The sequence below is a fragment of the Ruditapes philippinarum genome, unplaced genomic scaffold (assembly GCF_026571515.1).
Source record: "Ruditapes philippinarum isolate M1 unplaced genomic scaffold, ASM2657151v2 ctg3138_1_1_1_1, whole genome shotgun sequence".
NCBI lineage: Eukaryota > Metazoa > Mollusca > Bivalvia > Venerida > Veneridae > Ruditapes > Ruditapes philippinarum.
In genome coordinates, this window is record NW_026855510.1 from 1 (window position 1) to 72,089 (window position 72,089).

At 32.4% G+C, this 72,089-nt stretch overlaps 3 protein-coding genes across 3 annotated transcripts in view; 1 reads left to right on the plus strand and 2 right to left on the minus strand.

Annotated features, from left to right (window-relative positions):
* The first annotated feature begins 199 nt into the window (after positions 1 to 199).
* Positions 200 to 11,012, plus strand: LOC132743584 (G-protein coupled receptor GRL101-like). The gene is made up of 6 exons (XM_060732115.1): positions 200 to 1,703; positions 2,024 to 2,553; positions 2,922 to 3,049; positions 3,729 to 3,777; positions 4,141 to 4,382; positions 9,868 to 11,012. The coding sequence occupies exons 1-6, from the start codon at positions 847 to 849 to the stop codon at positions 10,018 to 10,020; spliced, it is 1,959 nt and encodes a 652-aa protein (XP_060588098.1). The 5' UTR covers positions 200 to 846; the 3' UTR covers positions 10,021 to 11,012.
* Positions 11,013 to 20,391: 9,379 nt separating this feature from the next.
* LOC132743588 (transaldolase-like) lies at positions 20,392 to 53,788 on the minus strand. The gene is made up of 10 exons (XM_060732120.1): positions 53,658 to 53,788; positions 38,113 to 38,250; positions 33,089 to 33,212; positions 31,398 to 31,505; positions 28,003 to 28,134; positions 26,859 to 26,919; positions 25,836 to 25,950; positions 24,778 to 24,907; positions 23,918 to 23,985; positions 20,392 to 23,125 (listed from the first exon to the last, which is right to left on the minus strand). The coding sequence occupies exons 2-10, from the start codon at positions 38,204 to 38,206 to the stop codon at positions 22,965 to 22,967; spliced, it is 993 nt and encodes a 330-aa protein (XP_060588103.1). The 5' UTR covers positions 38,207 to 38,250; positions 53,658 to 53,788; the 3' UTR covers positions 20,392 to 22,964.
* A 12,213-nt stretch (positions 53,789 to 66,001) lies between these two features.
* LOC132743589 (palmitoyltransferase ZDHHC14-like) overlaps positions 66,002 to 72,089 on the minus strand; it is an 8,597-nt gene continuing 2,509 nt past the window's right edge. The window contains exons 2-4 of the mRNA XM_060732121.1: positions 70,517 to 70,802; positions 69,883 to 70,011; positions 66,002 to 66,988 (exon numbers count right to left, since the gene is read on the minus strand). Of these exons, the coding sequence (XP_060588104.1) occupies positions 66,198 to 66,988; positions 69,883 to 70,011; positions 70,517 to 70,784 (1,188 nt within the window). The 5' untranslated portion in view covers positions 70,785 to 70,802 and the 3' untranslated portion in view covers positions 66,002 to 66,197. The remainder of the gene's footprint in view (positions 66,989 to 69,882; positions 70,012 to 70,516; positions 70,803 to 72,089) is intronic.

A 72,089-nucleotide genomic window follows, 5' to 3' on the forward strand; every position in this document is an offset into this window, starting at 1 on the left:
TGTCTAAAACTAAATTCTTGTTCAAGAATAAAATATATACTCTAAAGAACCTCTACGAGATCACGAAAAAAATTACTTTTTATTTCAAAAAACTCCAAATGAAATAAGTAATCCTGACATTTTTTATAAAAGAAAACATCAGCAAAGTATCACTTAAATCTATCAAGTTTCTAACTTGAGCATGGTTCTTTGACTCACTTCTGTTCTTAATCAGATATACGTTCTAGACAGGTCACACAATACACAATCAATTTTAAAATTATACATGAAGATAAGTACACCTTTAGTAATTGATACATTACTTTGAATGTACTTATTTTGTGTTTTAGGATAAATTTTGTCGGTTTGTTTTTATGTGTTAATGTGTTTAATATTACTTAAAAATTTATTTATTCAATAAATTATACATGCACAGCATTTACAAACATTTCACAATTAGGAAAATCAGTCTAGATGAGAAAACAAATAAAAAACAATACTTGAAATAATAAAGTTTTCATTTATACGTTTATGATATGTAAGATAAATTATCTTACAATTCTATTGTAGAATTTCCGTATGTATCTTATATTAAATTGACCTATTTTACCTTCATGTGTTTGTTGATATATGAAAGTTCTATTAAATAATTTCAACTCATTTTTTGTAATTTAAGTCGCTGCAACAGAGTATTGTTCAAATGGATTTAAGTGTTCTTCGAGCAAGATTTGTGTACCCTTGGATCAGATATGTGACGGACAAAGACATTGTCCTTATGGCGACGACGAACTCCTTTGTGGTTTCAAGTGCCCACAAAACTGTACCTGTGTCGGTTGGACAGCTGACTGTCGCGAGAGCGATTTCGATATGGAAGAACTAAGCATGTTGCCATATCACACGAGATATTTAGATCTCAGTAAAAATAATAATGTTAGTGAAATCTTAGAGGATTCGTACTTATCCATGAACCAACTTGTAAGATTGAACTTGTCATACTCTGGTTTAAGGGAACTATCAGGAAAAGCGTTCACTAATATTTACAATCTAAAGACACTTGATTTAAGTTATAATCTTTTTAGAATTATTCGCAGAAAGGTATTTCACGTTTTGCTACATTTGACATCTTTGAATTTACATGGCTGTTCTGAAATAACCACAATAGAAGCGGGTGCGTTCGAAGGTCTTATTTACATACGGAGTATACAATTAAAAGGTACAAAGATTACCAAAATATCCGCTTATACCTTTTCTGGTTTATCTCTCAAACATCTAGATATTTCGAGTAACAAGATCGCAGAAATTGCCGATTTCGCCTTCGATGATCTTTCTGTTGAGGAAATCGACTTTAATAACAATGACATCAAACATTTAAATAGAAAGATATTTGCCGGTGTTCGTGATTTGAAAGAATTGAAGGCGTCTGCCTACAAATTTTGTTGCATCAGGCCAACATACCTACTTGAAGACGATTGTTACCCACGGAAAGACGAGTTCTCGTCCTGTGAAGATTTAATGCGATTGTCAGGTTTGCAGACAATGCTTTGGTTGGTTGGTTTTTCCGCTCTGATCGGTAACTTCTTCTCTATCTTGTATAGACTTGTATATGACAGAGAGCGGCTGAAAATAGCATATGGAATTTTCGTAACGAATTTGGCTGCAGCAGATTTTCTGATGGGAATATACCTTATTATCATCGCTATTGCAGATGCTGTTTTCAGAAAGCGGTAATATGATATAGCAAAATAAATGTTGTGGAAAGAAATATATTTTCTTAACACGATTAAGTGATAGAGATGTTAAGAACCATATGTATGTTAAAATACATGAATCTACTATATTTTCACGATTTCTTATAACATTAAATATTGATTTATCAAGTGCTTTGTAGATATCTAATAGTTTTATTATTATGTATTACATACCGGCGAATTATGGTTTATTTAGCTCTATTTTTTATATTTCATCAGATGTTTTAAATACATTTGTAAATGTTTGGTTATTTCCATCCTAAATTTAGAGTTAATTCGTGTGTGTGTTTTTACAGGTACATATATGAGGATGAGTACTGGAGGGGAAGTGGATGGTGCACATTTGCTGGTGTCCTTTCCACAGTGTCCTCTGAAGCCAGTGTCCTTTTCCTTTGCCTAATTACACTTGACAGACTTTTAGTTATAAAATTTCCTTTCGGACAAATTAGATTTGATTTACTTAAGGCACAATCATGCTCGATTTTTGCATGGATTTTTGCATTTGTTATAGCTCTGATACCAGTTGTTTACGAAGGCTATTTTCAAAATCAATTTTACTCAAGATCTGGGGTTTGCATTGCTCTACCATTGACGAGAGATCGACCGCCTGGCTGGATTTATTCCATATCAATTTTTGTTGGTTTAAATTTCATTACGTTTACGCTGGTTGCATTTGGTCAGATCTCCATTTTCTTGGAGGTTAAGAAATCAAGTTCAAGCATGCAGAAAATGCACTCTGGTAGGAGGAGGGATTTGATTGTTGCAAGAAATCTTCTTCTCGTCGTTACCACGGACTTTTTGTGTTGGTTTCCAATTGGTGTTATGGGTATGTAAGCTGGCGATTGAGGAATCAATCGTTTCTTTATACACAATGGTTACAAATGTAAAGGATTCATTAAGCTTCAGAAATGTTGTTTCTACTTTTACTTCACTAAACCTTTTTTTATTGTTGTGTTCCAAACAATCAGTACAGTTAGTATTATACAAATGTCACATTTAGTGTCATTTAATTCACGTGGTATATCAAAAGTTCTAAATTAATAGATACAAGACGATATAACACATAGTGCACTGTGATTAATTTGAACATGTTTGAGGTAAAAAGTAAAAAAAGTATAACATGTGCAATTGCATCTCTTTGAGTTAATATTTAGTATAATATTTACCTTAGTACATATATGTATCTTAAAATAGGTATAATGGCACTGAATGGTCACGTGATCTCGGGTGATGTTTATGCATGGTCGGCCGTGTTTATTTTACCAATCAACTCTGCCCTGAATCCAATATTGTATACAGTGACTGCCATATTAGGAAAATCGGTAATAACTTTTTTCTCCCTCCTTTATTACTTTTTGCAATTAGTGCGCTTTACTTTAAAAGCTATTTTGTATATGATAAATTTTGATGAAGATGCAAAATCTCAAACATGTTGCCGTAGTGTTGGTTTTATTTTCATTCTTTTTAAGTACTCGATGTTTGTGTTTCTTTACAGAAATCAACCTGAAAAGATTTATTCGTTTACTTTAATTTTGCTGATGAGAAAACCTTTGTTAAGAATGATGAGTTTAGACAAAATGGTAGTTTATTATGGAGACTTTAGTTTTGGGCAATTAATTCAAAACTATATAGACAATGATAATAAAGAGCACACGGCCCTATGGGCCTATAGGTCAATTTGATCACCGTTTTAATGTTTGTTCAACCCATAAATAATCAATTTAAAATTAATGTCCCAATCATTGACAAATTCTCTAAAGTTAGTAACAAAAAATGTCTTTAAATACTGACTAGTGGCTTATATAATGTTTCTTATTGACCAAAGTCAGTAACCTGATGGCCTTTGGAAAATTTTATTTGAAACGGCGAAACAAACTATTATAGATATTTTCTAGATGATATGAGCAATTAATACAGCAATATATGAATTAATTTTGACAAAAACAAAAGGTCCACATTTTGTTTATTTATTAATTATCTATAACGTGCATTTCTTTTCAGAAATTTAATCCTAGCGCGGAGGAACAGACTCGCTCAGAATTATCAAAAGGTTGGTTTGAATTTATCTAGATTACAAAAGAATGAATAACAGTTTCCTCTCTTATACTTTTTAAATAATGCCTGTTGACCTGATCACACACGGGCGATTTTGTGTATGCACTTGCAGTTCTCAATAAGATATATTTTTGAAATGATATATTTAATATAACCACTTAAGTGCAAAGAAGTAAATTCGAAAACTGATTTAATGCAATTATAACAAGTTCAAGTGACAGAATGTCATCGAATGTTCAAAAGCGTTTAAAATGAATATATGTTTAGAAGTTTAGTATTTTTTTTTCAATTTGATTGTTTTGTTTGTTTCTTTGGTGATAATTATGTTCGTTTGCATTTATTTTCATCAATGCATCAGAACTGGGCAATTACATCAAGGAGTATCGAAGCATCAGCCGGAACTTCAGCGTTCGCGATGCTCTCAAACCTAAATACATATCTGTCGGGGAACTCGTAAACAGTGATATGACGGTGTCGGCCTCTGTCACTCTCAAGTTAACATACGAATTGTTTCGTTCTCTTGACGTGCTTCAAAGAGCTTTCCTGTTCATTGGAAACCTTGATAAGGATACAGTGTGTGTCAGGACCAGAAATGGGAAGGTATTTTGTAACTTTAATACTTACATGTATAAACAGTGTAAACCATCTTTTTTACTTTGTTATAATAGCTCCTGTTAGACAATGCGCTTATTAGAAAAATCTTTTATCAGAAATACCGCTAACCTCAAAATATTTACCTTATTATTTACACATTTGGACTTTCATGTAATAAAGAGATTATTACAAGATTGTACATTAATTACGTGGGCAGTAGGCCTTCAAATCATTATTTTTTTCAGTATTCTGTACATGAATGAGTGCATAAATTATGATACATCATTTAAAATGATATATAGTTCATGTAAAAATGTATCATGTTATATAACTGGTGCACAAGAAACAAATTTGACATGGCCTTATAAATTTGTAAGCGTTGTGTTAAATTTTGTAAATAACATACTTATAACTATTGACGCTTTACTATGTAAGCAAAAATGTAGTACGCGCAAAGAAATCATGGAAAACACGAGAAACATTTAAAATAGTTTAGATAATTTCATAGTAATTGCGACAGTCGGGTGTTCCGATCAACAAAACATACTTATTACTCAATGTAATACCGGCCATGTATTTGTCTGCATCTGTATAGTATATATTTTACACAGACTTCAATTTCATTTATTTTTTAATTTTATCAAGCATTCATATACCGATGCAGTGTACTTACATGTTGCGGTGCAAAGGAAATTGATTTTTGAAAATTATACATGTATGTTTAATTTATATCAAGTTAATAGAATTAATGTAAATTTGTTTTATGTCCGCGTACAAGATTTGTATAGCAAATCTCTGATGCTTAAAACAAATATTCTAAGAAGTTATCAAATTTGCATACATTAATGTATGTTTTTGGTACATTCTATTTATATGTTAACGAAACCACATTTTTTTCACAATTTATACATGTACTTTGGAAATTTACTTTCCTTCTATGCTTAAGTGCAATTGCTTCCAAATCCGAAGCTTTTGTAAAATATGGGGCATTAAAAGAAAGCTACTTTTTGATATTGCATTTTCAAAACCTTTTGTTTCAAGATTTCGTCAAGGCTTCAAGAATTATACGTTTATCACAAGCGTACTCATTGTACATGTCAAGTTACAAGATATATTTTACGTGTTTTAATTCAATAAGTCAATTAATTTCTCAATATGTCTATTTATGAACTTCATATTGGTTCCCTTAATGTACAGGGATTACGTGCGAAGCCCAAACGTTTACGGTTTTTAGAATGGGTTAATCAACAAAAATTAGATATATCATTTCTCCAAGAAACTCACTTTACAAATGATATTCTGGAAGATGTTAAACAGATTTTAAAGATTATCGCATTTACAATGCATTTGGACCTACAACTCACTCAAAAGGTTGCACTATATTAGTTCGCAAAAATATTCGCATTGAATATAATGTCATAAATGATATAATTGACGAAGAGTCTGGGAGATTTGTGCTTTTAAATATTGTCTTCTCGGGAACAGTTTTCACTTTTGTTAACATATACGTACCAAATGACAAACGTTGTAGAAATAACTTTTTTGAACTTATTTACAATAAGATTGAAGAAGAATCATTAGGCTTAAAAATAATAGGAGGATACTTTAATGATGTACTCAACGAAACAGACAGCTATACTCATTCTAACTCGCGCACTAAAACATCTGAAAAGGTGAAAAATCTAATACATTCACATAGTCTATGTGATATCTGGAAGCTTGAAAATATAAATAAAATTCAATTTACTTGGAAACGGACTAATGGCGCGGAAAACAGTCGCATTGATTTTTGGCTTATTGAAAAAAGCATGTCGCCTTTAATCGCCAGCTGCGACATAAGACCTGCACAAATAATGTATACTGACCACTTATGTATCAGTGTAAAAGTAAATATTCCTAGTCATCGCGGTCCAGGTTATTGAAAGTTGAATAATTCTCATTTAGAAGATAATAAATATAAAAATCTTATCATAAATACCATAAGTTCTGTTCAAAATGAATTCAAATCTCATGACATTGATCATAGAACAATGTGGGAAATATTGAAATACAGCATTAAAGAAAAAAGTATATATTTCTCAAAACTGAAAGCTAAACATAGTAGAAACCGATTAACGAGTTTAGAAAAAAAGACTTTCGCAGCTATACGAAGAATTTCATTCGCATAATTCAGATACATTACTTAAACAAATAAAAGATTTAGAAATCGAGACGATATATATAAATAAAGCAAACGGTGCAAAAATACGCTCACGTGTACAGCTCATCGATGAAGGTGAGAAAAATACGAATTATTTCCATTCGTTAGAAAAATCGAAACAAACGAAAAAAAGTCTTAACTCGTTAAAAATTGACGGAAAACAAATAATCAACTTTGAAGAAGAGGTTACATTTTACCAAAATCTATATACAAAAAAGGTAGACAGCGAGAATTTAAGGGATTTTTTCGATAACACTGTTTTTAAGAAAACACTAAAAGACAAAGACTTGAAAGACTTAGAATGTTTAATAAATATAAATGAATGCGAAAGCGCACTTCTCAGCATGAAAACCAACAAAAGTCCAGGTAATGACGGACTTACAGTCGAATTCTATCGTACATTCTGGCATCACTTAAAATTTTTATTAGTTAATTGTTATAACGAAATACACAAAGAAAACGAACTTTCAGCTTCTCAGAAAATCGGTGTTATTTCACTATTGTACAAAAAAGGAGACCCAGAAAATATTGAAAACTGGCGTCCAATATCGTTGCTTAATAACGACTACAAAATTTTAACTCGGGTACTCGCGATTAGGTTACAAAAAGTACTTCCGAAAATTATAGACAGCGATCAACAAGGTTACATAAAAAAATCGTTTTATTGGTAATAACATACGACAAAAATCAGACGTTATTGACTATTGCGGAAAAAATAACATTGATGGAAACCTTTGATTTTTAGATTTTAGAAAGGCTTTCGATACGATCGAGTTTGACTTTCTAGTTAAAACCCTTGAAAAGTTTAACTTTAAACCAATGTTTATTCGCTGGATAACGTCCCTTTACAATAATATTCGTCATGAATATTCAACAATGGTTGGATATCGAAACTTTGCTCTCTAACACGTGGTCTCAGACAGGGATGCGGAATTTCTTCTTTGCTTTTTATCATCGTTGCCGAGGTCCTAGCTAATTCAATTCGAGAGAATAATAACATTAACGGAATCTCAATAAAAATAAACAATGAAACTTTTAATCTTAAAATGACACAACTAGCCGACGATACTACAATGTTCTTAAAAAGCACAGAAGACATACAAAAGCATTATCAACGATTGAAATTTTTGGAAAACATTCTGGTCTACAACTAAATTTGCACAAGACAGAAGGTGTTAGATTAGGGAATAACTTTGATAATTTAAAATTAACTAACATAAAATGGAGCGAAAAAGTGAAAGCTTTAGGCGTCTATTTTGGCACAAATAAAAAAGAATGCGAACAATTAAACTGGGAAACAAAAATTCAAAACTGTAAAATCTTAATTAATTCATGGAAGAAAAGAAAACTTACTATTTATGGACGACTCACTGTTATAAAATCAATTTTACTTCCAAAATTTATCTACTTATTGCAATCACTGTACTTTCCGGAAGAGATACAGAAAAAACTCAACTCATTATTATATACATACCTCTGGGACGATAAACGTGAAAAGGTTAAAAGAAATATATTGATAAACGATCTCGAAAAAGGCGGTTTAAACATGATCGACATTGAAAGTTTTGTTACGATGTTGCAAATTAAATGGGTAAAATCCCTACTTTCTAATGAATTTGCAAACTGGAAAGTCATTCCAAGTTATTTCTTAAACAAATTCGGCAAGAATTTCCTTGTTTTTTACATGAACTTAAAATCTGTCTCAAGTTTACCAAAAGAATATTATACTTTACCTGATTACTATAAAGAACTTATAAAAATGGATTGTATTTAAATAATATTAATAAGAAGCAACCAAAACACGTCTTTGATACTCGTAAAGGAATAATTTTTGGTACTGAACACATTTTATGGAAGAAGAAATCTTTATATTTTCATAATTGGATAAACTCGGACATAATTTTTGTAAACGATATTATCGATGCAAATGGGGAGATCAGTGAACATTTTATTCTTTCAAAACTAAGAAATAAATCAAATTGACTTTCCAAAATTTATACGCTACGAAAAGCTATACCGTAACTCTGGAAATTCATTTTAAAATCGGACGAATCAATCAAAACTAGGGTTAAAACTGACTTTTCTCCTTTACTTACAAAAGAATCGAACAAAGAGATTTATAACATACTTAGAAACAATAAAGCGGAAAAACCATACATTCATCGCCTATGGGAAATTTTATTTGAACATGACATTCCGTGGAATAAAGTATACCTGAATATAAAATCAAGCATCGACAATAGATATAAACAGTTCCGTTATAAACTCATTCATAATGTAATACCGACAGTGGATAACTTATACAAGTGGAAATTGAAAAATAGTCCGAAATGCGTTTTATGCAATTGTACTGATAGCACAGAACATTTCTTTATTCATTGTCAATCAATTAATGCTTTCTAGAAAATAATTATTGAAACTTTTAAGTCGCTAGGAATCTGTTCTCAAAAATATCGTATTACGTTATAGTTTCGATAATACGCAGCAATCAAATCTTTGGCAAATTAATTTGATCTTTACAATTATTGGCTTTAGTATATACAAAGCTTATATGATGAGTAACCAACGTGCCGATACTATTAACATTAATGGAATCTTTCTACACGAACTTAACAATATGAAACTATACCTCGTCCATAAGAAATATAATTCTCATTTTATTAAACGCTTTACAACAAACTTTTAATATTGTCAGATATGTTAAAAGATGAGTAAAATTACGTTGTAATATTTTATTACAGCTATGTATACCTTTTTCTAAACTGTAATTCTTATATAATATCATACATGTATTTGATGTTAATTGCACTTACTGTACAAGTATTATATGAAAATGTTCTTTGTGCAAATGTTTTTAAAGTTTTTAAATAAAAGATAAAAAAAAAATATTTACCTCCTCACTTATCAATTTTCGATGTTCTAGACCTGAATATATGTATAAATGACACTGCTTGGTATTTATTGTTTCAATCGTGCACATGTTTTTCATGCAGGTCTTGGCTAGTGATTAGTAAATGCATGACTTATTGCCATAATAGTTTAACGTACAACAACTGACGATGTTAAAAACGAATGGCTGCCAACTCTGTAGAACGTATAAAAACCCCGGCCGCTTTCTTTTTGTTACTTTTGCAATCATCATAGCTTAACTATATATGAACTTAATCACATTGTTGACAGCTTCATCCAACGTGCACAAATGGCTAATGATTAGAGTTTTTCTTATGCTTTGTTAGTTTAAATAGTGCACATTTTATAGAGTATTGATATAGACTTAAGTATTATTTTCAGGTATTAGGAGATATCCTCATTAAAGTAGACACAAAACCAGCGGCCAAGAATGAAGACCTACAAAATGATATCTTTCAAGCAGGACGCCTCATTCATATCATAGTTTACAAGGTCATCAGACGAAATGAAAACATGACTGTAATTGAAAATTAATTATCCCAGTTTCTTACGTTTCAAAATCAAACTTTTTAACGTAACTTTTTCGTTTATTGCTGTTGTTTCAAATATCAATGTTTTGCTTTATTTTGTTTTATTTTTATTATTATTATTATTTTATGTATATATTATTTTTAATATTTAGGGAATGCCATTAAATGATTCCCTGTAGTTTCTATTATTAAACATTTTTTATATGTATACATGAAAATCAAGTCGAAAATTTTAACACTTAGGTAACATTCTTTGAGAAAAAAATATACATACAAAGTGTGCATTTTTAAAAGAAATTTGTATTTTAAAAATGTGTTACTTCTTTAAGGTTTTCGTCTGTGCATGAGCATGAGTGTTTCATGCATGTCAACGGCTCCCATTACACGACAGGCTAATTATAAATAAGTGTATGATATGGTTAAATACTAAGAATCATTCGAATTTATGTTCGTTTTTCAGAGATAATTATTTTTCTACTACAGTCAGAAAATACTCAAGTATATAGTTGTTTTTTCTACCATAATTGCCTGTGTTTTATTTTCTGCAAAACAAACTGTTATTTCAATAGTATTTATGGCCAAAAATGAACAACAAACATTTTATATGATATAAAGTGCCATTTTGCAAATCTCTTTATGCAAAAGAAACATTGACATAGATTCTCAAAAGCTATGATTTCAAAGTCTGTTTATTTATATGATTTGAATGAAAATCATTCAAAAATTAGAATTTTACTGTTTCCGGAATTTGATAAGTGAGAAAATTCCTTTAATTTTCTTAAGTATTAATGTTGTTTGTTAACTTATTATATTACCTTTATATTGTTTTGAATATAGTTAGTTTTGTTTTGTTCTTTGGTATATCACTTTTGTTTGTAATATTTCTTTTTCAGATTTAATCATTTGCGATTAATTAACTTATTTGTGTGTATTAAAGTCATGTGTCTATCTCAATCTGTATATCTAAATCTTACAATAAAGTACTGTCCTTGTCAACAGTTTCCGTTTTATTTTGTACCACATACAACGTACTTATTTGCCTAGTACGATTCAGTTTGTTTAACACTTACATTCCTTGCTGCAACAGAATATAGACCACCCCATTCGGCACATAGTCTGCACTATCTGGACATTTGAATATATATTTTTGGAAACATTTTTATATCAATATATTCGGTCAATATGTCATTATGTGATGTCAATCTATCATGATATGATTTGCAATTTTTAACGACATATTTACATTATATATTTCTTATTCTGACTCCATATACGGATTTACATAATATATTAATAAATGCACATCGTATAATAAAAGTTTTACCTCATATAAAGGACACATTTACATCATATATTGTTAAGTTGACTCTATATAGGTTCCACATAATATAGTTATATTTTGACTCTATATAAGGACGCTTCCACATAATATATTCGTAAATGCATATCATATATGAAAGACTGACATCATATAATGACAGACTGTTGTTATGACTCTATATAAAGATGGCTTCACATCATAAATTCACTAATGCACATCGTATCACGAAGATTGACATCGAATCATGACACATTGACATCATATATTTTGAAGTTGACTATTTAAGTATGATTCTGCATACTATACTGGTATAAATGCTGTATATACGGATGGTTTCACATAACATACTAAAATGCACATCGTATATTGATAGATTGACATAACATATAGAGACATTGACATCATATAGTGTTGACTCTATATAAGAATCATTTCATACTTTACATCTAATAATGACAAACTTACATCACATAAGGACAGGTTTTGTTATTTTGACATTATATGTGAATTGTTCAATTTATTCAAAAATGTACATCGTAAAATGATTGATTGACATCATATAAGGACAAATTGACATCATATATTGTTTATTTGACTTTAAATAAGGGTGCTGTCCCATAATATTTCCATGAGTGCACATTGTATAAAGAAAAGCTGACTCAATATATTGCTATTTGGACATTACAACGTTCAGTTTTATAATTATAAGACATTCAAGGCTTTCCATACTGTTTGCTTTTCAGTCACTATATTTCTTTCTAAAGATTTATTTAATTATGATTAAAGGCTTTGTCTAGATTGAAAGATGGACAATATACAGATTAAACTTGATACTATCCAAAACAGATTTTATAACGGACCCATTGGTTGGCTCAAAATTCATAAGTTATTTTAGCACCTATATACGAGACTGAGCGGCGTGGTAGCCGTCCTTTTGGTCTTCAAAATTTTGAAGAAGGTAGCATTTAAATTTTTTAATTATTTCAATTTCAATGTAATCTAGCTTTACTCAATGATAATATTTATCATAACATGTGGCATATGTCGGAGTATACATGAAACAAAAGGCCTCGACATTAGCGGTGGTCCGTTGGTGCGAGACCACCTAATTTTGGCAAAGACCACCTAATTTTACCGTCAGACCACTTAAATTTTCTGGTTGGTGCAAGGCGCATCTGGAAGACTGGCGCTTTGGTTGAAAAGCATGCAATATACTTGCTGTTTTAAAAGCATTTGTCCGATGAACACGTATATCTTCATTTATCTTATTAGTATTCAAAAGTTCTTAAATCATTCATAACTTTAATTTTAACATGCTACAATTTTGCTTTTGCAAGTTAAAGAGTAATAAAGAGTAAAAATTTGGTTTTAAAAATAAAGGTAAACAAATCATTTAAATGACGCTAGTACTGCATTTCATTTATTACATGCTATATCGAATACACTTTAATGGCAGCGAGCAAATGGCAGTAAGGACAAAATAAATATTGTACTTTTTTGCTTCTTATCTTTATTTCAACAGAGATCCATTTTTTCTTTAACAGGCTAAAAAGACTTAAAAAAAACAAGCATCTGGGAGTTAAAAATCCGTATAATATTTTTGTGAGGAAAATAAGCTCAACCATGATGTAGGAATTACTTTGTTTACCTTTTAGTTAATATTTGAAAAGCAGTTATCATGTATTCTTAAATGAGATAGAAAAACAACTAAATAACAATACAGAGAAACCCTACTGAGTTGCTCTCATTAACTCCTGATAGTACTGGATGATGAAAATATATATCTAAAGATATTTGTTTTCTTTAATTCTTAATAGATGTAAAAACGTCTCTGTCAATTTTAATAGTATTTTTTTCTAAATTGATTTTTTTAAATGCATATAAAAAATGATGAAACACCTGCTTGCCGGAAGGACCACCTGAATTTCAAATCCAGTGGTCCGGCTTACCACCTGCTAAAAAGTTAGTGTCGAGGCCTTTAATTTGCATCGATATTTCTTTTTCACCAGTCATTAACAAAATTTCGCATAACCTTATATAAACCATTAAAAACTATCTCTGCCTTCTTGTTTTTGTGTTTGAACAATATCATTTAAGATATTTAGAGTGAGAAGACGTAACCCATGTAGTTAAGATATAAATTTTCCAGGCATCCATAATGTTCATCAAAGATGTTATATTTGCGATCCTTGAAGATCATTCAGCACATCAACATAATTGCTGTGTGTGCATTTTTGTGGTACTTTAAAGTACTTCTCTGTTTCATTTTTTTTCTAGTATGCTATTTTTTTTAAATTAAACTTGTCTTTTGACGTTTCTCTATGATATGCAAGCTTCATAACCTCTGATTCCCTTTCAAAATTTCAGTCTATTGTTTTCTCGTTTAGGGCACACGTAATATGGCACAAACGTGTTACACTGAAGTCCCCATAAAAACGCCGGTTTTTTTTTCATTTTTAATGATATTAATATTTTATGGAAGACTTGCCTCTTAACAATGCTTTTTGAATTATCGTTTACAAATTCTAATCCAAATATACATAACCTGAATATTTTTCTATGTAATGTTATCGTTGAATGAAATCGTTTAGTATTCCCTTCAGTCCCGAATAATTATTTGTTTTTTAAACGATTTTAATGACTTTGTATGGTATCATTGATCTGCACAAATCTTTGAATACCCAAGGGTCGTTCATTTATGTTATTTTGATAATCAGCTTTCTTATATGAAATACATTTTTCCAAAAAAACTGTAAGACGTTTGTTTTTGTATAAAAGATCTAAAAACATACCGACAATGATAATGAAAAGTAACATCTGATTATGAGTTTTATCCTCAGGTTGTTGAAAATAAGCTTTTCAATATTTGACGTTGTTGACGTTGCAGAACAAATACTTTTTCTGAAATACCTGACATTGCTAACGTTGCTTTAATGCTTGAAAATTTGTTGAAAACGCGTTTTTTTTTAATTTCTGAAGTTGTTAACGTTGCTACTGCAATATATGACTTTGCTGACAATAATCTTATTTTGAAATATCTGACAATGTTGACGTTGCTGACTAATATGTTTGTTTGTTTGTTTGTTTCATTTTACGCCTTTTTCAACAGTATTTCAGTCATATAGGCGGGTAGTTTCCTAACCATCGTTCCTGGAGAGTTTCACCAGTACTAGACAACCTTCCTCCGCGCTAAACTACCAAAGCATCTCCCGGAGATCGAACCCACGCCAGAGAGGTAACTGGATTAGAAGTCATCGACGCTGACTAATATAATCTATCAGTGGGTAAGATAGAGGATCCCAAAATGAGAGTGATCGGTTCCATTGCGAACGAGCAAGCAGAAAGTCGGCCTTGTATGGTCGAGTTGAGCTGACTTATTATAAATTCATTTCGACTATTTTGGAAATAATATATCATCCCAAACAGTGATTTTATCGCTTAACAAAGGTCTTAACTCCATAGGTGGAGTTGTTACCTTTGTACGCTACCATTGTAGTGTGTTTTTAGGGAAGAATGACAGTCAACAAATTTATATGAAAAAGTGAGTACATTTTGATTTTATGTCAATATGTGCATGATAGTTTACAACAAAAATGTTTTTTTTTCTATGTCGTGTCGAAAATAATTTGCAGAAATATTTATTTGTGTGAAAAATATTATTATTGTGATCCAGCGAAGTTAATCTGGAAAACATGGATATTTTGGAAGGCTGTCTCACGAACGCTAGATTGTTTACTTATCATTCGGGCTGGTGACTGTCATTGCTTTTACACTTTGCATTATAGTTATTGCTCGAAGGATCCTTAAATATGCCCAAATGTCATCAAGAGCAGGTTGCATGTTGAAGGAAATGTACTCTTCGGACTGTTAAATTAAAATGAAAAATTAGAGACAACGGTATTTGGTGACTGGTAAACTGAATGAATTAAAGTAAGTTTTTTGTTGTTATTTTTATTTCATTTGCTATACGTATGATAATTTCCACTGTAAAATTATCAAATATATTTTTCACGGATTAATCAGTTATCCACTCAAAAGCATAAAATAAATGATGTAATTTTCAATCTTTATTTGAGATATAAAACATCTGAATTGGTATTTCCGGTATGGTTTCAAGTTCAATATATTCAAAATGTATTCAAATTCATAAGAAATATATATGCTCATAGACCGCATAGCACAAAATAAAAGTCTTATTGTATTATTGAAACACTTTAAATCCCGGCTCATGTGCTTGTTTTCTTATCTTATACATTATGAAACATCACCGGTTTAGAGGATGCATACTTTCTGACTTCAAGAATGTACGAAACTGTATACGGTCCGTTGTATAAAATTACCGTTTCGAAAATACTTTGTCTTAATGCCGCAGCAGTTAAAAGAGCCTCGTTATATGTCATTGCTAAAGCTAGCTGCCAGTTAAAAGCGATACAAAATTCAAAAGTGAAACTTAAAACACTTTAAACATATGTGACTTAATACTACGAAGACACGATGGGTACATTTCAATTTCATAATTTAACTATTTTATCGTCGTGAATTCACAATTTTAACTTCGTAAATTCACGTTTTCAACATACGGAACAGCATGGCAATACGTGACAAAAAGTCGAGATTTATGGCTCTTTAGCAAACAAAATAGGAAAGTGATTCATAGAATTTGATCTAAACCGCTTTGAAAGTATCTATAAATTTACAACATTAAACAACACATGCCTATAAAAAAGCATGATTTCAAATGATATCTCACCTGTGAGAGGCAAAATGGTGTAATTTTACAATAAAACAGAATATATTACATGATATATGATAAAATGGTTAATGAGGTTCAATGTTCCTAGGTAAAAAAATAAATATCAGGAATAGACTTGGAAACGCTTGAGATAATTATATTTACAAACAATATATGCATTGTTCCCACTCACTAATCTTGATTTCTTTCTAAATTCCTCAAGCCAGAATATATTGCTTTAATTTTTATAACACGACAAAATTTATGTTAAAAACAATATGTATTGTAAACATAAGTACCCGATGCCAAACAGTAGCCACATGCCGTACATTGGTTATTATTTGTGCTTGGACCAGGTGGTATGTACGAGAAGACTTTAAATGGTCTGTCCTCAGGGCACACGTCTGGAGTACTGCATTGAAGTTCTTCAACTGGTGGGCAATTGCCACTCACGCCTGGGGAGAAAAACAACATAAATCGTTTAACACTGTATACTTTTGATGTTATTAAAATCCAAATTACACCATTTTCATCGAATATTGAACCTAAATTTATTACAAAGTAACTTACCTGCAATAAGTGCTAAACATAACCAAACGCCTGCCAGAGATGTGAGGGTAGCCATTTTTGGAGATTTACGAACCAAGCGCCTCTGTAACACAGATAAGTTTAGAAACAATCGTTTGTGACTTATAGAGCAACTATATTGACATGGTGTATCTTCATAATAATACACAAATTGCCTGAAATTGTAAAATTGAGATGATAACCTTTAAGTTTAGGATAAATACCACACCATTTGCGATCTACTGATAAAAATAAAAGGCTTAAATAATGATAATATTTGTAAATCTATTATGTCGCGAAATGGTGACAGGAATACTACATGTGACACTTCAAAGCAAAAGTGAAAAGTACCAAATAACTTTGGAAATTGTTGGTTTGTAAATTAAATATTATTTTACATGTATATCATGCTCTGTTGGACGAAAGCTTGAATATTTTAACAATATCAGTTTGATTCCTGGGACAACATAACCATTACTAGTGTCATTTTAAGAATCATACGTGTGACCCGAGTTCCCCACCCCACCCAAGGATTCTACAAAATCACTTAGTTACAAATTAATTTTTCGCGAACACGAAATGTATTTAAAATATTTAATTGTTTACGAATTACTTCTTAATAGGGCCAGTATTGTGTCTATCTCGATTCTAGTTAAAGTTAGTGCGATTACAATTTCTAGAGTGCATATGAGAGAGTTCCATACATAATCGGTCCCCTCATCGTCGTGTAGTCCCACGGCCGAACCATTAACATTTATAAGTTTGATTGCATGTTATGTTACATATTAATCAATCGTGGGTATCAGACGATGCGGTACCCTCTGCGAAATCTACATTTGACAAGAAAAAGAGGTAACCCCTGCCGCTGAAAAGCCGAAAGTATTGTGTTCTTCCGAATTTCAAATGCATTTGTTTACTTTTTATATTTGTCCAAAGATAATACAGAAATGAGTACATGTAAAATGTATGATGTGTACATAATCAAATCAGTGGTTCATTTTGGCCTACAGAACATGCCGAGGCGGTGGGTGTGGCGAAACAGCGCGCTTTTGTGTAGCTTATTGTGGAGTTGCAGTAATTGAAAAATGGTCAATTTCCTTAGAAAGACAGTTAAACATTCTTGTGTTCCGTGGTATACTTCTTTTTCACTCGACATACCACCTATTATCAGTAGAATGAACATTTACTAGAATGGTCTATGTCGCCTACTTGTTTTCAGCAGAGAATGCCCTGTGCATGTGCAAAGTAGGTAATGTTTTAGTAGGTTTCGCAAAGAGAATATCGATAGGGATATGTACCGTGATTTCCTCTGTTCAAGTTTGGAAAGTTTGTTGAACTCGTATCAACAACTAGGCAAAATATGGAAAATTACAGATAACTGTTGTTATTTATAAACATAGCTCACACAAAATAGAGCAATTACTCCGGCATCTAACTGATATCACATATGATCACCACAATTTTCTAAATAAAATAAAGGTCAGCATCATATTGACATTTCAAGACTTTAGAAAAAAAATAAAATAAAAACGCTACACGCGCTGCGACAAGGACATTCGAAATTACAGGAAGTCAGGTCCGGAAACTTCAGTCTGAAATATGTATGAAGTCGTTAAAAAGACTGAAGTGAAAACTATGTAATCAACTTTTTGGTATTTTCGAGAAATTCTTTTGAAATTGTCGGTTTTTCGTGAATTTGTTTTCTTTTTCTTCTTCTTGAAATGGAAAATGTGATTTTACCACTGTTCTTTGTTGTTGCCGTCAACAGAGTACTCTTCATATTAAAAGATAGAAAAGAGAGAAAAGCATATACATGTTACAGACATGTACTTGAGATCATGATTACTTTATAGAATTACTAAAATTTAATAAGATCTAATTTTATCGTAGAATATAATAATGTACTATATGAATGATATTAAACATTCTTTTTTTTTCTATCAAGAATATATGAATTCTTTTAGATCTCAAATTTTTTATACTGTAACATGTATATTATTTTTTTACTTTTTTTTATTTATTTCAATAGTATTCTTACGTTAGAGTGGACGGTTAACGTTGTACCAACACTGTAATGATCATCGCACCAACACTGTAATGATCATCGCACCAACACTGTAATGATCATAGCACCAACACTGTAATGATCATCGCACCAACACTGTAATGATCATCGCACCAACACTGTAATGATCATCGTACCAACACTGTAATGATCATCGTACCAACACTGTAATGATCATCGCACCAACACTGTAATGATCATCGCACCAACACTGTAATGATCATCGCACCAACACTGTAATGATCATCGCACCAACACTGTAATGATCATCGCACCAACACTGTAATGATCATCGCACCAACACTGTAATGATCATCGCACCAACACTGTAATGATCATCGCACCAACACTGTAATGATCATCGCACCAACACTGTAATGATCATCGCACCAACACTGTAATGATCATCGCACCAACACTGTAATGATCATAGCACCAACACTGTAATGATCATCGCACCCAACACTGTAATGATCATCGCACCAACACTGTAATGATCATCGCACCAACACTGTAATGATCATCGCACCAACACTGTAATGATCATCGCACCAACACTGTAATGATCATCGCACCAACACTGTAATGATCATAGCACCAACACTGTAATGATCATCGCACCAACACTGTAATGATCATAGCACCAACACTGTGATGATCATCGCACCAACACTGTAATGATCATCGCACCAACACGGTAATGATCATCGCACCAACACTGTAATGATCATCGCACCAACACGGTAATGATCATCGTACCAACACTGTAATGATCATCGCACAAACACTGTAATGATCATAGCACCAACACTGTAATGATCATAGCACCAACACTGTAATGATCATCGCACCAACACTGTAATGATCATCGCACCAACACTGTAATGATCATCGCACCAACACTGTAATGATCATCGCACCAACACTGTAATGATCATCGTACCAACACTGTAATGATCATCGTACCAACACTGTAATGATCATCGTACCAACACTGTAATGATCATTGCACCAACACTGTAATGATCATCGCACCAACACTGTAATGATCATCGTACCAACACTGTAATGATCATCGTACCAACACTGTAATGATCATCGCACCAACACTGTAATGATCATCGCACCAACACTGTAATGATCATAGCACTAACACTGTAATGATCATAGCACCAACACTGTAATGATCATAGCACCAACACTGTAATGATCATCGCACCAACACTGTAATGATCATCGCACCAACACTGTAATGATCATCGCACCAACACTGTAATGATCATCGTACCAACACTGTAATGATCATCGTACCAACACTGTAATGATCATCGCACCAACACTGTAATGATCATCGCACCAACACTGTAATGATCATCGTACCAACACTGTAATGATCATCGCACCAACACTGTAATGATCATCGCACCAACACTGTAATGATCATCGTACCAACACTGTAATGATCATCGTACCATTATATGGCCACATTTCACATCAGCGTGCCCTAGACAGGGTTTGAACCCACGTGGCGGATTACTTGCTCGACGTGTTAACCACTCGGTCACACTGTCTGGCAAATGTTAAAGATGACTGTAGTGTAAAGACAAATATTATCCTACATAATATGTTTCTTAATTTATTTTCCGATTGCAGAGTGAAAGACATGGAGTAAAGAAATAAAATGCAAAAATTTCATAGAAAATATATTTCTTTAATATATTTTTTTCTAGAAACAGATAATCAAAAGAATCAGTAACAGTTTTGTCATTATATATCAATAAAAAAACAGAAATCATTATTTTTAGAATATTATACATTCTCTGATTAACACATGATTTGCATATAATCATAATCAAATTAGTCTGAAAGTCAAGCAAATTAGAAGCACAATAAAACAAAATCTTACTCCCTAACTTAAGTAGTACTTTTACTTTATGTAGGGTAAAAATATCTAAATTCTATGAAATAGAAACCAAAAAATCCTCAAATTTTATAAAAGCATTATTTGCATTTTTTTGTTTGTTTTTATAATTTTGCATTTGAACAAACCTGAGATTTTTATTTGAAAATATCATTTCAAAAATGTCTATCTAGCAAAGCCACCACCATGCTAAGTTAAGTGTAGCAAATGAAAAATTTCAACTACATAATGTATCTTATATAATTATAGTTTGAGAAAAAAATCCCTTCATAAGAATTGTGCAGAATTAAATAACTTCTTAGGAAATTGTTTTGAAACAGGTGTAACAAAATCAATCATTTCGTCAACTAAAGATATTTTGTATGAATGTGAAATACCATATTTATGATGTCATTAAAAGGTCTTAATTGTACCTGTAAAAAGTTAACAATTTCTAAGAAATTTATTCATTTGTGAAAATGTGTTGATGCAAACAAGAAAAGAAAATGGTAATTAAAAAAGATTGTAAATATTCTCACTGTGTTTTATTCACATCATGTCAAAACTGAATGCAATAAATAGTATACTTAAGAATTAATAATAACAAAGTTAAGCTCCTTCATAATTCATCACCTGAATTTCCCTCATGTTCTAATTAAATTAATTTCCCTTCACAACTTTTAAAGTTAACTGCCCTACTCAATTCATAAAGTTAATTTCTCTTCATGATTTATAAAGTTAACTGCCCTTCATTATTTCTCACAATAACTTCCTATCAAAATTTATTTAGCTAACTAACCTTCACAATTCATTTAATTAATGTCCCTTCAAAATGTCTTTTGCTTACTGCCGGTTATTATTTATTTAATCAATTTCCATTCACAATTCTTTTTAAGTTAACTGCCCTCCATTATTTCTTAAATCAATTTCCCTTCACAATTTTTCAAGTAAACCGCCCCACATAATCTATCAAGTTAATTTCCCTACAGGCTACAACATTCATAAAGTTAATTTCCCTTCGTTATTGCCATATATAAAATGATATGTGATATGATATTGATATATTTTTACTTTTTTATTTATAAAAGTTTATCCATGAAAATAAAACAAGATGCACAGCACCTGACTACACAAAAAAAAACAAAGCAAAGGGGAATAACTATGAAACAATAAAGCAATAACTGTGAAACAATATTTAAAGCTCCCAGGTTTTTTAAGAAATATGGCAGTGGTTAAAGTGGATATAGAATATTTATATATGGTCAACTTGAAGATGCTAAGCATGAAAAGGTATTTTTAAATGAACACAAAATTTTCATATAATATTTGAGATTTTTTTCTCTTTTGGGTAAAAAGTATAGGTCATATGGCAACTTTCCAAGTTTCACTGATGCAGTTTATCTAAACCATTAATAAAAGACAAAAAAAACAATATGACACTAAACAAACCAGTTGAACTTGTGTATACAGGCCACCTTATACTATATATAGCCACCATAGATAGAAAACAGGTCCCACACTGCTAAGTTTCTTTCTAATTGAACAAGAGTTGTAAATTTTCCCTTTCGAAATGAGCCCATTATTACCAAGCCAACTTTTGAAGAACAATGGCACTATAATGTCTACATTTCTTTTTTCTAATAAGTACATGTACCTGCAAATCTTCAGCTTTTAATAAAACATAATTTTGCCCAGTTTTGAATTTTAAACAGTCCCTTCAAAGATCGATGGAAAAAATCAAAGTAAAGTATCAATTATACAAGTTGCAGATATATAAGTGAATATACATGTAGCTTTCATTTCACCTTATAAAGTCCACATTATCAAATAAATTATAGCTCTTTTTAATTCATCTCTTTACATGATTGTTTTAATTTAATAACTAACTAATGTCTTCATTTTTTATACAAAGCATTTTAAAATAATATACAAAAGATATCCCTAGACCCTTTAAAGCACCATACTTAATATTATCAATATTACAGTGTCATGTAAAAGTAATACAAAAAAGAGGCCTAAAATGAAGTTATGATTTAAATTTCTCTATTAAGTTACACCACTTATCACACATAAGAATCTTAAATATACATGTATATACATGTTGTGCACTGGCTTTCACAAATAATTCAACTTTCAAATTTTATGCCTAACTTTGCTAATTTCAATGAAACATCACTTCCAAAATTTAAATATATTCCAAACTTTCAACTGCCATTTTATGAAAACATTTTTTTGATTTAACATCATTCAATAAGCTTTAAAGGTACATTCTAAACAGGGATAAACCTTCCCTTATAAAATGTTTGCTGCATGTAATAACTTCTAACTACTTTACAAAAATCATTCTCGTTTGCTGCTTATATCTACTGAAGATATGTTTTCAACATGGATTCCAGTTTCAAGGCGTCTGCTGCAAATTTTCGGATTCCGTCAGAAAGTTTATCGTTCGCCATTGTGTCCTCGTTCATCTCCCATCGGAATATTTTCTCATCAACATCAACACGGTCAATGTCCAACTTCTTAGCTGAAGAATAAAACAATGCCCATCGCAAAATCTGAATTAAACTAACACAAATTTAGAATAAAATTTTTACACAAGCTTTTATCAACATAAGTAAAAACCATAATATGAATAAAGTTTGTCAGTGTGCCAACAAACAGCTTGGCAGCAGTACTGTGACAGGGATAGATAGACAAGGGAAAACTCATTTGCCACCCTTTGCCAACCTCAACAACCCATAACGAGAGCTCAGCTAGCGGTGAGGCAGGACAACATATGCCCAATGGGAAATTTTAAATAAAAAGTATCACAAGCAAAACTATGCCTTCAAGATAAATACTTCCGAAGTTGCCCTGCAGAAAGCAAGAATTGCTCAAAAATTTACTTTAAAAGGGGCATAACTCTTTTAATATGTTGATTGCATCGGAAATCAAATTTAACCTGTTTGTTTGTTTCATTTTACGCCTTTTCCCAACAGTGTTTCAGTCATATAGGCGGGTAGTTTCCTAACCATCGTTCCTGGAGAGTTACACCAGTACTAGACTCTAGACTACCTTCCTCCGCGCTTAACTACCAAAGTATCTCCCGGGGATCAAACCCACGACCTGTGTCTTCACTGATCACATGGGTAGAAACAGTGGTCATCAGCAGGCTAAAAGTTAACAACATCCAGTGCTTCAAGGCTGAAGCCTCTAAAAAGCTTCAAAAAAGTATTGCTCCCATGTTTGTACATCAACTTCATCATATTCTAATATCATACAGAAATAAATTATCTTCTTTATATTTTGGTTATTGCTATATCATTTCATTATTTACCTGATTTTTCACTCAGCTGTTCTCCAAACTGTTCTGTTGATTTAGATAGTTTATCCAGCAGTGAAGGGCTATAGAGAAAAAAAGAATTACAAAAATGCATTAAAATGTGTGCTCTTTTGCTATCTAAGTTTGTTAAAATCAGAATTTTGAATATAAATATAAACCTGTGCCCTGCTAAAATTCTCAATATGAATCTGTCCTGTTTTGAATTGAAACAATTTATTGTGAGGATTTTAAATGAGCCGAGCCATGACAAAACCAACGTTATGGGTTTGCGACCAGCATGGATCCAGACCAGCCTGCGCATCTGCGCAGTCTGATCAGGATCAATGCTGTTCGCTTACAAACCCTATTACAAGTAGAGAAACTGATAGTGAACAGCATGGATCCTGATCAGACTGCGCGGATGTGCAGGCTGGTCTGGATCTATGCTGGTCGCAGACCCATTATGTTGGTTTTGTCATGACACGGCTCAAATTGCAAAAAAATGAAGGAGCTGAGAGTGTAGAACCTTGTCAAACTCCTAAGACATAAAGACAGACCAGGCTCTATGCTGGCAATATAGATAAGACATGGTTGCAGTTAAAGTTTTTTTTAAAAATACAATGTATACATGTATTAATTTGTTTTAGTTTAAATGTATTTTATTCTTGCTTAATAATGAAAAAAAACTTGTTTTTAAGCCTTTTTGAATCGATCTTGAGATTTCTAAAATTACCATGTACTGATATCACAAAAATAAAATCATATTCATTACCCATTGAAGGGCTTAAACACATGATCCCTGTGTTCAAAAGCAAAAACTTCTAGGTCACTGCTTCTTTAATACATTATCTGTGTCAATAAAAAAAATTACTTACGATATTGTCAGCAGGTCACAACCAACAAGACCTTTGATTTGATTGGTGTTTCGGAAGGAGGCTCCCATGACAACTGTTTGATAGCCAAACTTCTTGTAATAGTTATAAATACGTGTCACACTTTTCACACCTATAATACAAACATTTTCATGTTATTTTAACGACCCATTTAAGCCTCACAAATGTTATCATTTCTAATTTTTCAAAAGCTTTTTACTTTTGGTATCGTGTTTTCCAAAAAGTCACTCATTAGTGAGAATTCCCCCATATTTTTTTCAGGTGCAGGGGGTGTGGGGAATTTAAATTCTCACTTTTCGATAAAAATCACCCTGGAATAGACACTGTGTATGGAAGTCAAGATAATTTTGCTACAATTTATTTCACATTTAACATTATTTTATTCAAGCGATGAACATCTCCCATGTTCTAAATCAATTATTACATGTATTACAACATTATTTAACATATAATTGCCCTTTTCTGCATTATGGAAAATTTATTTATTGTGGAGGCATAATGTGCCTTTAAGAGCAAGCAAAATATAACTTCATGAAATCTGCTATATATCAAATCATGAAAACAATCTCATCAGACAGATTGATCTGTTCTGTTTGTTTGGATTTTATAATGCTTTCAACAACTTTAGGTCATATTTTGGCAGTCATATCACCTAACTGGCAGTCATATCACCTAACCAGCAATTACAAATTTCTTCTCAAATTACAGAATGATTTGTGAATCAGCAGTAAGAGACAAATTACCATTACACTCAATGTCCTAGGTTCATGGCCACTGAGAATTAACCTGAAGGTGAGCTTCTTTGAAAACATAAAAAAATATTTTTGGTTGTTGAGTTATATACCAACACAGTAAAGGTCATATGGGGACTATCAGGCTTTGCTTTATTGGTAGAGAACGACCTCAGGTGACCCTCTGTGCATTATTTCAGGCACAAGCAGGTAGAAGTCTTGACATTTTCAATAGTAATTTGTTATACAAATCATTTAAGTGTTAAGTATACCCAAATATATATATAAAATACTAGTATATAAACATACCTGGATCATCAAGGTAGTCAAACTCTTTTTGACCTGTATTCTGAACAAACCAGTCAAAGATACGACCAACAAATGGTGAGATCAATGTTACTCCAGCTTCAGCACATGCTACAGCCTGTGTTATAGTAATACACCAAACATGTTTATTTAATTTTACAAATGAAATATGATGCTACATCAGTCAAATATATTTCATATTTTTATGTAAAAAAAAAATATGAAATATAAATATGAAAGTGGGCAGAGTCAAAACTCATATTTATTTAAAGGGACTTCATTCACCATTTTGTTTAAAAAATGTGATAAATAAAAAACAACTTTTTGTTGAAATTTGTTTTGAAAACTATCTAGAATGATAGAAAATGGTATAACTAAGAAAATAAATCCGAACACCAATATCTCCCGGCTCGTGAAAATATGTTGCATTTTATCATGTTTGGTGGAAATATATTCGATATTTTACGAAAAAACAAAAAAATATCCTCTTAATATTCAATAACTACTGAGATTTCTTTCGTAAGTAACTTTTAAGATATGTTAACACTAAACTGTCATACTGACAAAATACTATGACATATTATGACTAAATGGGAACTAGAATAAGTAAAAGAAAAAAGTCTCATTCAGTTTAACTTTGAAAGTAAAATGTCAAATTTTATAGAATTTTGGCAAGTATCTACATTGTATCAGCTACAAATGGTAGCATGAACCCTGACAGGTAGATGGTTACGAGTCTTATACCTGTTTACATTTTTGAAAAGTATTAAGACTTTCATTGCTCTCAAATTGCTTTTTTTCCTGCATGAATTGAATGACAAAATATTTTTTCGAGATTTGTGTACTATTTGACACCTCTCTCACATAAAAAAGGAAAAAAGTCCCTTGTGTACATTGAATATATGTTAAAAATTTATCTCTATAATAATTGATTATTTAGATACAACAAATCGTCACCAGCTTGAGAATAAATTTTTAAACAATAAAAGAATCACTTGGTTAAAATAAATATTATATTAAATTTACCTGGTGAAAGTTAAACAGTAAAGTCATGTTACAGTGAATTCCATACTCTTTTTCTAGCACTCTGAAATTTTCAAATAAAAAGTATTTATGACAATCTAGAAAACATTAGAACAAATCTTTCAAAGAGATGGAGCATATACAATGATTACATGAAAAATACTGGTATCTAAATATTAAAATGAGCCGCATCATGACAAAACCAACATAATGGGTTTGCGACCAGCATGGATCCAGACCAGCCTGCACATCCGCCAAGTCTGATCAGGATCCATGCTGTTCGCTTACAAACTCTATAACAAGTAGAGAAGCTGATAGCGAACAGCATGGATCCTGATCAGACTGCGAGGATGTGCAGGTTAGTCTGGATCCATGCTGGTTGCAAACACACTATGTTTTTTTCATGGCGCGGCTCATTTAATGTTTTTTATCAAACTTATAGATAATACTACACATTTGTTATGCCACAAGGCTGCATATAAATTGTTGCTTACTATATAAACCTCATCTAGCAGCTCAGGTTGTATGAGCTTACAATACTTTATACAGCCATATAACAGGTCACAAAAAAAATTGTTATAGTTCTTCTCAGGAAAAAAAAACAATTAAAACAGCTCTAGAAGCAAATGAAGCTGAAAAGCAATTTTTTCTAATTACCGTCAAACTTAAGTCAGTGACCCGCTTTTAGTAGGTAAAAGATAGAAGCAATGTTTAAATGAATGGTTAAATAAACTCTATGGAGGACACTTCATGAAAAAAAGAAAATAAAAATGCATTCTCTGCTAACTGCATTAAGGATTCTCAGACTAAGCAGTCAAAAGCATAGTCATGTGAGCCGTGTCATGACAAAACCAACATAATGGGTTTGCGACCAGCATGGATACAGACCAGCCTGCGCATCCGCACATTCTGATCAGGATCCATGCTGTTTACTTACAAACCCTATTACAAGTAGAGAAACTGATAGCGAACAGCATGGATCCTGATCAGGCTGCGCGGATGCGCAGGCTGGTCTGGATCCATGCTGGTTGCAAACGCTTTACGTTGGTTTTGTCGTGACGCGGCTCATATATCATTTGTGTTTGTATGCTTGAGTGTATAAATTTAGACATACAGTAACATGTAATATAACATTTTATCTATATACCTAGCAGCCTCAATTCCTTCCCATGTCGAGGATAATTTGATGAGAATTCTGTCCTTGCTAATACCTTGTTTCTTATACAGTTCTATAAAGTTCTTGGCTCGTTTGATCATTTCATCTTTATCAAATGATAACCTGAAATATACAACAATGCTTTTTATTATCTACAGATCCCTTACTCTCTACATTTACTTATTAACATTTCTGAACTAAGAAATACTATCTACCTTTTAATTATATTACATCATTTAATTTGTAAACATCATATCTTATAGCATTATCTAGCCACAAAATCATATCTTAAAATGATAACCTCCATTAAATTCATATGATACAGTATCAGCTCATATTTAGCATCATCTCCCTTTTAATTATATGCATGCTTATTACCTCCCTTTCATTTATAGGCTATATAATTATCTCCCTTACAATTATATGTTACATTATTATCTCCTTTAAAGTTATACATGTATGTTTATATTCATATCTCCCCTTATATTTTAAATGTACACATGAAATTATTTTCTCCCTTAAAATTTTATATAATAGTTTCCCATAAAGAAATATAATACATGTATAATTGATTACTTTACAAAAAGTGTTGACACAATGGATCAAACCCTCTAGATGCTTTTGCTTTTGAAATCTTAATTAGTTTATGCAAATTAATTTAGATTGATTGTGTTGAAAGCTATAAGCTTATTGAAAGACTCTCAAATCCATTCCTGGAACCAACAAGTACTAAGCAATGAATGTAAAGTTTCTTGCACAAGAAAACAACAGCTTGCCCCTGACAGGGTTTGAAACCACGCAGTTAGCAATCCTTAGATTACAACACGACGCGTTAACCACTCGGCCACGCTGTCACTCAAGAATTCTTAATTAAAAGAAATAGTATTCATTTAAACACAATAAAATATAAAAAAAAAATTAAAAATTAATAAAAAATTAAAATAATAAATTCTAAAGCCTAAATATTTTAACACTAATTATCATTATCAAGCAAAGTAAATAAATTGCGGACAAACCTCTTGGTAATTTACATCAGGTATAATTATGTAAATTAGACAGATATGATCTTGACCTGTAGATTTTACATGTTTATAATGTGTCAATTACCTTTTATCACCAACAAACAGCAAAACTTTACAACTACATGCAAGTATCAAGTACAAACTGTTATAAATTAGTTATTTTACAACTAAATACCATGTAGTTAATACTATTTATAGCTCTACTCATGTTTTCTATTTATCATCTTAAGCATACACTAGGCCTTTTGAAAATGATATCAATTCATTATATACAACCCATTATGTTGCCCTCTTTTATTTAACTATACATCATTGATCAAACTTGATCAAAGAAATGCTGTTCGCTTACCAACCCTACTCCAAGTAGAGAAACTGGAAGCAAACAACATGGATCCTGATCAGACTGCGTGGATGGGCAGGCTGGTCTGGATCCATGCTGGTCGCAAACCCATTATGTTGGTTTTGTCATGACACAGCTCATATATTTTGTTTAAGTCAGCAACCATTACAGAGCAAGCTAGCTAGCTTAGGATACATGGAAGTGAAGGCAGACCAGGCTCTATACTGGTGGCAAAGGCTAATCACTTTTGGAGTTAGCATCTTGAAGTTTAAACGATCTATATGCAAGATTCAATGACATTTCCCTATATGTTTTAACATTTTTTTTCAATTAAGACAAAAACAAACAAAAAACAAGATATGTTTGTAAAACATGTATGCCCCCTATCAGCAGCCAATTAGTCATGTGATAAGGTTATTATGCATGACTTCTGACCCAGTGATTAAACAATTAATAAGGGTTATCAAGTATCTACTGGTCATGACCTTAACCTTTGACCCCTTGACCCAAAACTCAATAGGGGTCATATGCTGGTCACGACCAATCATCATACAAAGTTTGAAGTTCCTAGGCCTAAGCGTTTTTAGTTAATTGATCGGAAACCGTTTTAACATACAACCTCAATGTGACCTTGACCTTTGACCCCTTGACCCAAAATCAATAGGTCATCTGCTGGTCATGACCAATCACCATACCATGTTTGAAGTTCCTAGGCCAAAGGGTTCTTAAGTTATTGATTTGAAAGCATTTTTACCTACAAGGTCAATGTGACCTTGCCATTTGACCCCTTAACCCCAATATCAATAGGGGTCATCTACTGGTCATGACCAATCACCATACCAAGTTTGAAGTTCCTAGGCCTAAGGGGTCTTTAGTTATTGATAGGAAACCGTTTTTACCTAAGAGTTCAATGTGACCTTGACCTTTGACCCCTTGACCCCAAATTCAATAGGGGTCATCTACTGATCATGACCAATCACCATATCAAGTTTGAAGTCCTTAGGCCTAAGGGTTCTTTAGCTATTAATTGGAAACCGTTTTTACCTAAGAGGTCAATGTGACCTTGACCTTTGACCCCTTGACCCCAAAATCAATAGGGGTCATCTACTGATCATGACCAATCACCATACCAAGTTTGAAGTTCCTAAGCCTTAAAGTTCTTTAGTTATTGATCGGAAACTGTTATTGCTTACAAGGTCAATGTGACCTTGACCTTTGACCCCTTGACCCCAAAATCAATAGGGGTCATCTACTGATCATGACCAATCACCATACCAGGTTTGAAGTTCCTAGGCCTTAAAGTTCTTTAGTTATTGATCGAAACACGTTTTTGCTTACAAGGTCAATGTGACCTTGACCTTTGACCCCTTGACCCCAAAATCAATAGGGATCATCTACTGATCATGACCAATCACCATACTAAGTTTGAAGTTCCTAGGCCTTAAAGTTCTTTAGTTATTGATCGGAAACCGTTTTTGCTATCAAGGTCAATGTGACCTTGACCTTTGACCCCTTGACCCCAAAATCAATAGGGGTCATCTACTGTTCATGGCCAATCACCATACCAAGTTTTGAAGTTCCTAGGCCTTAAGGTTCTTTAGTTATTGATCGGAAACCGTTTTTTTGCTTACAAGGTCAATGTGACCTTGACCTTTGACCCCTTGACCCCAAAATCAATAGGGGTCATCTACTGGTCATGACCAATCACCATACCAAGTTTGAAGTTCCTAGGCCTTAAGGTTCTTTAGTTATTGATCGGAAACCGTTTTTGCTTACAAGGTCAATGTGACCTTGACCTTTGACCCCTTGACCCCAAAATCAATAGGGGTCATCTACTGGTCATGACCAATCACCATACCAAGTTTGAAGTTCCTAGGCCTAAGGGTTCTTTAGTTATCACTCGGAAACCATTTGGTCTACGGACCGACGGACCGACGGACCAACGGACCGACGGACCGACGGACCGACAAGTGCAAAGCAATATACCCCCTTTTCTTGGAAATGGGGGCATAATCAATTCACACCTTGCATCCACCTCTGTTGACACACGTCCAGGGATAATTTTTAAGATCTCATTTCCAAAGTTAACAAAAACTTTGTCCATGGCAGCTTCCAGCTGTCCAGATAGGTCACTGAAATAAAACAGAAAGTATCAGTTATAATATCTTTCAAAATTTAAGGCTTACATCTAAACTAGGTATTTTAAGTATCAATGACTTTGGATCTTTTTTAACTAATTGACAATATCTTACATTATAGGCTATTTCTGAGAACAATTGATATAAATATATCATCATTAAAAATAAATGGGGTGAAAAGAGTAAATTTATGGGGTGCATAAGCTGTTTCAGTCCTTCTAAACCAGCCTGCCAATGTATACTGCCTTGTGAATACATGTTATTACTCCAGATTTCAAATATCGGTGTAAAAAACATCTGATTTTTCTATCTTTCTTAACTTCTGGTCACTAAAAAGATCAGTTAGCATGTTGGTTTTCTAGGCAGATGATGTTAGTTTTAGAAACATGACAACATTGTCCACTAGCATATATAAAGATGCAATTTTCCAGCTTTACTGCTCGATGCTGACCATAGGTGCCTCTAACAGTATTAAATAACAAGCACAAGTAACCAGAATGATTATAGAACCATCAATCGTCTAGGGCTGTCATTGATGGGAAATTTTGTATCGATACATCAAGAGACAAATATCGACGATATATCGACTTTGACAGTAGATACAAAAAATGTACAATTAAATACATTTAAAAATGTGTTATAAATTGGGATCATGGTGTTATGCATTCTTGTATTAAACATTACAAATACAACAAACTAACAGAAAGTGTTTTTTCTTCTCTTTTTGTCACTTACACTTGAAAACAGAGTTTAAAGTTCAAGTTAGCCAAAAAAACTGGAAAAAAATGACTTCTCTAATTAGGCAAAAAAGAGAGGTATACAAATTTTAGCTTGTATCGATATTTGAAAATGTGTATCAATATTGTATCAGATGATGGATATCGATGATATATCAAATTATCGATATTGCGATATTTAATGACAGCCCTTCAATCGTCCATTAGTTAGTACCCAAAATTATTTATGATTTATTGCTGAATTTATGCTCAATGGGCTTAGGGGCAATTGATTCAAATGAAGTGACAAAATTCCACTTAAATCTTCTAAATCCTGGCAACGATGTCAATCATTTGTCTATGTCAAAAGTATGGAGCAGAAACAGATTGCAAAAGCTTTCTTTAAGCTTTATTGTAATGAAAAGTTGCAACGCTTATTTTGAACCACCCTCGAGTCAGCTTCCTGGAACTAACCCGTACTGGTACCATATAAGGAATCCAAACCACTCTCAAGTCAACTTCCTGGAACTTATCAGTACTGGTACCATATAAGGAATTTCATTCTCAAGTCCATTTCCTGGAACTTACCAGTACTGATACCATATGAGGAAACATGGTCATGACATAAGTAGGACTTGAACCCTAAAGATCCCCAGGTTTAAAGAACAATACTTTAACTATCAAATATCAAACCAACATTTCCATGTTGTAACCGTATGATCAGGCCACATACTGCTGCTCAATAGCAATATGGTCATGAAACATTCCTCAAACCTAGCAATGCACACTTCTAAAATAATAGCATGTCTAGTCCATTATACAAATTTAGTGGGGGACATAAAAAAAATAAAAATAACTAACTTGCTGGCTGCCTTGGCGTATGTGATAGCATCGTCGATGAGATGTTTGTATTGAGGCATTTTGGCCGCGGCCAGAATGAGGGACGGATTCGTAGTAGCATCTGTTGGTTTGTACTGTCCAATGACTGTAATGTAAAATGTATAAATAGATAGTAATGTAAAATGTATAAATAGATGGTAATGTAAAATTAGAGGTTAATATGTCATCTAAACTTAAATTTTTTGCGTGCAAGTGACTGCAGTTCATTTAACGACAGCAGCCATCTTGAAAGTCACTGAGAGTTGATTACGTCATTTTGCATGTACGCTCATTCACTTGCCTTTTATGGAAAAATAATGCCCAGTAGCAAGGCAGCCAAAATTGCATAATGTCCTAAATCTTGCCATAATGACTTTAAAATACCATAAATTTTTTTACTATTATAAGTATATATAATAGTAACTAAAGTATTAATACATAAATATAAATGTCTATGGTAGCATTCAATTAAATTTGTGTTACAGTGTGTAATTTATATAGATGAGTCTGACCTGAATTTAGTGGCCTCATCCCTTTCAATCATTAAAATTTCATGACAACTAAATCTAATAAACGCTAACCTTTGATTGAGAGGTCAAAATTAACAAGTTTCATTGGCTACAAATAAATAACATCTCATTTTTTCACGTTTGGCGGGATTTGTAAAAAATATTCACTTCGGTCAGGGAAATTGTTAGAGAAGGATGGTTTCAAGTCATCCTTGATACAAGAATTGAACTCATCTTTATTTACAGTCAGGACACCCTTTTTATTACAACTAGATCTATTGAAGTGAACCTACAAACAATAAAATATCATTAACAACTGTGACACCCTCAGAATTATTTATTTATTTATTCCTGAAACAATCAACTGTCACATTTGTATTTCTAGGATAGATCGATAAAAGAATTATATGTTAGTTTCTATCCTTAAGAAAACTTAAAAGTCAAATGCAAATATTTCAGCACTAACTTTCATAATTTTTTATTTATATTGGAAGCAGGTGTTTGCGTCTCTCTAGTTGATTTGCATTTACATTGGTAGAATTTTGCTCAGTTTTTAGAAATGTCTGTTTTTGAAAATAAAGATTTAAGTAAGCACATTTGTATAAAAAAACATCAACAAACATGTACATGTATTTCACTTATCAATTAATTTAAAAAAACACTTTTTAGTACATTTAATTTACTTTCATTCATTTACATATAAATAAATGTTTTGTTTTTAGTTACATACATAACATATTTTCATCATAAATTACATTTTATGTAAATGATATAGATCCTGTTTTGTAATTTAATGATGAAAATTAACTAATATTTCTGAAATGTCACACCTGAGTAGACAATGGAGGATTTGATAAAGAGAAACTATCACCCATACACACTGTGACACATATACACTACATATCCTTTTATTTACGTAACTGATCTTTTGAAAATCTGTGACATTTAACTTGAGGTAAGATCACATTTCAAAAATATATCCGGGTTGAACAGTCTACCAATATCCTGTTTCGTTTATAGTACATGTAAATGAAAGTTTAAACAAAATTTTACAGGTAAAACTTAAAATTAAAAAAAAAAATAGATAACCACAAATATAATGTATAATATATATGCACATTAAATTCATAGCCATTGTTATGATAATATTAATACAAAAAATAAATAATGTAACAAAACAACTAGGATCCTTTCAATCGCTGTGGGCTAACGTATATACCATCCTAAATGAACTAAAACTACTTTTTGCTACTACATAGAAAGGGTTCTCCATATGAAAGAAACTTATATTATGTCTCAATAATCAAAATTGGAAAATAATGAAAACAAGGGAATATTATATGAAAACAGGAAAATATCTGTATAAGATCAAAATAAAAGTGGAAAATACCGTATCTCTGTATCATATAAATTAAAAGGGACCAATATTCAATATCTCAACCATATACATGTAAAAGACATAGAATATTCTATATCTTTATATCATGACAGGAGGTAAAATCATGTCCAGGAAGCCCCTATGGTGAAAGAACTAATATTTTGTCTCTATACATTTTAAAAACAACTAGAGCTTCTTAAATAAGGGAAAACATGTACATGGATCGTATGGTACATAAGAAATAAAGACGCAGTTTTTTTTTAAAGTTTTGAAATAACGATAATGAGTTTATCATACTTTTGACAAAAAAAGGCCAGTCAATAGTATAAACAAGCTTAAATAAAGATGAAGGGTATACAATGATGATAATTTTTATTTTAAAAAGATTTTTGAAGAGCAAATCCAAAGAGCTTGTTCCCAAAATCAACTTAATGTTCATTCACATGATAAACCATTCGCATGATAAACATTTGTCCAAAGTACAAATATGTGATGGTTTTGAAAATATTTACAAGAAAGCTAGATTTAATACTGGAGAAAACTTTTAACTATAATCATTCTTTAAATCCAAGATGAATTTTGTGGAAGAGGGAAGTGAAGTCCTAATATGAAGGTAAATATTATTGAACAAAATATGTCACAGTAACTGTGGTACTAAAATACTCATATAATTTATGTACTCTCTGTGCTCCATATCACGAAATGTGAAATTGTATTGTTCTATGGACATTGTATTTTAATTTACTGGTTTATAAAACTTAATATATTCACTTATTGAACTCAGAACAATATTAACTCAGAACAATATTAACTAACTAAAGTTTCATGATTTTTATAATATTTTTTTCTTATGGTAATAGATAAAATAGACATGGAGTCACAATCACTTTCAATGTGAAAAACAGTATAAGTTCTACAGATGAATTAAATGCTTCAGCAATCAACCATGAAATGGCATATAAAAGAAACCAAGTCTTTCTAGATTTCATGTAATTGTACATGAAAATATTGCTGATTCTATTCATATACATATAATTTACCACAACCCTTCATGAAAACTTATAGGCTAAGAGATGCCACTGTGTAGGACTTAAATCTCTAAGTAAGAATACAATGTCCAAGATCCAGGAACATTGACCTTAGCATACACAGTCATGTATGTATGTGGCAAAACCACTACAAAAATCTATAATCTAACTCTGCAAAAATTTAATTAAAATCTGCCTTACCTGATTTAAAAAGGTGAAATTACATCAATTCCACCTTATGATTATCAAAACTTTTTTCGCAACTATATTGAATTGATATAAAGTAGTAAAATTGTCCTGCATAAATTATAATGAAACCGTTTTCATCCTCAGATACCACAAGATTGCCCTGTGTCTTTCCAGTCCCATTTTTATTTTATTTTTTGAGCATGCCTTAGCACCCCAAGAAATAATGTACATGTATATCTTTATTTAAGCTTCAAGCACTCCCCTATGATTTAATGAACTACATGTAGGTTTACTAGCTTAATGTCTTCAGCTGTTTATGTTGTGACTGGCAAAATTTTATAAAGAACAAATATTGAATTGCAGAATATAATTTTACAAGCCAGAACTAGATTCTATGTATATTATTTTCACAGTTAAAAAGCATAGTCCTATAACATAAGACGTTTCCGTTATTACTACGTACACTCCAACGTCTTATCGACTTCTTCATAAGTTCCTTTAGCAAAACGTGCAGCGAATTTGAAGCGCTATATAAACCAATTTACTACAAAAACAATATTTTGCAAAAACAATATTTTGAGTCAAAAGATAAAGACAGTAAATTTTAACATTTTTGCATCAATGTGCAGCAAAAAAAATAAATGACTCACCTTCGAATGTAAATAAATCCAATTCAATACATGTACAATTTGAAAACTTGCCGACTTGAAATAAAACTTATCTTATCTTATCTTAATTAATACCACTTTCACCGCTATATACATTCAGCCATTTTACCTGTATACATGTGGGCGCATTCTGCTAAAGGAACTTATGAAGAAGTCGATGAGACGTTGGAGTATACGTAGTACTAACGATAACGTCTATATTACAAGACTATTAAAAAACAGTGCTCTTGGAAACTTCTAAATGTGAACAATATTAAAATATAATATCCAACAAATGCATGTCCAATACAGTACATAAAATTATACCGTTCTGAATCTATCAAAACATCCATTCCAAAAAGAATATAACATCTTTATCAAAGTTTATGTACTGGTCATGGACCATCAACCGGACACTTTTTGAACATTTTTCTATACAAATTTCATAATTTTAAAGCTAAAGGTACAAAAATTTGACACAGTACAGCTAGGTTCTTCTCCTAACTAACAAACTAGTTTGTTTAGTTCTGATTATGTTGACACTTATATCCAAGGCCCGTCAAGGAGGGTATCAAAATTACCTAAATTGTACATACTACAGTACCATGTGTCCGGACAGATATGTAATAATGTTGATTTAATTCAGATAAAAGCTTTGGTGTTCTTTTTTTTATTTTAACATGACACACAATATTTCAGCAGCAAATGCTGAAGTTTTGGATATTCTATTGTTTACTTTGCAAATAATTATTGCTGTTGTATGAGGTCAGGCATTGCTTTCTTGACCCCCAAATTTCAACGTCAACATTCTTGAAATAGACATTAAAATATTACCATTTACGGAGGTTGAAATAAATTTATTTACTTAATTATAGAAGAAACATGCATTTATTGTTGATAAAAAAGTGACTGACAACCACTGAACAAAGAAAATTCTAAATCAAGCATTTTCGGGGCCGTCCGGGTTTGGTGGTTGTCCGGTTTTGGTGGTCCCCAACCAGTAGCCATTTAAAAAACTAAATTATGGCCGCTAAATTATCATTGATTCCAGTGTTAAAACAAGATTTTGTTTATTTCTCCACTCATAAATACATAAATTGAATGGAAAATAATTGTGCATGATGACATAATTCTTTATAAAATATGAAAATTATTTTAAAAACATTTCCCACTTAATTTTCAGCATTTCAACACTGTTCAAACATGACAGATAAATTCTGTGAAGAACAAGAAGACAACCAACAGCACAACTCACCATCGATGTCACCAGAATCAGCGACAACTGTCGTGAATGTTTTCAACTGGTCTAGAGATGACATTGCTGTTTTCTTCTGCGCAGGCTCTGTCATAATGAGATGTATATGTGTTATCTCGGATATTTATAAGTCAGGAAATCTAGGACGGTGGAGGCTATAAGACATCCCTTTCCTGGAGTAAGGCGGAGTTTACTATTATAAGCGTTTTTTTTAGCGCGAATGTTAAAGAGCGTCTGAGTGAACGCTGCTATAGTGAATGGAAAGGGACGTAAATATGCGAAATGTACTTTTATTTCTCCATCAGTTTTTATTTTAATAAAGAAAACTAATTATATCGCAATATTAGATCTACGTTGAATTGAAGTTATGTTTTCAAAGCAACTTATAGCATCACGAAACTATATGTGCGTGTCTCTACTGTATATTATAACGCTAATAATTGTGAAATTGTATACTTTTAGTTGCTTTGTATATTTATGCACTTACAAAACACATTATGTTATGACTATTATTAAGTGAATTTACATAAATTGTCGTCATTTGAGGTGAAGGCAAACCAATTTTTTTAAAGGGTTCAATCAATTACACCAATAAATAGTTTGTCTTGGGTAAAATAAAGACGACAACCCGTGTATGGTGGTCACCTGCCACAGTACCTAAATAAAGTGCAATCTAAACTTGAGATGTACATGCTTCCGAATGTATCACCAATAATAAGTAATTGTAGGTAATCAATTACACCCCTAACGCATGTTACCTGTAATAATTAAACATGAAAAACAGTTCGCCCATAATCTGATAGAGTATAATTATATATCAATGACGACAACCAATATATGGAGGTTCATCTTTTTATACCCTTATACGATCATATAAAGTGTATAGCCTACCGGGTTAGACTGTAAACTGAATGATGTATCCCTAGAAAAGTGCATTGTTAAATGCAATTCTGACAGCCAGTATCTGGATGTAGACAAGTTTAATGTCTGAATGTAAAATCATGTACTTTACTTGTATATTAACTCCATTTATTCTATTACGTGTATAGCCATTACATATGAACCTTCTTTTTTTACAAATAATGCAAGTTTAGGAATAGTGAACTTTTGATTCATAAATGAGGTTATGAAAATATTGACAATTATGTCAACAACCAATATACGGATGTAAGGTCTGCGGGTTAAAAATTTTAAAATTTACATGTATATACATTTACTTTACAATCTTCTGGTATAACATGTACTTAATAAGCTAAGATTACGTTAAGAACATGTAAATTTGGGTAAAAGGACAACCCGCTTTTGGAGGTCAACTGCTTCGATGCCTGACTGAAGTGCAGTACATAATTTAAGCTACAGTCTCACTTACATCCCGGCAAAGCCCCGGTAGACGTCCAGGTGATCTGGGAACGGCCGGAATACATCCATAACTCTGCCAGCAACGTCCGGGATGATCCTGGTACATCTGGCATTCGACCCCGGAAATAAAAAAAATATCTAATATCACCGGGATGGTCCGTGATAACCCGGGGAGTATAGCTTTGCCCTGCCGGGAACGACCGGGGTTACACCGGGGAAGCACCATAGCTCTGTCGGCAAAAACCGGGTATGATCCGGGGTATGATATAGCCGGTAGAGCTACGTACGGCAGAGCCCTTGTGAATGCTGGCAGAGCCCCGGAGAATGCCAGCAGAGCCTCGGAGAATGCAGTCAGAGCCCCGGAGGATGACGATGGAGCTAAGGTTGATCCCGGTAGAGCCCCGATAAAGTCCGGTTTGATTCCAAAAGAACCACGACAATTTGCGATGATTGCACTTGTTTGTTTTACCTTCCCATTTCCATTATATCCAGTCTTGCGTAAGGATTTTTCAGAAAATCATCATGCATTACTGTTCTTTATATTAAATAAAATTATGTATTGATCAATGTAATCATGTAATCATGTTCTCGCGCGTTTTCAATCCACTGGGATTCTAGCTTAGGGGGCTCTGCCTGGATCGTCCTGGGCTCTGCCTGGATCGACCGGGGCTCTGCATGGGTCAATCTAGGCTCTTCCAGCGTCATCCAGAAGCGACTCATTATGATATGACTATCATTAAGTGAATTTACATAAATTGTCGACATTTGAGGCGAAGGCAAACCAATTTTTAAAGGATTCAACCAATTACACCAATAAATAGTTTGTCTTGGGTAAAATGAAGACGACAACCCGTGTATGGAGGTCACCTGCCCCAGTACCTGTATAAAGTGCTATCTAAATTAGAAAAGTGCATTGTTAAATGCAATTCTGACAGCCAGTATCTGGATGTGGAGAAATCTTATGATCATGTATATTCACTTTATTTATTCTATTACGTGTTTAGCCATTTTATATAATAATGCAAACAATGGCAAGTTTATGAATAGCGAACTTTTGAATTCATAAAATGAGGTTGTAAAAACAGTGACAATTATGTTAACAACCAATATACGGATGTAAGGTCTGCGGGTTTAAAATTTTAAAATCTACATGTATATACATTTACTTTACAATCTTCTGGTATAACATGTACTTAATAAGCTAAGATTACGTTAAGAACATGTAAATTTGGGTAAAAGGACAACCCGCTTTTGGAGGTCAACTGCTTCGATGCCTGACTGAAGTGCAATACATAACTTACATTTACATGTACTTGCTTTGGAAAAGGAGTGTTTATTACAACTAACACTGCATAAATTGGCTTGAATGTGGTTTGAATCGGTTAATAAGCATAAGATGGGGGTAGGGGGGGGGGGGGAGAATAAATGAAAACTTGTGGATTGAATCCATGGTTTATCCATAGACAAGTGTTTATGTCGGCATTTTAATGTCTCAATTTTCCCTTAATGTGTACTTCTTAAGACGGAAGAAGAAAACTGGAAAATACCGTTTAAAATCTAAATCAATATAATACTTGAACTATGTTGGTTTTCATCAGCAATGTCGACATGTGTGTGTGTGTGTGTGTGTGCGTGCGTGCGTGCGTGCGTGTGTTTGTGTGTGTGTGTGTGCGCGTGTGTGTGAGTATCGTTTTTACTTTCATTGAATTTAAATAAGTCCAATTGTAGACATAGCAGATTTTTAAATTACTAGGGAAAGTCATATGGAAACAATGACAACAAGCATTGTTGTGTTTTTGTATATAAAATCTTCTTGTATATATGTGCTTTATGAAATAAGATTACTAAAAGGACACGTTTGTAAAGATCCAATCATATACAACAACAATTATATATTTGAACGACAACCCACTTTTGGAGGTCACCTCCTTCGGTGCCCGACTGAAGGCGATATATACGTACAGCATTTAGAGGTTATAACTTACACTGCTTAAACCTGCTTGAATCTCGTTTGAATGCGTTAATAAACATGAATGTAAAAAAAAAAGTTAGGAACTGATAGGGTTTATGAATGACGACAATAATTATTATCTACCTACATTTACTGAAGATTTTTTATGACCTGCAACTACATTAATAGCAGGTATAAATGTATCCAGTCAAATACAATAAATATAAATTTGCTTGGGTAAATCACACATGACGATAACCCATGTAAGGAGGTCACTTGCTTCAGTGCCTGAATAAAAGTCTCTGGATAAAGTGCTGAACGTGTTGTCATATTTAATAAGCAATAATTTAGGTTATCCCTTATACTGCCTAAATTGTTTCGAATGCCTTTTGATGTACCTGCAAGGTTTAGTGTATACTACCTTAAACGACAAACAATATATGGACGTCAACTTCCTTTTCTAATAATGAAATAAATATACCGTGTAATATAATGAAATTCGGTTGATAGAAGCAGTGGTTTATCCGTAGAAAAAAAAACTTCAAATAATTGTATTGCCAAAGGCTTTGGTGACAAACCGCATCTAGATGTCTGATTTTTCTAAAATGTATACATATGTACGACTTAAAACGGAGGAAGATGAAAACTGGAAAAAACGTTTAAAACTGATATCAATGTAAGACATGAACTATGTTGGCTTGAAACATCAATGACGATATGTATAAACATGCAAATTTTCAAATTTCTGGTGAATATGGGTCTGAAAAACAATATATGTATGACAGTATGTGTATATGTATGTTTTTTTTTTTTTTTTTTTTTTTTTTTGTGTAAAACAAAGACTCCAACCCATGTTTGGTGGTCAGCTGCTTTAGTGCTTGAATAAAGTGCATTCACTTGTACTGCCTAAATCGGCTTATGTCTTAAATGCCTCTTTCACCAATACTCAATTAACAAAGAACGTGGCAGAATTCTTACAAAAAAGATGGTGTCAAGAACTCACGACAACCAATATATGGAGGCATGATGGAGGTGTTTTTTACCGCTTGTTCATCTTCATATAAAACGGTGCTTTAAAATCATTGAGTTTCTTCATTAAGCATGCTCGTTGTGTGGAAAAGTTTAAAAACAAACATCACGGTGCATATCCATCTCGGTACCCTCTTTGCGAAATCTGCTCAAACGGTACCCTCTCTGAACATACACAGGTCATTCTCTGCTAAAAACAAACCAGCGATGGATAACAATCCAGTAAAATTTCATTGTAATAAGGAAAGGAGGTATGACATGTAGAAAAGATGTATACCACGGAACACTAGAATGTTTTATTTATGTGCTGATTTGTCATGTGCCGATTTTCATGTACTACACCTTCACAATAAGCTACAAAAAATCGACATGTCTTGTCTCGTCCATCACCTCGACATATATTGTTCGGGCTGAAATGAACCTGTGGCTTGATTATATATGCATCATACATATTTAATATGTTCATATTCATATCATCTTCCGACAAATGGCAGTATATAATTATTGTCAAAAATAAAAGAGAAATTCATAAAAACACCCTACTTTCGGTTTTGCAGCGGCACGGGCTACCTGTCTTAATTTGAATTTTTATATCACAAGTACACTCTCTTTTTTTAACACATAGGTACCCTCAAAGCACGACATGGAACAAAAACAACTTATTTCATGCTTTACAGTGTTTTACTATAATATATTAGATGATTATATTCTGATAAACCACTAGTGAAATTTAAACAAGAGGGCCATGATGGCCCTGAAGTCGCTCATCTGTACATAGGTCCCAGGGCGGTGCCAGTTTAAACCTCTTGGTTTTTTTTTGAAAAAAAAACTTGGAAGACACTCACTAGAAGATGTTTCATGCCAAATATCTAAGCTCTAGCTCTTTGGGTTTTTTTTTTAAAAGAAGATATTTAAAGTTTTTTCTTTCGGTTGCCATGGCAACCAGAGTTCTGTATGGAATTAAATTCTTTGAACAAATTTTAAAGGTGACCACCAAAGGAACATTCCTGTGAAGTTTGGATGAAATTGGCTTAGTGGTGTTAACCGTTTATGAGGAGATGTCATTTAAATTAAGTTTATGGACGGATGGACGCCGGACGGCGCTGGACGAAAAGTGATCACAAAAGATGAGCTAAAAATATAATTTTCACCGTAGCCGGACTACTTTTTCCCCTCATTGCACCCCAATTACAAAGAAACACAGTTATTTCCCAACAATATACATGCATGTGAACACAACAACAACAAATAATAATAAAAAGGAACATTCCTGTGAAGTTTGGATGAAATTGGCTTAGTGGTGTTAACCGTTTATGAGGAGATGTCATTTAAATTAAGTTTATGGACGGATGGACGCCGGACGGCGCTGGACGAAAAGTGATCACAAAAGATGAGCTAAAAATATAATTTTCACCGTAGCCGGACTACTTTTTCCCCTCATTGCACCCCAATTACAAAGAAACACAGTTATTTCCCAACAATATACATGCATGTGAACACAACAACAACAAATAATAATAAAAGGGTGTCTGCTACACTTAAAACAGAATATTGCAGAAGACTATTATTGTTCAGGCTAGTATCTGATGATTTATTTGACATGGAAAATAATCAAAAAGATCAAGATGATGATGTTTTTAGACAAAATTCTCCAAAGCTAGGGCAGTGTTGACAAAAAATAATGCAACAGCTATAAAAAATTGGTTTGGAGAACAAGCCAAAGGAAGCAGAAATCCTTGATGATTCTACATTAAACAAAATGTATGACTCAAAAACCTTAGGTACGAGCAACCAAAGAGCCTTATTTGCACTCAATATTTCGGAATGTTTAAGAGTATCTGATCTATGATAAGGAACGACAAACTAAAACAAGGACAGGGGCTAAGTTACGCGACTCTAGTTACCTGTACAGATATGAATTATTGTTTTATTCTTTTTAAAGTTATCCAATAAATATTAAGCCAAGTATATTGTAAAATACTGAAAAAATATTAAAGCCATCATGTAACACATTACCATTTTGCAACACTGTATTTCTAAATTCTTTAAATTGCCTTTAAACTTCTTTAAAAATTATGCGCAAGTTTACTATAAATTAATAACAAAATCTATTATCCTAAAAAAAATATTAAAATAATCTTATCAGATTAATATTTTAGGTTAAATGAAATAACAGTTTCAAAACAAAACAACAGCTATCCAGACTGGGACTTGAACCCAGGTCTTCTGCTAAAAGAAACAGATATTCTAATCACTGAACTATCTGGATGACTAGTTGATGTTTTGTCTTACACTGTAATATTATAAGTTTAAACAGGATATTTTTTTCAGTGTGTGATAGAAAGTTTATTTCAAAAGTGACCATCAGATTTTCAACATTTTCACAAGTGTTTATTTTCATTTTTACATGTAAGAACGAAATTTCTTACATTTTTTGCTGTGGAAAGTGAATTTATATTTGATAATTTTCACAGTGAAATTATAATTGATAATTTTCACTGTAGCCGGACTATATTTGAATGCGGATGAAAATAATATTTCATAACTAAATGGAATTATCAACAGGAATAAATTCAGTATACAGTGATGTTCTGACATCATGAAGAACTCGTGACGTTACGCAGCAAAACAAGAAAAGATGACTTAAAATCACTAAAATAGCATGAAATATATAGGAAATTTGTATGTTTTGCATGTAAGATTGAAATATATTTTCACTCGTGAACACCAGCAGCAATTATATTTATACCAGTGATTTTTTTTTTCAATTTCCTAAAGGGGAAAATATAGCATGATAAATTACAAAAGGGGAAAATAAAAGTCCAACCACTGAGAATGGAATTTACCCATACATTTTATAAAAATTTCAATTTTAATTCAATTTAGCATGCATGGTACTAGCAGAGGCTATCTAAAGGGACAGCTTTCTGTCTTCTAGCTGATATATTATGGGCTAGGGGAAACAGCCTTTATTCCACTGTAAAATACAGGGAAACAGGAAATGTCGAATGACACATATGCCCCCCTTCCTAGCCCTTGACTCACATTATTGGTTATTTTATTATAGAAACTTGCCATAAATGGGTACATGGAAGTGTTCAATTATGGAAAAAAGGAAAATAATGAAGACTTTGTGATAAATAATTTTCAAGATAATGAGCTGAAACCATTCTGACATTTAAGGCAACTGTGACATTGACCTTTGACCTAGTGACCCAAAAATCAATAGGGGTCATCTATTATATATGACCAATCACTACGTGAAATATAGATTTTGTGATGTATAGTTTTCAAGATAATCAGCAGAAACCATTCTGACATTTAAGGCCCCTATGACCTTGACCTTTAACCTAGTGACCCCAAAATCAATAGGGGTCATCTACTAGTTATGACCAATCACTATGTTATACAGTCAAACGTGTATTAAGCGAGGGAAACACCCAAAACGGTCGCTAAATGAAACGGTCTCTTAAGACAGTCAGCATGATATAAAAGTCAAAATTTATAAATGACAGCTTTCTTATGCGGTGGGAATGTTTTTCAACTTCGTTTTTATATACATGTTGAATAATAAGTACGCTCCTATAATCTAAATGGATGCAAATGTAAAGAAGAGCCACCGCCGGGCGGGGGCAACGCTCGACTTTTTACTTTTTCTAAACGCAAACATAGAAAAGTTTGAACATATCTTAACGTTTCCTTTTTATAAATTTAGTTGGTCTGTCTTGTCACATTAGTTTTATCTATTTTGTATATATATATGAATAGAAACACGCAATTCTATAAATAGAAACATTACGCAATTTCTAAAAATAGAAACATTACGCAATTTCTATAAATAGAAACATTACGCAATTTCTATAAATAGAAACATTACGCAATTTCTAAACATACAAACATTACGCAATTTCTATAAATAGAAACATTACGCAATTTCTATAAATAGAATGCAATTTCTAAAAATAGAAACATTACGCAATTTCTATAAATAGAATGCAATTTCTATAAATAGAAACATTACGCAATTTCTATAAATAGAATGCAATTTCTATCAATAGAAACATTACGCAATTTCTATAAATAAAACATTACGCAGTTTCTATAAATAGAAACATTACACAATTTCTATAAATAGAAACATTACGCAATTTCTATAAATAGAAACATTTTGTTGTTGTTGTTGTTGTTGATGATGATGATAATGATGATCATGATGATGCTAGATATGTATATATATAATTATATTTATATTTTCTATATATACACACACACACACCAATAAATATATAATTATGGTCATTTAATGCACAAATCTGAAAAAATTCAGTAATTTAACCTTCAAGGTCAAGGTCATTAAAGAGCCCAAGCAAATTTGGGTTTGATAAACAACAAGGTCTGGTCCTTAAGAATGTTCTGTTATAATATGAAGTTGATCCCTTCAGTAATAGCATCAAATCAGTTACCGCCAAAACAATAAAAATTTCAATAATTTGACCTTCAAAGACAATGTCATTAATGAGTGAAGGTCAAGGTCTTTCGGTATATTTTTAACTGTTATCTTTGAAGATTATTATGTTCAAGTTTCAAGACAATCCATTCAAAAATAACAAAGTTACAGCCAATAATAGCCAAAAAAATGAATATTTCAATAATTTGACCTTCAAAGTCAAGGTCATTTATGAGTGAAGGTCAAGGTCTGTCTACTTATTTTTAAGGGATATCCCTGAAGATAATTATGTTCAAGTTTGAAGACAATCCATTCAAAAATAACAAAGTTACAGCCAATAATAGCCAAAAAAATGAAAATTTCAATAATTTGGCCCTCAAAGTCATGGTCATTTATGAGTGAAGGTCAAGGTCTGGCTAGTTATTTTTAAGGGATATCCTTGAAGATTATTATGTTCAAGTTTGAAGACAATCCATTCAAAAATAACAAAGTTACAGCCAATAACAGCATGAACAAGCAAAAATTGGACTTTTAACCTTGAAGGTCAAGGTCATATATGGATGAAGGTCAAGGTTAGTGTGGTCTACTGAAAGGTCTTGTCCCAAGGGTTGTTGTGGCTAAGTATGAAGACAATACACCAAGAAATAAAAAAGTTATGATCCAGGTACAAGTTTGCGGCCGGGAATGGGAACGGCAACGGCTACGGCAACGCCGACCCGACTAAAACAATACCTCTACTTTTTTTTTCAAAAAAAGTCGAGCTAAAAATTAATAATTTTATGTATTACCTTGGTAGTAGACATAATCATCCCTCCTTTCTCTCTTCCAGGCATAAACATTCTGTTGTAGATTTTCCTGATCTTCAGTTGAAAACCTGTTTATACATGTTTTAACCCTTAGCTTGCTGGAACCAGGGATATAGAATCTGACAAGTCTGCATATGTGTGCCGTCTGACCAAGCTATTGGCTGACTTACAAAACATTTTTATCCCAGCATAATTTGGAGCAAGACAAGTCAATTTAGGAAATTTAGCAGATTAAGGGTTAAAGTAAATAAAAGTGCATATCTATCAAGTTTTATATTCTATTTATGTACAAGACTCTTTGTATAATATTCTAATAAATGAAACAGTTTTTATATAATATATATATAAAATATTTTTAGTAATGAAATGTGAATATTGTAATACAGTTCAATAAGGTATAGCATTGAAAATTTGAAATACATACTGTGACAGTGTCAAAGCACTATACATATGATTTTGAAGCCTGCATTTCTTGATATTCAAAAAAAAGTGGTTACCAAAATCAGGCACACAAGGAAAATGGGCTTTAGTAAAAGACTTTACATGTCGATTCATTTCGCTGGTATCTCTTACGCCATCATCAACAAGACTGAAGAGAATGTTTTTTTTTTTATCACTCGTTTATTCACATTATGTGTAATACAATCAATCTGAAAAATAGAGTATGCATAACTTTGACTTTTTGAAAAATAAGTGGGCTGAAGAAAATTTTCAACTCAACCTATAACTATGGAAAAAATATCAACTAATTATTTAAATTAGTTGCAATCCCAACCAGGATCTTCACTTAGTTGCTTTGTATAATAACTCATTCCTAACTAGTTATTGTCCAAAAAACATTTTTCTATTTTAGTAATAGGGACCCTTGACCCCAGGGGGTCCAAATGCAACCCCAACAGAGGATTCCGCATAATGATGCTTAATACTAAGTTTGATTACAGTATCATAGTCTTAACTAATGTTATTGTCCGCAAACAATGTAATGGACCAACAGACAGACAAACCAACACAAAGCTGACCATTTTTCCCTGACCAATAACAGCGTCAAGTTTGCACAATCTTAAAGCATTAAATGTATTTTTTATACATGTATTTCGACCTCCTCCTCCCCAAATAGCCAACCTATTTTCTCCAATTCTTTATTTTAAATTATTCAAGATAAAAAAATGAATATTAGTGAGCAATTGTCATAAGCTACTTGTCTTGTTTACTTTCAACAAGTATGAGTACATTTATCCAAAATGTAAAGTATTTGATAATACAAAGATGTTTCATTCTCTTAAAAAATACAAAGCAGTGTAATCATTGGAGGATTGACTAAAACAGGCCTGCATTTTAATAAAATATATGATAATAATCAATGGAAAACTGGTGTTGGACAAGAAACAATAAGACAGGTAATAAAGTGGCTACATAAAAAGCAGAATGCAGTAAGAGCTAATAATACTACTAATAAAACTAGCTATGGCAGTTAGTATCTCAAAGTTATGGTTTAATGCATGTGTGCAAAAACACAACATGGCACTTAATCGAAGTCCACAAAGTGTTTCTCAAGTTTCTCAATATCTTAACTGGATTCTTTTAATACTTTTCTTTCACCTTGACCCTGAAGGCATTGCACTTGGCATTTGACTTCAAAAGCAAGTCCATTTTCATCTTTTTTTCAGCCTCCTGAGCAGATTATCAGCCTCTTTCACAAGAACAAACCATAAATAGCTCTGGAGGCAATGGATGCTTAAACTCCTTTTAGCTTCTTTCTTAATAAGTTAGTTACTGTTAAAGACAAAAATATCCAAAATCTTCAGGCAGAAGCATAATCATTTATAAGAGTAAAAGAATATGAAAATAAAACAGAAGCTCATAATCAAAAATAACAAAGATACCCAAAATAATGGAAGAAACTGCCTTAGCTTTTACTGATTTTGCTTCTTGCTGTTTGACAAAAATTTTTTTCTACAAAATTCCCTGACTTTTCCCTGACTTTTGCATATTTTTCAAATTTCCCTGACCAATTTCAAAATTCCCTGATTTTTCCCTGACCTTGAAAAAAAATCATTTTTCCCTGACTTTTCCCTGACCGTGGGAACCCTGAATTAAGAGTGGCATTACATATAAACTGGAAATCAAACTATTGACTTGATAATTATTCTTGCAGGACAATCAAGTTTTTGCTTGTTAGCTCACCTGTCCAGCCGTCTGTCCATAAACTTTTACTTTAAATGACATCTCCTCTTAAACTGCTAAGCCAATTCCATCTAAACTTCACAGGAATGTTCCTTTGGTAGTCAACTTTAAAAATTTGTTCAAAGAATTTAATTATAAGCAGAACTCTGGTTGTCATGGCAACAAGGAAACAAGAGCCACCAGCAGGCGGGGGCAACGCTCAACTTTTAACTTTCTCTAAAAGCAAACAAAGAAATGTTTGAACAAAATCTTTAAAATATACTCATTTATATATATATATATATATATATATATATATATATATATATATATATATATATATATATATATATATATATATATATATATATATATATATATATATATATATAAACAGAAACACGCAATTCTATAAATAGAAACACGCACATACCTGGAGTTGTTGACACGTGGTTGTGACATGTGGTATCACATGGCGGTGTCACATTGTGTCACGTGGTGGTGACATGTGAACTGATGGTGGTGACACGTGGTGTCACATGGTGGTGTCATGTTGTGGTGACATGTGGTGTCACATGGTGTGTCACATGGTGGTGTCATGTTGTGGTGACACGTGGAGTCACGTGGTGGTGTCATGTTGTGGTGACATGTGGAGTCACGTGGTGGATTCTTGGGTGGGGTCACGTGGTGGAGTCATGTAGTGGTGACATGTGGTGGTGACATGTGGTGAAGTCATGTGCTGGTGGTGTCAAGTGCTGGTGGTGTCACATGGTGGTTACATGTGGTGGTGACAAGGTCTTGTCCTTAAGTATGTTTTGTTATAATATGAAGCTGATCCCTTCAATAATAGCAAAGTTAAAGCCAGTTACAGCAAAAACAATGAAAAGGTCAAGGTCATTAATGAGTGAAGGTCAAGGTCTGTCTGGTTATTTTAAGTGTTATCCAAGAAGATTATTATGTTCAAGTTTGAAGACAATCCATTCAAAAATAACAAAGTTACAGGCAATAATAGCCAAAAAAAAAAATAAAATTCAATAATTTGACCTTCAAAGTCAAGGTCATTTATGAGTGAAGGTCAAGGTCTGTCAAGTTATTTTTAAGGGATATCCTTGAAGATTATTATGTTCAAGTTTGAAGACAATCCATTCAAAAATAACAAAGTTACAGTCAATAACAGCATGAACAAGCAAAATTTGGACTTTTAACCTTGAAGGTCAAAGTCATTTATAGATGAAGGTCAAGTTTAGTGTGGTCTACTGAAAGGTCTTGTCCCAAGGGTTGTTGTGGCCAAGTATGAAGACAATACACCAAGAAATAAGACTATAGCAATACCTCTACTTTTTTTTCAAAAAAAAAAAAGTCAATGTAAAAACTGCTCTTTAAAAATTGAATTTAGATATAGATATGTTTTGGGTTTTTTTTAATTATTTTGCTATGGCAATTAATTCACCATTATTTTTAAGTATTAAATATATATTTAAACCTGTTAGTCATGATGATATATTTTCAAATGTAATGGCAATATTTTTACTCCTGATAAGTTTTGTCAATTAAAGTAACTCACCGGTATTACACTTCCTATGTTGTCATCACAAGTGACTGCCTCCTGCCGTTTCCTCACAACACTTCCACAGTCTATACAATTATCAGTCATTTTCAATAACCAACAAATAACTTAAGGGCCGATTTGATACTAGTTTTGGAGCCGATTTGACTAATTTTGGGGCTGATTTGACTTTTAAAAATTGTTGTGTGGCCGATTTGACTAATTTTGAGGCCGATTTGACTGATTTTGAGCCGATTTGACTTGGGGCCGATCTGACTTTGGGCCGATTTAACTAGTTTGCATGAGATTAGATACAATGAAGTATAGTACTCCCCGCGGGTACAGCGTCCTTGCCCATTCCGATGTAATCAGAAAATTTGTTTCTTTACACATTGAATGCCACCAAATACTGTTTCCACCATTAAAGTGAAAGTGGAAGTGCTGCTTTTTGTGAATTTGGATAGAATTTTTTCCATTTCAAATAAATTCTGTCATTGATAGGAAAATCCAAAGCTGCCGGTGTGTGTTAAAAATACTTCTTTATTTTACCCCATATTTAACAGTTAAACTTATAATTTCATGTTCCGACAAGTGAAGGTTGTCTGCTGAAACTGTAGTGACATCATATTCTGTTACAAAAAATTATACTGAATTAAAAAAGGGCCATCAATTAACATACAACGGTACCATAGTGCTCTCCGTTTAAGCTCCCATTCAAAACATGGCTGACTGACCATAGATGTTTCTAATTTAAATTTTGGAGTTATTTCTATCAATGACATGTGTATTTTAATGTCAAGATGCGACAACAAAACACAATTCAATAAAATAGTAAATACAAGTTCTTTTTATTTGCACAATTTGCTGGAAATAATAAGAACAGTGGTACCATAGGGGACCATCCTATGTATAATATAATACAATAATATAATAGTAAAGCTGATCCGCAGATATCTCTTATTTTTCATTTAAAATATATTAGATCACAGGAACCTGAAATTATGTCCAAAACAAAAAAAAAACCCATATATCTATCTATCTCTGGATACTGCCAACCCCTCTTACGAGTGTTACAGGCAGGTATACATTGTATACATTTAAGAAACAGCTTTAAGATACAAGGGAATCCGGGAACCAGTCCCTAGCTCTTATTGAATAGACCCCTTGGTTCTTTTACATGCCCAGTGTATAGCACTGATACATGCGAGGATTACCTGGATTTCTTACCAGTACACCTCTATGTAGGTGGGAAACACTGAAAGTGTCTCTGAAAAATCCCAAGGGTGTAACCCAGGATCGAACCCGGGACCTCAGGAGTGATAGTCAGTGGTTTAACCAACTGAGCTATCGCGCCACCTATAATATATATATATATAATATATACTATAAAAATTATAGTATATATATGGGATTTTTTTTAAATCGTTATTTTTATGTTTTGGATATAATTTCAGGTTCCTGTGATTAGATGGTCTTGATGACATGCAAGTAATCAGAACAAAATGAATGTTTTTTTTTAAGTTGGCCGAGTTGACCCGTGCCGAGCTGGTATACAGGTATAGTGCCGAGCTGGTATACAGGTATAGGGCCGAGTCGTCTCAACCCTGTAGATCTAGTCAAGAGGGGGCTCTGTAGGCTACGTCAACCCATTTATATCAAATAAGAAAAAAACGATATTTTTAAAAGAATAAAATGGGGAGAAACTGTCTGCAAAATATCGCACAAATACAGACAGTTCTCTACACTACAGTGCCAGTGGGGACACAGGCACTAGACACAATTATTTTACCCATATACGCTCATTATACTATATATAAAGAATATTCTTTATAATTATAAAGTATTATGAGCGTATATGGGTAAAATAATTGTGTCTAGTGCCTGTGAGTAGGGAGGTCATGAGGGGTCCCTGTGTGTCCAGTAACACTTTCCGCGTATTTGTTCCGTTCGCTTTTCAGTATAATTTCTAACAAAATTGACAATAATAGAATGAAACATACAGGGTATCTTAAGCTTATTTACGGGTCTTTACTTACACGAAAAGAGAGTTGGTTTGTTTCTCGTGTTAAAAATTGATGTCTCCCAATTTTTTAAGGGAGTTTGAACCAGAAAAATGGTATTTTTTCTGGACAATTTCCCGCGCCTCCGTTTTGGAAGCCTCCATCTTGTTTTTCTGTGATGTCATAAGCATGTGACTTCGAAACTCCGCCTCCTCCAGGAAAGGGATGTCATAAAGTGATTACCATCTAGGACGTCCAATGACACCTTTCTGCGGTGGATATACGTAACCCAACACCGTTAAGCCGGTAAAGTTTATTCAGCGACGAATTATCTATTTTGCGGTCATGACACTCTATCTGAGAATGACATTATGACATATAATTCATGATAACAGAACAGAACAGAACAGAACAGAACAGAACAGAACATTATTTTATTTCGACTTGTACATAGTACATAATCATAATCATACATAGTGTGATAATACATTGCAATACATTACAATACATTTTCAATACTAATTTCCAATGCATTAAAACAAACTTTAAAGACAATGTCACGTTACTTTAGTTATTATTCTAGAATGTTATTTCAAATTAACAAAAATTGGTATTATAGTGTTGAGGATAAACTGTTTTAAACATAATTAAATATACATGTTTACATAGCAGACATATCTTCAGAAAAAATCTATACATAAAAATGTTGAATGGAATTTCTTTAATAAGACATATATATTCATAAATCAAATTTATCTGACAGAATTAACAATAGTATTTCTGTAATTTAATGACTCTTTTATCTATTTTACCAGATTAAATAATATATTCTTTTTATTGCTACATAGTAGTTCAATAAACTTTATCACGGAAGGCCTTTTATAGTAGTATTTTTTAATAAACTTTTTTCTAATTTCTAAGAAACATGGGCATATCAATATGAAATGGTACTCGTCCTCTATATCAACATTGTTACAGCAAAGACAATATCGTTCATTACGTGGCAATCTATTTTGACCATACCTTCCAGTTTGAATTCTCAGTGAATGAGCTGACATTCTCATTCTTGTAATAAAAAATCTATAGTGTTTTGGTAAAATATCTAAATAATTTTCATATAGTAGTGTTGTTTTACAACTTTTATAAAGATCCAATACTAAACTGTTTTCAATCGATGTATTCCATTCTTGTCTATAATTATCCAACAGTCTTTGTTTAAATAATCTTGGAAAAATTTTACAATCAACTTTATTAATATTAACAAAATAATCGGAAAACCCATACATATCAAGCATATTCTTAACATCATTAACCCAATTATTACAACCTTTATGACAATCGTATAAACTTTGTTCATAAACCTTCTGCAAGATAATATTATCTGTAACTAACAATCTACACCAAAATTTTATAATTCTAACATATCTATTTATGAAAAGAGGATATCTACCTAAATCTCCGTATACGCTTGCGTAACATGTATTTTGTCTAACATTTAAAATTCTTTTACAAAATTTCATGTGTATACGTTCTATGTCTTTGGACTTATTATAGCCCCAAATCTCTGAAGAGTATGATAAAATTGATCCAACAAATGCATCAAAAAGCTGGCACAATAATGTAGGCTTTAAATCAAAATCTTTACAATTATACAATAACATATTTAAAGCTTTTAAAGATTTACCAATCAAATGTTCCCTGTGCAACGAAAAATTACCAGTGTAGCTGAAAACTGTGCCAAGATAATTAAAATGGTTTACAATTTCTATTTCTTGTCCGTTGATAACATTCAAAAAGATATAAAAAAAAAGGAAGTGTGTTTTTGAGAAAAGAATTATAAACTAATTGCTACCAATAAATGGACCAGATAAAGCAAAACAGTCAAAATGTGTTCACTGTCATAAAAAAAAACCTTGATATATAATAGCATATGTTATGAAATTGATTTAAGCATGTGCCAGTGTAAATATAAAGAGAATTATCACGTTCCAGTTTTCTTCAAAAACCCTTTGAATTTTACATAAATAAACTATGTTCGTCTTTGGGTAAAATATTTTTATATTAGAAATGTATTGAAATCCATGAAATTTTTACTGTTCAAATATGTTTTATTTGAATAAAAAAAATGAATAAACAATGCAAGGGAAGCTGCATTCTTTATAACGGGTCAATTAAAGTTGGTCTTTTCTTCTAAAAACTGCCAGTTTTTTTAGTGACAATATATATTAATATTGAGACCATCTTTTGTGTATATAGTTCAAAACATAACACAACTACTTTAAATGAAGTCGAAACATGTTTATTTTAGATACATTGTATACACAGTGACTGTGTGGCATTTATCAATATTTTCAAAAATCAAATTTGAGCATAGACAGTATATCTTTAAAGAGTTTGAAATGACTATTTTACCATATGGTGTTAATATAGTCCTCATCTGGATCAGCGGAACTATACATATACTTTCTGCCAATGCTCAATGTTGAGATCCATGTGAGATTCATCCCATTGTTAGTTATTAAGTAAAACTTCAGCCATGTGTCATTAAAACAGTCAGAATTCGTAAAAATGAACCATATAATACTAAAAAGATGCATGTAAATATAAATCTGTTTGTGTGCATACTTTCAAGTGATATGATTAGTCATTTTTAGCGCTCTCTTTTCACGAGACACCTAAATAACAGAGACATGTAATATTGCCACTCAACCTTCGCATATTTAAATAATGAGTGAAAACATCTTTTTCTATCAGTGCCAGGCACTGTGAAGGAGATTTCGAACACTTTGTAGTTATTGGGTTTTTCTTCTTCTTTTTTCCTTTTTTTTTAAAAATCAAATCTTTTTCTCTTTTTTTTTTTTGGGAGGGGGGATTATTTTCATTAAGCCCAACGTAAAACTCGTGTTTTAATATCGAATATCTCTATTATATCAAAGTATTGCACCCGGAATATATAAATATATTCTAGTAATAGAATAGATCTGGCTTGAATTGAGATTGTTTCTAAATACATTATCCTGATATTGTGATACAGACAACAATGAATATAGAGGATATTGAATGAGTGTAAGTTCAATACTGAATTTATTGCACGAGTTGAATAAAATTATATTATGCGAGCCTCTGGCGAGCATAATATTATTTTATTCAACGAGTGCAATAAATTCAGTAATGAACTTACACGAATTTAATATTTAATTTATCACATACCCAAATAAAGACCGTTTTAAGTGAAATAAGAGTCATTTTTCATTCTAGCGCGTCTTTACACTATGTTTGTATAACGCTAATGACGTCACGTCAAAATATATGCACGGCCGTGCAATACCATATTTACGGAGTCGCAAAATCGGCACGGGTGTGTGATAAAAGTAGATATTTTACTGGATGAAACATTTTGTAAAGGCGATATAACTATATTATATTTTGGCGTTTTGAAAAGTATAACAATTAAATTATAAAGGTTCTCTTCCTGGACGGTGTAGGTCACTTTCGTTGTGATTGATCATGAAATCCTTTCTACAGTCAATAGCACAGTACCTCTGCTCTGGCATGTACAAACGTTATCAGTTCCTTGCGAAAGTGAAGGCATCAACTTGTACTGGTATACTGCCTGACAGTCTGCCCAGGAACGCTTTTGTGGCTGAACTGTGCTCTGGTCACCTGTCGTAACCCGGGGGGGGGGGGGGGCTATCAGCGCAACAAGTTAAATAGACGTAAGATTTTCTAAATTTAATTATGAGGTAAGAACATAAAATCCATATTTATCGACTGACATATATGACCTTTTACCTTATCTACATTATTATCTTTATTTCTTATCTTGATGATACATAGATTATTTTCAACATATTCTATAAATAAATGAATACTGTATGAAAACTACAACATACTTGAGGTGACAATGGGCACATCCGGATTGTTCGGTCTTGTCGCTTGCTTAATAAGTGGTAAAATATATTGGTCTTATATAACATCATTTTCTATAGCTGATGAGCAATTATGTTCGTGATTTTATTCAGTCATTTTTTAAATTGCTTAAAAATTTAGCAGTTCAACATATTTTTTATGCTTTACTTTATCCATCTGTACTGAGGATATCACGGACCTTAATATAGACAATTAAGGTCCGTAATGATATTGATGAAAAAAGCAAGTTGGTGTTCTTTTTGATATAATTGAACGCTTGAAGACTTTTTTAGCATTTTTAGAATAAAACTGGTTTATATATCAGACTGGTATTTTGATTTATAGTATTGATACTCTTCTTATGAAATGACAAGTTTCGAAAAGGAGATTTGAAGATTTTATTTACAAAGCTGACATGACGTTTTATTAAAATATAAGTAATAACTATCTAATAATTTTCAGATAATCATTTGAATTACTGAAAAGAAAATCATTTTTGCATCATAAGTTCAAACTCTGTAAAAAATTTTTTTTAAAAACGACAACAAAAAACAAAAAGAAAGAAAAACGATTGGAAGTATCGAGTAGAAATTTCCACTTTCTGAAAGTTTTATAGTTTTGATCGTACGTAAAGAGAGTAAGTCTTTTATCTATGTCATATTAGAAGCTAACTTCTAAAATATCATTCAATTTCGAAAGAAAATATTTCAGTGATATATTCAGGGGATCTTGCAAATTGTGGTGCAAACTGGTTTTGTCTATGTCATGTTAGAAAATTACTGTTAAAATGTAATTCAATTTCTAAATAAAATATTTCAGTGGTCTATGCTGGAGATCTTGCAAGTTGCGGCGCAGGTTGGTTTGAAGTAAATGGAAGATGCTACGTTGTCATACCTATACCAAATAATTTCATATCTGCAACGGTTTGTACTTGGCATTTAACCATTATCACGCTAAATAACTTCCAAAAATCGACTTGCCCGCCTTTCATTTTTAAATAAATTATTTATCATTTTAAGGCACGGCTGTGTAGGAGCACATTTGTCTCGGAGCATATTTGTCTCACGAGGTGTGACAGATGTGTTCGTAAACATTCATGTTTTCGAAAAATGGGAAATGAGACAGATGTGTTCGACACACAATAGAAAGGACACTCGAAGCACATTTGTCTCACATTCTTCCATAAAATTCTAAAAGGGTAATAATTATGCCCGTCCGTCTCCTGGCAACCTGTCATTGTTCTGTGTTGTCTGTATCTATAATACCGTTTATAAGTCACTTCCGGTCAATCAAAAACTTCCTGCCTCTGCATAGGAGTCTCACATTTACTCAAAAAATATACCTGTTCTGCGTGTCACAATGAAAATTTCTACCAGTGCAGTATCCAGAATCCAAGCACATATGCAGCGAGATTTTTATCGTTATCAATTGTGATAAGTTTCTTTTCGATGCTCAAAGTTTTATAAATTATTTAGGAATTATTCTAAGCAACAAGAAGGTAGTATATACGGTGGCATAAAAGGAACTTAGGATTTTCTTATTTATTATGTGCGCACGCCAAAGCTTTTACGTGGCCACTCGATACTTTTACTGGCGAATGCGATAGCTATTACGTTCGTAAAATTAGGAATAGTTATTGCGTGCGCACGCGATACCTATTACGTGAGCACGCGGATAGGTATTCTGCATTTGGACCCTGGACGGGCTTCCTCGCATGAGTAGTTCGACGCTTCGAGTGAGTGTCAAACCTACAACGGTTAGAGGCAAGTAGTTTTTTTAAATCACCCGGCCACGGAGATCTAAAGAAGAAAATAAGATGACTATCCCACACGTATTTTGTTTCCATCAGAAACAAATTAAAAATATCGCCATTTTCAGAGAAGTGATGCTTTCAGATCCGCAATTGAAAAGCAGTTACAACGTGCATGAGTTCCTAAAAGAATCCGGGTAATGCCATATTATGGAATATCGCACCTCGCAGAATCGGGCGAGACACGACAACTTGATCGGAGCACATTTGTCACACAAATGAGTTTTTTAGGGTAGACATTTGAGGTCCCATTTGTCTCACGTGGGACAAATGCGACCGCATCGGTCTTAGGTAAGACAAATGTGCTCCGAGACAAATGTGCTCCTACACGGCTGTGCCGGCTGATCGTTGTCTGCACTGGACGCATGGGTAGTCACCATAAGAGTTAAGATTAATCTACTGCTTTTCTTACACAAACAATATTTAAAAAACTATTAAACAGAAACATAGGAACAGACCGACAAACTAAAGTTTAAATATAAGTAGAAATCAAACTCAAATAACCAATCTTATATTCTGCACTCCAGGACATGGTTCTTTCCCTAACAATAATTTCTCTATGAATACTTCTGCAATCGACTTGGTGAAAAATCACTTTATCGTTTTTCTAAACGAGAGAAAGAGGCATATATCTTAAGTTTTGAAATAGTAAAATTAGAAAAAAGAGCAACAAGAACAAACACAATGTTACGTTTGACATTTACTCGAAAGCCGTGTTAAATTGTTGAACAGATTTTAATGATGACCTCTGCTAATTAGTATTTACAATCACAACATATAATCCTACATTGCTCAAATTTCATCTTCTAGACATGCTTTGCTGAGCCCAATATCTGTTCATTCTCTCATGATAGGGGCAAATGTTGGGTATATTTAATTGTAAATTTTGGTTTAATACCTGCAAATAAATAGATGATGATCATGTACCCACTTACAGCTTTCAGTTATTTATACTCAAAAATGGGGAAAATAAAAAGAAATAAGATTTATATTCATGTAAAGTATCCATATACAGGCTCTGTGTAAGTCAGACAGTTTTGGTGGCGACATTGTACAGCTTGAGACAAAAGCTGAGAAGGATGCCCTTATTGGTGTTATCAGAAAGACATATGAACGTAAGTTTCAGTTTTAGCGGTATCGACAATAGCAAACCATTTGTTTACTTACTTACAAGTACACTCAAGAGGAATCTCAAAGAATGTAAATAAGATTTCGTCTTTGTTTTTAAGTAATTGATAACATACGATTACATGTTAAAACGTTTAAAAAAAGAAATAATGATATAAACAAAATGTAAAGGAATTGTGTTAAATATCATGTGACAAGAACAATCTCCCAAAAGTGTTAACTATTCCAATATCCACTTTTTTGAAAATAGAAAAAAAAAGAATTTAAAATTACGCTCTATAACTGTGCACATTATATTTACCAAATTAAAAGTAGTTGGAGTAAAATATTTTGACTAATTTCCGGGGTTTTCATAGTTATATTCACAGGTCAGTTATTCTGGGTCGGTGCCAAGGGAGGAAAACATGTATTCCTTTGGAACAACGGAACGCCCCTAACTTATATCGATTTCATCGACGGCGGAGAACCAGTAGGATGTCTTGCATTTGGAACAGCAACAATGGAACAGTATAAAGTAACACCGTGTACTCAAAATGCTTTAGTTATCTGCGAAAAAAGGTAAGTGAAAATTTATAGACGTGTCTGAGGATGCTTCTGTAACAGACGGCTACATTATCAAAGCACTTCGCTAAGACAATCAATCCAAATGAAAATTACTTGAAGATATTTAGTTAAAAATACATGAAATAAGGTTTTATCTTGAGATCTTTTCCAAAGTCTTGTATATATATGTAACCATGATGCATCGACTTTGGCTGACATATGAATTCAGGTAAAAACAACATCTGATTTAACAAATATGAACACCTTGTGTACTTATTAAGTTTTAATGAATCACAGGAACTGTCTTGCTAGTTTTTGCTAGTTTCTAAGATAATGAAATCAACTGAATGAGTTTATTATTGTGTCTTTATTTTTTATTTTTCAGCGGCAATCAAACAACGACAAGTCCGCCACAAGTTGGATAACAGCTTTCACAAATAGTTTCTTGGATTACGTTCATTTTTATCATACTTCTGGATTGTTTCATTAAATGTAAAACGGGTATTTCATAAATCACTTGAATAAACTTTAATATCGTTGTATATTTCGAATAATCAATCAAAAATCTTCATACAGTTTTTACCTTATTCTTAGCCCTTTAATTAATTTTTATCTTAAAGAGGATATGGTATCCTTAGTACAAGGAATTTTAAACAGCACATGAATATCTTATATGATTACAATACAGCTTTAGATTTTTGCCACTAACGTATTTTAAGAAGGGACTCTGATTTAATGATAAGACTTGTGGCATCCTGAAAAGTTGATACAATTATTGATTGCGTTCCTTTACCTCGTATGTAAGCAACAAAATCACAATTTTTGCTGCTTCTGATTTTACTTACTTTAATGTTCCTACACTTCATCTGTTAACATCCATATTGAAAACACTAAAATATTTAAACTAAAGTGGTTTGAGAATGTTGGTGAAAGCCGGGTCTGGTATAAGTACGTTGCTATGTATCATATAATATTGCGTCGATTTTCATTGGATAATCGTGACGTTAGTACTGTTTCTGTAAAGTTATGAAGTGCTTAAAGATATTTTTTCTAAAACTTAGAATTTGTGCTGTTTTATAAATTCGTTGTAAATATTTTCGACAGGTTTTATGCACTTGTCGTCGAAATTGTCATATAAGCTTAATGACGTTTTAGGTGTATCATACAATCTTTGATACCTTTATATCTAAAACACTTAGTATACATGTAGAAGTCTTCTACAATAGTATGTCATATTCTGTTATATTATACGTGCGTTAATGAATCAAGTGCATAAAACTTTTAAAAAGCCAAACAATGACAATGGTTTTGATTTAATAAATACACATTATTATCAAAAAAATGATAAATCGATTTTTTGCAGTGGATGGGGTGACGTTAATATGAAATATAAGCCGCGTCACGACAAAACCAACATAGTGCGTTTTCGACCAGCATGGATCCAGACCAGCCTGCGCATCCGCGCAGTCTGATCAGGATCCATGCTGTTCGCTATCAGTTTCTCTACTTGTAATAGAGTTGGTAAGCGAACAGCATGGATCCTGATCAGACTGCGCGGAGGCTCAGGCTGGTCTGGATCCATGCTGGTCGCAAACGCACTATGTTGGTTTTGTCGTGACGCGGCTCAATTATGTTATTATAGTGTAACACGTGTTGATTTCATACGGAGTCTTGATATTTGTCATTACACATAAAACCTGTCAAGTTAATACCAACTAATCTTACACAGCTTGAAATCTAGAATACAGTATGTAGAATTCTTATTGTAATAGGCCAGAGCAACATTTGGATCGGAGTCATTTTTTTTACAAAATAAAATTACAAGTACAAATGAAATGCGCCATGTTTTGATAATAAAATTATGTGTAAGAAGAAGGTACTTTTAGTAACGTTGTTATTTAACTTATTAAAATAGCCCAAAAACTACTATCTTATACAAATGGTATTTTTTTAAACTGTTGATTTACTAGACTGATTTAATTCAGCCGATTTACAAAAGTAAATGTTTGATGATTCATTGAAACACTAAATATCGTTTGTGTTAGATTGACATAAATTCTCTAAACATTGTTCGTCATTTTATTGGGTTTTCATTGTGTGCCTTTTGCAGTCAAATAAAACATATGTCGATGAAGTTAAACATAATTTATTAGAATATTTTTGATCCTGTTGTTACCTATACTAAATATTTTTGTTTTGGTACTCTTCGTTCGCATGTTATTGCTTGATACATGTTAAATGTGTATTATGTAATCTGTGAAAATATGGAACAATAAAGTGAAATGATGTGAAAAAAATGAAGTACAATATGCCAGTTCATGTACAAAGGTAAAATAAGAATTACTTTACATTTTGCCAAAATTGGTTTCAGTTTTATATTTTCATACGCAAAAATGATAAAAATAACCAATAAAACCAAATAATATTTTATAAATAGACTTTATCGGTATAGACAATTTGATCTCTATTAAAACTAACCATTTTGCTTTTTTATTGTGAAACTGAATAGAGAATAGAAATATTTCATTTTATTTCATGTATATCTTATTATTTCATTAATACTTTTATATTTTGTTCATGGTTTCTTTACTTATGACTTCAATACTTAAAGGACAATTGAGCCGTGTCATGACAAAACCAAGATAATGGGTTTGCGACCAGGATGGATCCAGACCAGCCTGCGCATTCGCGCAGTCTGATCAGGATCCATGCTGTTCGCTTACCAACCCTATTACAAGTAGAGAAACTGATAGCGAACAACATGGATCCTGATCAGACTGCGCGGATGCGCAGGCTGGTCTGGATCCATGCTGGTCGCAAACCCATTATTTTGGTTTTGTCGTGACGCGGCTTAATTATGTTACACATTATCTGACAAAAACAACAACTTATTCCTTGGCCTGAACAGAATTGTTATTATAAGGATCAACAAAATATACTAAAATATATTAATATTTAGCCAATTAAAAAATAAAGAATATTTTGTTATTGCATTATTTAATGTTGTAATAGTGCATTATAGTTACAATGTATTCAATCTCGTATTCGTATTAACACCGGACAATTTATCACCAGATGCATTTCTTATATATGAGACCCTTTGCTAAAAATGGCTGCTATTGTTATTTTAAGTAAAACAGCTTGACAAACAGAGGTTTCAAAAGTTATTGAATCAGATATTATAATTTCTATCAATGAATATAAATCTTGGCACAGGAAACATTCAATTGTATATACCGTCCTCAGAACAAGCGACAGAAAGAAAATTAATGATAGGCATTTTATTACTAGCGCAGATATGGAAATAATTAAAAGATTTGGTGCAATATTAATGATACTAACACTATCGATGATGTCAATGTCATTTATGGCGTTTAAAGGTATTTGCAATTTTGTCTAGTATATTCATATAATAATTCTTTAGATCGTTTGTACATGTAACTATATGTCATAAGATGTTTTATAAGCGTGCTCAGGCACAGCTTATAAAGCAAGCGTCCAGCGAGCATGATAACTATTTCCTTTTACAAATTAAAACAACAATTTCCATGTGCAATAGCGAATGCCAATTTATTCTATCACAATATTAAAAATGACAAGATAATGGTAATTTACATTGTTTATTAGACAATACAAAGCATTTACAAAATAAAAGAACGATATTATTTTGATAAGAAATATCAGGAATTAAAATTAGTTCTTCTTCTTCTTTGTTTCTTTTTTTTATTTTATTTTTATATTAACTTAAAAGTGTCAATTGTCTACACAACTCTTTAGTCTCTGTTATTATAACAATAAATTCACAGCCGACTTACTGATTTGCAAACAAGAGGTAGCACATTCTCTGAATGGAGCTCGGGAGTTATTTGAAATTACACGCATGTAAAATAAAGAAATATAAAAGTTTCTCAGGATAGACAATCAAGAAAATTGCTCTAATTCCGACTAAAAGTCTTGTTGCATAGAAGTTTATATGCTGATGTAATTTCATTATGGCCCCAAAATAGGTTTACATCCTTCGAATTCTTGACAAAATTAGCAAATACGTACGTTGTTAGTTTAAACATATTTCATTGCATCAAATACATGTCAAATATTATACAAATTATGAGTATATGATAATAAAAAGCAAATGGGTTGGGCAACAATAAATGATTGTTGTCAGAAAAAAGTAGTTTTAACTTATCTTTGATCATCTGAAAGCAATGTAGGAGCACATTTGTCTCGGAACACATTTATCTCACGAGGTGTGACCGATGTGTTCGAAAATATTCATATTTGCGACAGATTGGAAATGAGACTGATGTGTTCGACACACAATAGAAAGGACACTCGAAGCACATTTGTCTCACATTCTTCCATAAAATTCTACTTAAAAAAACTGTTCTGCTTAGTACATTGTAATTGATCGAAAAGGCGGATATAAAAATTGTTCTGGGTTTTCTGTATGTTCTGTTATACCGTTTTTATGTCACTTTCGGCCAATCAGAAACTTCCTGCCTCTGCATTGGTGTCATAAATTAACTTATGGAATATCCCTGTTCAGCATTTTACAGTGAAAGTTTCTACCAGTGCAGTATCCAGAACCCAAACACATATGCAGCATTTCCATTCTTATCGTTATTAATTTACGACGTTTCTTTCCGATGATTTAAGTTTTTTAAATGATTTAAAATATATTCTAAACAACAATGAGGTAGTATCTACGGTTGCATAAAGGTGATATATGATTTTCTTACTTATTTATTACGTGCGCACGCGATAGCTTTTACGTGGCCACGCGATACTCAAACGTACGCACACGATAGCTATTACGTTCTAAAGGGATAGTTATTACGTGCGCACGCGATAACTATTATGTGCGCACGCGGATAGGTATTCCGCAGTTGGACCCTAAACGGGCTTCCTCGCATGTATAGTTCGACGCCCCGAGTAATTGTTGAACCTACAGCGGTTAGGGACAAGTGAGGCCCCTAAATGAACTAAGGAAGAAAATGAGAAGACCATCCACGTGTGTCAAATGTTTTTGAATGGCATTTGGAACGACAACCTGACTTTAAAAATAGCTCGAAATTTGTTTCAAAGGTTGAGCTAAAATGATTAAATAAACAACAAAGCATGAATTTGTTTGGCTTTAAAAAAAACACCACAAAAAACAACAACAACAATATAAACAATAAAAAACAACAACAAAACAATACCATTCATAGGAGTGATACAGTTTTTTTTAATAAAAGGCAACGTGTGTTGACAATAAGAAAGTGACAACCCAACAGGCAAAATGAATCCTCAAAAAATCTCAAATACTAATATTGACATTTTTTTCTTGATAACGGCAATTACAAAAAATATCAAGTATATTGTTCTGAAAAGTTAATTAAAAGATTAGAGTCCTTAAATTGGTGGAGTTGGTGGGTTTCTACTTGACTCCTGGCTAACGTCTGCATCATCTTCAAATCCTCGTCTGTCCAACAACGTTGGTGCTTTAGGCGTGCACAGGATATAAAAGCAGTTAGAGTACCAGCTACCCTGGCTGAATGGGTTTATGTTATTAGCAAATGTGTCTTTTAATGATTCGTTCGTGGTTTCTTCTCGGCAAACAAGACGTGCATGATAAACTACAAGACATAAAAGTCCGGTTAACAGTATTAGTAAGCAAAGGATTCCTTCAATAACACTGGGTATTGACTTCATAAAAGCTTCGTTGATTGGATATTCTTGTGCCCGGAAGGAGATAACTGCCACGTTACAGCCAATGACGTAACATGATAGCACGGTCGATATAATTAACAAAATAAAGTAATGTTTATAATTTCTTTTTCCGATGCAATTGGAGAGAAATGGGCAGTGGTGATCAAACCTTTCCACACAATTATCACAGACACTGCAATGGGATGACCTGGGCGGTCTGTAGATCTTACACGTTCTGCAGTATTGCTGCTGGAATACTCTTCCTTTGATATCTGTTTCTGTGTAACGCGACCCGTTGTCGTCTGTTTTGTAGTTAATTTTTTCCTGTTTTTCAATATCGTAAGCGGTGGCTCGTGGTAAAATTCCGGGGTCAGTAAAAGCGGTCACGTTGAACAATACCAGCATAAGAAGAAAGATGGGCACCCCTAATGCTGGAACAACTGGGCTTACTCTTTTTGACAGATACACGCTGTCGAAGGCGAAAAACAGCCCTCCTAAAATAGAAACAATTAAAAATCTTATTATCAAAATATGAACAGCAACGATGATATAGATTGATTTACGTTGAAAAATAAAATATACATATGACAAGTGAAAAACCCTGTCAGTCAAATGGAAATCTTTCTATATAGTCACACCGGTCATTTATGCACATTTTTACTGCTAAATTTATGTTGTTATTGTGACAGTTTACTTGTTTTTCTCCTATTAAATAAAATCATGCATCTAATAGACTAGTACATGTACCATCAAACAAAGATTATACTACATAACATAAAGGGTACGTATGTTTCGAGAAGTAGTGGTTAATTAAATCTGAACAGTAATAATACTGTCGAAATATAGTGCATTTTTAAAATCACGGTAAATAGTCGTTCAAAAACTAATTTGATGTTAGAAACCTTTAGTTAAGTGAATTATTTTGTGGGAATGAATATGCATTGATTTGAATTATTACTTTAAAAGTAATGCGTTAATTGATGTGAGGTTTCACTGCCCATGTTAGCCTTCAGTTATTTAAATGACAATTCACTGATAAAAGTTAAAATAAGGTAAAAAATCGATAATTAAGTAAATCACATGACATCACTAGTTATTAACGCAATATAACCATTATAAATGAGAACAAGAAAAGCATTGATGCAAAGCAGCAAAGGGCGTCCAGCAAGTGAAGATGAACTAGTAGACATATGATGACATAGAGGATATTTGTTTAGTTCAGTGTAAGATCGGAATATATTTCACCGAGTGAGTACCAAAAGGTATATTTCACGAGTGGCGCAGCCACGAGTTAAAAATGAACTTTTGGTGTTCACATGGTGAAATATATTTTAATCTTACACTAAACTTAACAAATTTTCTTTTTATTACATGCAAAGAAACGTTTAAAAAGACTTTTTAACCTAGTACTAAATGAAAACCGCGCCAAATACTAATACAACGTGACGTCATTTATGGTTTCCAGTACTGTGCACGCTGGTATTTCACTAAAACAACGTAACGGGCTTAAATTCAAAACAGTGAAATTATCAAATTGGTAATTTCACTGTTTAAAACAGTGAAATTACCAGTTTTTATTTCGCTGATATATTTCTATAAACCACCGAAAAGCATGTTATAAAAGATATTCTTATAAACTTTTCAATGGTTAATTGGTTTTTACCAGAATTGTATATCACTTATGAATGAGCGGACGAAAGACATTGTTCATTATGAACTTTGGTAGGCATGCTAGAGATTAGAATATTACTTGTTTTTTTTTTCCACAGGAACTTGAAATTTTATCAATATTAACGATAATATCCAAAATATACAGGTCAATGATATTCAAAATATACTTTCCATATGGTATAAGTTTATTTATACTATATAGGGGGTATTTTTGGATATTATCATTAATATTGGTGATTTGATAGAATTTCAAGTTGATGTGGTATTTTCTTTGGAACATACAAAATAGTAGTCAAAATCAATAGTTCTTTTACATTTTTGAAATAATAAAATACATATATAATATTATAAATTATATTATAATTATTTTTTATGGTCATAAAATTTATGTTATATCGTGATTATTAATAGCAACGGATATATACAATCATTTTTAATCCATTTGTGTAAGGCATGGTCAACACCACACTTGTGTGTTGTCCCTTATTATGTTATCGCTGTTAGCGAAGACCCCCTCTTTATATCACCATGTTGAGCATAATTGTTTTATTATACAATAATTGTAATATTTATTTTAATTTTTTTTACATATTTCATGAATATTGTTTTCTTTTTCTTCCTTTTTTTGTGTTTTATGTGTTATTTTAATACTGAGTTTTTACGTTTACTACTTTTTTATTATAATTGTAAAATAGATTTTAAGAATTCAATTGTCATATTTACCGACGATTATAAGTCAAAAATAAACTGGAAAAGTCAGTAAATTATGGTTAATATTTCAATACATTATATTGTTTATTCTTAAACAATGTACATGTACATTTGTATTTGTCTTTATCATTTTTTAAATTATCAATCAATTGAATAAAGCATAAAATTTAATTTGTAACTTAGAATAATTCCTCAGCATCTTTACTAAACACGAATTACAAATTAAATAAAATGTTTCAAAGTTGATGGTGTCATATTAATACCATAAAAATGTACCTTTTTACTCAATTATTGTATATACATATATGTATAATAATAATAATCAATTTTGAGAGTTGACCTGTGTTTATTAATTATTGTAACAAAACTAAGTGACAAACATTCATTTTGGAAAAAAAAATATTTATCTGTAATGATATCAAACATCTACTCCAAAACCGGGAGAGACCGGACAATAAACGTGTGGAACTATTCGCCGGTCTCTAGTAAATCCCGGTCAAAATAGACCGGGAGAGACCGGGAATTACTGATAGGAGACGGGCGAATAGAACATCCCTCCATAAATAGATTTTCGGACTTTCACAATGTTAAGGTCATAATTCTATTTACAGATTACGGATACATGTACAACAATAACAATCCATGTACTACAAAATGATTAATAAAAACCCCCGAAGAGCGCGATTAATTGACGGAAATGATTATTTCATTTGAATATATTTGCATTGCGAAATTCTCCAGTTGCTACATTGTTCGCGACATTTCATTTTTGATAATCAAAAACCCTCATACCAATCGGAATGATCGGCTATTATGACCGACGAAAAGGCCCGAGGAGTTGCTGTCGCCCTTTCACAAAATCTGATTTCATTCCATAAGGGGCGTCGCGCTTCGGCGCGGACGCCAATAATATCGGCCTCAGGGCTATTTCACACCGGTTGTTAGTTTTAATGCGTAGAAATTGACCACGAAGGCCGCAATCCGTACTATTATAATGCAATAATACCTATGATCAAGATCAAGGCGAGAGTGATCAAGTATCCGGTGCTATCAGGTCCACGGATATATCTTCCTTTACAACAAAATTTATTCCCACCGGGGAACACCTCCCATTTTCTCAGACGTTTCGTTTTACCTGTAAAATGTTAAGAGATTACTAAAATAGTAATTGGAAACCGTCATATTACTGTAAGAAGTACAATAAGTTATTTTTATGAAAAACAGATTCATTTTCAGCGGGATTTAGTAGCACACATTAAAGGGACTCCACACGTGACACGATTGGACTGGAAATAATTTTTCGAGATTAATGTTCCCTTTGATGGAGATCAAACTCCAAAAAGGAAAACATCGTAAGGCTTTTCACTCAAAGTGATAACAAGAATAACATAAAAATAGCATTTTCAATTTCTGTTTATGTTTCTTAATAATCAATTTGCATATCTTTCATTTTTAAGTGCCCTAGCTGGTCAATGAAAGAATTTTATTTTTTTTTTTATATTTTAGGCTTTTGTGCCTCATTTGAATTCCTTTAACTGAAATCATACCAATATTTGTGAAAATTGAAATTCTTTAACTCATGTGACTTTCTAATGAATAACATAAAATACAGGTTCTATGAATAAATTAAAGTTCCATACCTTTCGAATTTGTTTTACTTTGGCAATTGCTGGAGCTAATGGTGTCACAATCATTTCTGGGCAACATGGTCTCGTCTAAAATTTGAACGATTACATCCTTGGGTGTGACAATCCCCGCCTCAACTTGGTTATGAGAAGGCTTGCATTGGCACAAAGAAGACTTAAATTTATCTTGGCTATGGGATGACTTTATCTCACCTTGGCCATGGACAAATTGTCCTGTCTTTCCTTGAGTTTTGGGAGACTTTGGCTCTTTAATTTCTTTCATTCGTAATTCGAGTCATTTCTGTAAAAAAAAGAAAGAAAGTAAGACAAACTACAAGCTACTAGTATTGTAAAACAAAATTTAAAGTAACTTTTAAACGGAACAAGATATTAATAAGTCGGGGGGGGGGGGCAAACAAAATAAAGTAACTATGCAAGTGATATAAAAGAAAATTTGATATTTATTGTATTGTCGCAATGACCATTGGAATTTACAATGAGGAGTTAAATTTACCATTTACAGTTAATGAAATTCAGTCAGTTTTAAAGGCTTTAAAGAGCAACAAATCTGCATCACCAATGGATAATATCTTAAATGAATATCTTAAGAATTTGCCCTGTTCAATGTTACCAGTTGTTTGCAAACTATTTAATATTATTTTTGATTCAGGTTTCTTCCCTGAAATTTGGAGTAAAGGGGTAATTCTTCCTTTATACAAGAATAAAGGTGATATTAATGATCCTGACAATTACAGGGGAATAACAATTTTGAGCTGTTTTGGTAAATTATTTACATCTGTTGTGAATAGTCGGTTGAATAAATTTTTAGAATCTGATAATATTCTTTGTGAAAAGCAAGCCGGGTTTAGAAAAAAAATACATTACAGTTGATCATATTTTTTCACTTAAATGTTTAATAGATTTGTACTTGGCTAACAAAAGAAAACTATTTTGTGCTTTTATTGATTATAGAAAAGCCTTTGATTCTGTAAATAGACTTGCTTTATGGAACAAGTTATTAAGTTCAAATATAGATGGTAAATGTTTTAAGATAATACACAATATGTATGAAAATATTAAGTCCTGTGTTAGAGTCAGTGACCATTTTTCTGACTTTTGGCGTCCGACAAGGAGAAAATTTATCCCCAGTTTTATTCTCTTTGTTTTTAAATGACTTGAACTCGTTCCTGTCTCAAAGATTTGAAGGTTTAAATTTCCTGTCTAACAGTGTTAGTAACACTTTAAGCACAGATGATTTGAAGTTTATCTTAAATTGTTTATGTTGCTCTATGCTGACGATACAGTTATTTTAGCTGAAAGTCCTAATGAGTTACAAAAAGCATTAAATGCAATGTCTGATTACTGTAATATTTGGGGTTTAAAGGTAAACACTGCCAAAACAAAAATTGTTGTGTTCTGTAAAAGTAAAAGGGGGTGGAATAATATTAATCCTCTAGAATTTGAGGGTAACATACTTGAGATTGTAGATTGTTTTGATTATCTTGGGGTTCAGTTTTCATTTAACGGAAAATTTTTAGGCACAAGAAAAAAACTGATTGATCAAGCTCGAAAAGCTATGTTTTCTGTG

Bases quoted from the DNA above. Each gene is read 5' to 3' on its own strand.
- LOC132743584 (XM_060732115.1), top strand. From the start codon at position 847: ATGGAAGAACTAAGCATGTTGCCATATCACACGAGATATTTAGATCTC. The intron at 1,704-2,023 runs GTAATATGATAT...GTGTTTTTACAG, and splicing joins GATGCTGTTTTCAGAAAGCG to GTACATATATGAGGATGAGT. The intron at 2,554-2,921 runs GTATGTAAGCTG...ATCTTAAAATAG, and splicing joins GTTTCCAATTGGTGTTATGG to GTATAATGGCACTGAATGGT.
- LOC132743588 (XM_060732120.1), bottom strand. From the start codon at position 38,206: ATGACAGAGCCTGCGCAGAAGAAAACAGCAATGTCATCTCTAGACCAG. The intron at 31,506-33,088 runs GTTAGTTATTTT...GTTTTATTTCAG, and splicing joins TACGCCAAGGCAGCCAGCAA to TGACCTATCTGGACAGCTGG. The intron at 23,126-23,917 runs GTAAATAATGAA...TTTATTCTTCAG, and splicing joins ACAGCTGAGTGAAAAATCAG to CTAAGAAGTTGGACATTGAC.